The sequence below is a fragment of the Centroberyx affinis genome, unplaced genomic scaffold (assembly GCF_046629955.1).
Source record: "Centroberyx affinis isolate AG114_WGS23_722 - 3 ecotype Tasmania unplaced genomic scaffold, CSIRO-AGI_Caff_v1 ptg004599l_1, whole genome shotgun sequence".
Lineage (NCBI taxonomy): Eukaryota > Metazoa > Chordata > Actinopteri > Beryciformes > Berycidae > Centroberyx > Centroberyx affinis.
This window is the reverse complement of record NW_027282213.1, coordinates 368353-440441: the sequence shown is the minus strand read 5'-3', so window position 1 is coordinate 440441 and position 72089 is coordinate 368353. Positions and strand designations below refer to the sequence as shown.

The 72089-nt window shown below is 41.4% G+C and overlaps 2 protein-coding genes across 5 annotated transcripts; one reads left to right on the top strand and one right to left on the bottom strand.

Annotated features, from left to right (window-relative positions):
- Nucleotides 1-13880: 13880 nt before the first annotated feature.
- col2a1b (collagen, type II, alpha 1b) lies at nt 13881-66969 on the top strand. Of its 4 annotated transcripts, none has more exons than XM_071544551.1 (54): nt 13881-14162; nt 17695-17904; nt 19198-19214; nt 19718-19750; nt 20765-20797; nt 21110-21163; nt 23231-23332; nt 24071-24148; nt 26608-26652; nt 27471-27524; nt 29841-29894; nt 31321-31374; nt 32087-32140; nt 32256-32309; nt 32559-32603; nt 32894-32947; nt 33346-33390; nt 33974-34027; nt 37098-37196; nt 37605-37649; nt 38341-38439; nt 38716-38769; nt 39321-39428; nt 39916-39969; nt 42306-42404; nt 43171-43224; nt 44405-44503; nt 44886-44939; nt 45587-45640; nt 46119-46172; nt 46639-46692; nt 47549-47593; nt 47695-47793; nt 49525-49632; nt 49781-49834; nt 50027-50080; nt 50439-50492; nt 50974-51027; nt 53035-53142; nt 53795-53848; nt 54055-54108; nt 54874-55035; nt 56505-56612; nt 58352-58459; nt 58822-58875; nt 59338-59445; nt 60329-60382; nt 61032-61139; nt 61364-61417; nt 61688-61795; nt 62811-63099; nt 63391-63578; nt 64017-64259; nt 64524-66969. In XM_071544551.1, exons 1-54 carry the CDS (start codon nt 14072-14074, stop codon nt 64668-64670), a joined length of 4473 nt encoding a protein of 1490 aa, XP_071400652.1. In that variant the 5' UTR covers nt 13881-14071; the 3' UTR covers nt 64671-66969. The 4 variants fall into 4 exon arrangements, with proteins under 4 accessions (XP_071400652.1, XP_071400653.1, XP_071400655.1 ...); XM_071544552.1 differs by having other exon boundaries at nt 17695-17907; XM_071544554.1 differs by lacking the exons at nt 17695-17904; nt 19198-19214 and adding an exon at nt 19377-19396.
- Nucleotides 66970-69241: 2272 nt separating this feature from the next.
- Nucleotides 69242-70099, bottom strand: LOC139665519 (leucine-rich repeat-containing protein 3-like). The gene has a single exon (XM_071544570.1). The coding sequence runs from the start codon at nt 70097-70099 to the stop codon at nt 69242-69244; it is 858 nt and encodes a 285-aa protein (XP_071400671.1).
- Nucleotides 70100-72089: the final 1990 nt, after the last annotated feature.

Below are 72089 nucleotides of genomic sequence, written 5' to 3'. Positions count from 1 at the left end.
GCAGATGTGCTGACAACAGAGGACTGTAGAGTACTTGAGCAGGTTTGTTTTCAGAGAACGATTCCAGATGGAAGCCGAGATGAGCTGTGGTGGGGAGATTCTTCACGACTTTGAGGGGTATGACAGTTCAGAATCGGAGAGTACTAGTGAAGCTAGTTAGGCAGGCCTAATCGGCTTGTGTTGGTGTGGGTTGGTGTGAGTGTAGGTGCGAGAGGGAAAGAGACAGAAACAAATAGAACGACAGATAGAGAAACAGAGAGGCACAAGGAGAAAGTGTCGGGGGAATAAACTACAGTGTGCTTATTGTTCACAAAATGCCTTCAGCCAATCCATTGCGACGACACTTAGGATGTCCCACAACAGGACAGGACAGAGAGAACCCACAGCTCTTCTGTTTTTCATTAAAGCCCAAGGTTACCTTTTTTCTCTCTCTCTCCTCTAATGTAATCCAGCTTGAGGCACCAGGAATCGGTTCGTCTGTCCAACACACAGACACAAACTCTCAATGTGTCTTTGTTTTCCAAAGGGGAGCCGTCCTCCTCTCCCCAAAATGGGGGTCTGTTTCTTTTGGACTACCTTGCTATCAAATCCATTTCAAATTCAAAGCTGTCGTGAACTACCTGTGCCAAGAGTTTCCATCTATTTTCCACAACACCTTAGACGGGGAGAAGAAATGACTGCCATTTTCTCTCTCTCTCTCTCTCTCTCTCTCTCTCTCTCTCTCTCTCTCTCTCCCTGACTCTGCCTTCTCCTTCCTTCCCCTTCTCTCTCACTCTCTCTTTCCTCCTGGATGTATGTCTATCCCATGATTCATGGTTTTTGGCCAGAAGCTGTAGCTGTGCAGTTATAAGTGGAACATTCCATTTACAGCAGCCGACACCATTTGCCCTGTGATTACGCAACACCATTGTACTCCACAACAGATCTGAGAGCAAAATAATTGGCATTTCATGATACTTTCCTCTGGAAGAAGCACAGAGTAGATGCCAGGCATAAGAATTTCTGATGAATTTACAGTATTATAAAGAAATGTGACGATATGTTTCAGTGTATGTTTAGAGAGAGAGGAACAGATCTGCTTTATTCTGTCATGTTGTCCAATATGAGAGCGCTCAGGCTCAATTTGTAGCCAAGTCTTAGAAATCTGCTTCATAAGTTATATATCAAAGCCACACGGAGGGTAAATCATGAAATATGCTGGTAGAAAGCAGCTCACTATACAATGTATTGCTGATAGCAAATGACAATCCTATATTTGGAGAAAACACTACAGTGCATGGTTAGGTTGTTAATATATTTTAGGTCCAAATTTTGCAGTACATTTTGTTACCTTTAATTTTCTTTGCTTGACTCAAAGAATTTTGGAACGGGGCAATTGCTTTTTCTTGCCAAAGCTGAGTTTGCAATATAAAAAGGGCATTTACACATGATTGTGCCATGAGCCAAAAATAAAGTAGTCTGTACAACCGTCCCATTTAACTGAGTACTGAATGAGTGCCACTGACTGAATACACGCCCCCCCAAAAAAGTAACTTCAAGGAAAAAAGCAGGCACTTTTTGACTTAATGGCATGTTTTCGGTCAAATGTCTGTCATCTGAAGCACTGGCATGCTTTAACCCCACTATTACCCCACTAAAAAGGAGACTCTGTGATTGGTGGATTGCCCGACTTACTGTAGACTGTGCTCCGTGACCCTATTATCAAAATATACAAGAATACTTGCTTCATTCAAAGACTGGTGTACAAGTAGCTGTGCTGCTTTTTATATGCCCCCCTGTCCAAATAAAGCTTCGTTCGCTGGTTAGACAAGCGTGAAAAGAAAGTCGCCATTTATATGTATACGGTAAGCTGTGTGTATGTGTATGTGAGAGAGAGAGAGAGAGAGAGAGAGAGAGAGAGAAAGAGAGAGACAGAGAGACAAGAGAGGGTGTGTGTGTGAATCTGTGTGTGCTTGCGCATGAGTCTATGCTGTATGTTCCTTGCAACTTGACACCAATTAATCTGACTGGCGGCCTTATAATTATTACCAAATGTAGGTGTGGTATGTCAAAGCTGAGGTCGCTGTGACTGCCTGTCATTTGACAAATAATTATCTGGTTGAAGAGGCGGTGGTCACACTTTGATATTTTTTCTTTTTTCATCGTCATAATTGATAGCTTCAGTAAGATGCATAAGAGATTCATCTATAGTCCGGGGTTAATGCATGACACTGGGGCCAATATGACACTGAGGTAGGATCCATGCAGGAGAGTCTTCTAAAAGAGAGAGGAGTTTGAGAAGGAGATAGCAACAAAAGGAGAGAGGGGAGAGAGAGAGAGAGAGAGAGAGAGAGAGAGAGAGAGAGAGAGAGAGAGTGTGATGCACTGAGGAACTTGGAGATGGATGGCTTCTCCCTAAACCTCAGTGACATCCTTCCTCCCCTAGGGGCGCTGAGCTGCAGAAAAGCTGTTTTGTACTCAACCTCAGCTTCCTCACATTTTACTCCAGTGTGTTGCCTTGAACCTGAGAGGCTTCTACGAGTGACCCTGTGAAAAGTTTATCACTGCAACCTGTCAAAGGTGTGGAGGTCCGCCATCGGTCAGGGGACCGGAGCCTGCCCGGGGTCTGCTTAAGCAGCTGTTGCTCTAAAATGAGGGGAGGGAGAGAGCAGGGTTTCTTCGGGGGTTCCTGAGGGCAGGAATGCGGACGGGAGAAAGGCAGCAGGGCCGCTTTGCTGAGTTCAGCACAGGACTGCAGCTGTTGTCTCTTTATCTCCACCTGGGCACTGAACTTCAGACGTCAGCACTAAACAAACTAATGGTTTCTCAGTGTTTTTGTATTCCTTCCAAATTTGAATAATTTGTCCCTTTAGGGTTACAAAACAAAAATCTAAAACAAAAAGGCAAAAAAAGTCTTAATTTAGTCACCATGGGACCCAAAGTCATTAAAATTCATAGTACTAGTACTATCATGTGGGAGCACATAAGAAACAAGTCTGGAGACAATTTTAGGTGCTTAAAAAACAAGTCTTTGTATCAGGACTGTCTATGAAATTGATTTTTCTCACTGAATCTGTTGACCACAAATTTACTTCCAAGTTGTTATATTTTCCTCAATTTTAACTGCACAACCTTGCTCTGCACAATGGACAATACTAACTGATTCTATACTTACAAGTCTACAGTATGTTCTCTCTCTTTACTCATGTCTTCACCACCTAGTTTCACCTACAGACCCTCTTTGCTTCCATAAATAGGCCTATTCATGTGCCCAACCTATGCTGATCTACTGCAGGAAATGAGCTCCATACCTACAGGACACCAAGACTCCACAATACAGTACGCCCTCACAAATATGGCCTCCAGTGTTTTGAATGTGCCATAGCCATCAATTATGAACCAGGACGTTGTTTTCGATGAGCTATACAGTGTTTCTTGTTAGACTATCATGGTGAAATAGCCTCAGAACAATGCATAATGGAGAATAGAAGGATGGATTCACTTTTTTTGGTATTTATTTTATGATAATATAATTTTATAATTAAATTTTGTCTTGTATACTTAGATATCACTTGTGGAATTCATTCAGTTAGTGTATTTGTGTATTTCTCAAGGAATTCCAAGAGAAAAATGAACAACATTCATGAATGGCTTTCATTCTCATTATGGTAACAAAATTGGATTTTACACTTTTGTTGTTTGGACAGCACAAAAAGAAAGTTTACATCTGACTCAAGGAATCTTTTCTAACGTCTCATGATGACACGCTAACAGCCTTAATGCTTAATGGCAGTGATTGAGGTTTTCTGAGTGGAGGGGGGAAAGTATCTGTTCCCCTAAGGAAAAACATCACTGAGGACAATAAATACCCTGCCAGCATCTCTTTAAATCAGAGCAAGTGAATCACTACCAGATGGATCTGCATAGATCACAATGAGGCAGTTTGTCACAGCGCTCCTCCTTGCTGTCTTTGTTCTGATTGTTTGTTTGACTCATAATGGGAATTACACTGTACTTCTCTGTACAGCTGTCATTGATTAGCCTCTCAACATACTGTATATTTTAATATCATTGTTAGTGAGCATCTTTGTGAGATGGGCCCAAGAACCCCAATGGGAGCTCATTTTTTGAGAACACTGGACAAAGTGTGAAGCTGCATGCCTTTGCTCTTTTTGGCTAAATCCATCCATTCTTCCTTGTTTCTTTTATGAAATTCTGATCTCACAAGACTTGATTTAGTGTGAGCCGCGCACTAGTAGTAAGCTAGCTTTTACCAAGCCTATAATATCAGACATAATCATTCTAAAAAAAAGTCTTGGGTATGTGATCAACTATCTTTAAAGCAAACGGTCCTGGATGAGGGACAAGCTATGCAGAGAGAGAGAAAAAAAAGAGGGGCAGACAGTTTACAGTGCAGCTAAATGCCAAGTCTTCAGATGGATGCTCTTGGAAATCCCAAAAGGCCGTGGAGAGCAGATGTGAAGAGCTGGCGCAGGTGTGAAGCCCAGGGTCTTCATGGACACTTTCACGTTTTCAAGTAGTCTAAGTACTAACAATACAATGTTTTCCACAAAAAGTTCCTTAGCACATATACCTTCAGTGTTCCCAAAAAGTGACCTTTTCAAATTAAAAATCCAATGTGTCTGCAGGACATCTTTGCTGTAGCACTTGATATTGCTATTTGAGGCACAACCTAAAATAAACCATTAAAGCTCAATAAAATGACAAATTCTCACCATAAATGTATGAGAATTTTATTCAAACTTTATTTTATTAAACTTTATTGCTCGGCGTGTCGGTTATCTTTGGCACATGGTATCGCTGTAGCGACAGGATACAATGTTCATACGAACACTTGGTGAAATAGCACACTTTTTGGATGTGACTGATGTATTGAAAACAGCTAGCAAGAAACCAGACAGCCCTACCGAAAGAAAAACCTTCCCAAATCCCCATAGCTGGGCCCATTTAGAGAGGCAGGAACACTGATCACACTGATAGACAAACCAGACACATTCAGAGAGAGGGAGAGAGAGAGGGGAGAAAGAGAAGAGAGTGAGGTTGGAGAGGAATACTCTTTGAGGAGAAGATTAATCACAGGTTAATCATGAATTTATGTTTATCTTGCTATTGATACAGTATTTCTCTCATACCTGAAGTATTTCCAATGGCTGTCAGCCTTTACTACCTACTAGTACAGACAATTGTAAACATAATTTACGTTGTGAGAACTCTTGTCTATACTGCAACTCTTACAAACAGTCTTGAGGTTCGCCATTATTTGATAGGATACCATAGTATTGAATACTTCAAAGAATACTTTCTTTTAAAATATGTGAAGCAGTTCAATAATGTGTACGTCAGCTTTCACAAATGCACATGAAGTTTCCACTTCTTCCCCCCACCCTTCTCCCTCATCATCCATACTCTCTCTCTCTCTCTCTCTCTCTCTCTCTCTCTCTCTCTCTCTCCCTCTCTCTCCCCTTCTCTCAAAGTGGAGGAGTCGCAGTAACACGTGCCCGGACCGCTGAAACCAAGCTCTTCCAGAGATTTGGACTATTTCAGAGAGAGCTCCCCACCCCCTACTCCTTGAAGAGATTTCCACAGATGCTGCCACATTCTACTGCTTTCCTCAATTTTCCTCTCATTTTCTAGCTCTCCTTTTTCTAAATCATCCACACTGATCATGTGGTCAATATCTAACAGCCCACCTACAAGTCCTCCATTTTTTCTTGAAATATTTCTCATCGTTACCTCGGTTTTGTGTTACCCAAGCCTACCTTTACTGGAATAAAGGAAGCTTTTCTGTTTACATACATGGTTCTCATGCATTGCGAGCATAACTCCTGAATGTCCCTGTTTTTTTTAGCTTGGGCTCACACTTTAGTGTCAACTGCTGCCAATTCAAACAGTGAGGGCTTTGTGTGAGACGGTCATTGATTTATGTAAACATGATAGGGCCGTGTTGTTGACTGATGTCCCCCGAGCCGGACAGAGGGATGGCTCTCAGTCTGAAGCCTCAGGTACACAAAAACATACACACACACACGTCTGCATGCACACACAAACAAATACACTCACAGGCACACACACAGACACACAAACACACACACACACAAGATGACGAAACAGCTATGAAAGTATAAATGCCTCTCTTCTCTCCAGTGGGCAACATTCCTGTGTCTGTCTCTCCTGCATCTGTCTACCAGCTTATTCTTTTTCACTTGTAAAGTGGAAGTCAGAGGGCATATTGTAATGAAAAATACCTCAAACAACTGGTTCGCCATACCATTCTTTGTGCCTTATGACAACTGAAAAGGGAACAAAATCTGAATTTTCCCAATTTCTCTCAGGGGTGGAGCAACAGTGTAGCATTAGTGCAACTGCATGTTGTAGTAAGTGAGATTTCTACGTCTGTGGGAGACATTATAGTCCTATAATTCCTGATTAGGAGAAAAGACTGCATATTGAACCACATGCTGACAGCCATATCAAAGCGGAAGGAGAATTTGAACATACTTTGAACAAACATTAAGCACAACAAGTAAAAATATTTCTGCTTACAAACAAACACAATGAATCTATTTGCTTTGAAATCCATAAGTCTCATGGTGATGAACTTCGGATTCAATAAACCAGGGTCTGTTTGGTGGAACTAGTTTATTTAGCCAAGTCCCAAAGAGCCAAATCCCAAGTTCCCAGCCCTTCTTTATGCTTTAATGCTCCATCAATAAACATCAAAGTATTTTAGACAAGACTGAAAATTCATTACGATTTAGACATACTTATAGACATACTTGTAGTTTGTGGTGCAAAAACACATACGTACACACACACATAGTATGTCATCAGTAGTAATGTTAATAGGGGTAATAGGAGTTAACAGTAAAAAATTGTGTGATAGGAGTAAAAAATAATCCTGGCAAAACTGAATGATAATTTGTGGGGCATTCTGTTTGGGGGAGAGCGAAGTGACGTGGATAATGAGTAAACCCAGGCTATCCCCATTTGGCCCTGTAGTGGAAACCAGGCTATTGGAAGTAATGTTATTATGGCTCAAGGTAGTCCTAGGGCACGGATCTGACAGTGGGTCCTTTCACATCCAACCTAGCTGGTGATGTCATGGCTTTTGTTATTTCAGTGGCAATTTCATATGGCCTCAGTTAAAGCTCTCCCTGCTGTGTGCACCCCCCCACCCCCCACCCCTCAATCTCCTTCCCACTCTTAGCGTCCCACCCTCTCCTCCACTTTCAGCTATCCCCTCCCTCCCTCCTGCATTCCATCTTTGTAAGATCCTTTTCCCACCCACCCACCTTACCTCTCACTCTCCCCTTCATTTTCAATTTTTCTGCAACTCCCCTCTCTGTCTGCCCCCCTGTATCACTCGCTGTCTGTCCCCTTCCCGCTCTCTGTCTCTCTCTCTCTGTCCCCCTCCCTCTCTGTCTCCCCTTCCCTCCCTCTCTTTCTCCCCCTCCCTCTTTCTCCCACTCTCTCCTCTTTTTTGCCCATAGTCTCTGATTATCTTTCCAGACAGACTTCATTCCTAAACAACTATAGACCTACAGTATATTCACCAACCCTAACTGTAATAGGTGCGGTAGACCCACCTTACTTCAGCTGAATACTGTAATTTTTCAATGCATCATAAATTCACAGGAAAAAAGCATTTCACTGACTAGCAATTGCAAATGATTACTAGAGTAGCACTCAGAGAGATGCTACACCCGCGCTGCTTGTAGGTAATGTAATTTAAGGGACAAAAAGGAAGGTGTCACACATGGCAGTTATGTTTTACAAAGTGGAAAGGGGCTGATTGAGTTTGACCTGTATAGAGATTATAGTATAGATTATAGTTATATAACACAGGTCTGTGAAAGGTTTTGTAAGGTAAGAGTTGCTCGTAGCCTATAGGGTTCTAGTAAAATAGATCCATCTCAAGCCAGATGCTTCCTCAGTGGGGTGCAGTGAGCTCACGACACAGATGATTTCTCTGATCACGGATGTAAACCAAAATGATCGGATGACAATCGTAGTCAGAAAAAAACACAATATCCGTTTTAGTCGTTTTGTATGACCAGTTGGCTCACCGCCCGTGAGAGTCTGTCTCCATGGCTACAGACATTACTTCCTCATTGGGAGTGGGGGCTTTTATCAGAAGTCGACACACCAAAGCAACGGGTCATTAGCCCACACAAAACAACAATGTATAAACAATGATGTAACAATCACTACATTGGTCATGTACTGGAATTATATGCTAAAATAGAAATACTGGACGCCGTAATTAAAGCAACAACAACAAAACTGTTAACCCTTAACACATTGCTAAAACACTACATGCAACGCATCATGGGACATCACCTCAAAACAATATGGTGGTGCAGGGCCAATAAGATCTTACTGCAACAAGTTCGATGGACACTCTTTGCCCGATTTGGGGAAAAAAATGATAATGCAGGTCCTTGCTTAACTATGAAAACATTTAAGCAAATAAGTTTGATTCTGAGCAGTTATGTTATGCGGGTGTAATAAAGCAATCAATGGTTACAAGGGGAGTGCTTCCTCAATTTAAGTGATGTATCTTTGCTAAAAAAATCTGAAAATTTAAAACAGGTTGGTGAAGTTGTTGAAAATGCAAAACAATGAGGCTCTTATTCACACATGGGCAGGAATAATGACTAAACTCTGGAGCTCGGGTGCTCAGATGACACACATTTGATACCTCAAGTGCCAGTGTTTATTTTCTCATCCATTTTGAAGCATCAGGGACTCTGTCACCCTTCACCCCTCACCCTGTTGGAGGGGGACACGTCTGTCAGTTTAGCTCAGACAAGCTTTGAAAAAGTAATCAAAATCCGGCCACAGGACACTGAAGTCCACTTCTTTTCCAGCCATGATTAAGGTTCGCAGGCTCTCTCCAACAAAGGGATGTCTTGTCTCGACTCATTGATGGACCTTGATACTTAAAACATGCATGCGAGCACACACACACACACACACACACACACACACACAGGTTGAGATGAGCAGTATGAAATATCAATACTTCTCATAGACTGCCAGTCTCAGAAGGGTCTCATTTCCGAGGAAGTCGGCTTCAAAGAACTCTCTTCAAAGCAGTCTGTGGGTTGCTCACTGAGAGAAACACATACAAACACACATACAACATCTGTGCACAACACATAACCTCTCTCAATGTCTTACACACATCCATTAACCATGAACATAAAGTATGCACTCTTGTCTGGTAACATTATATCATTGGTTTCACAACTGTTGACAAGTTTCCAGTCTACAAACGTGTTGGCTGGTGTAGCTAGACTGCCAATTTCTGCCTGCACTAACTAAATAAGAAACTAGAGTTGATTTTAGGCTTGCAGCCTATGAATAGATAATTGCTAGGTTAGTGATCCAAGGCCTTTGATCCATGGGTTGTACAGGGTTTACAGACAAGCCACAAGACACAAAAGGAAAACAATTATAATTTACTATGAATTTTGCTATACATAGTCAAACGTGCTCTTTGTTCAATACCGACTACACAAATCGGCTGAAAACATTCAAAATTACAAGTTGCTCATTGTGCAAGTAAACTTGGAGAGTAAGGATAACATTGAAAACAAACTTTGAGGGAGAATTATGTACAACACACCAACTAATTTATAAGCAAATTAAAACAAACAGACCCAAATCAAATTAATGGTTCAGCTACAATTTTGACCACATCAAATGAATTGAACCACAGTCTCAAGTAAACTGTATCTAAATTAAATGAGTTGTTCTCTACAAAAAAGTCTATTCCACCACTTACTGGGTAATCACTGACACACTTGCAGGTGTTTGCAACATATTTGCAGGTGTTTACAACAGGATAGTCCCTCAGTCAGCACCCAGAGATTATGTACTGCGCTTGACAAAACTGGACACAATAAATGACTCTGACAAACAAACTGACTTGCAGGGTGATTCCCTGACCCATTGGACAGCCACTGTTCTCCTTGGAAGGCTGAGCGGTAGAGAATAGAACTAATGCTGCACACTCAGGAGGCACCAGCTGCCCCTGTTTCCAATAAAGTGTGGGGGGTCAAAGTTCAAAGCTCACAGGTCACAACCTGCACATGGGAGAGGGGTGAGGACCCCGCAAAGTGGATGCAACCAAACCGTCCCTCTGTGTTTATATATAGCTGGAGTAGTAGCTATGAGGTAGAAGTGTCTCATCACGGCATGTCAGTGAGCGCTCACTTAGCTACTGATTTACGCTACAAAGCTGAGCCACATCTGACAGGGTTAGGCTGGAGACGAGAGTGGCATTCCAGCACTAACTATGGGCTCTATTCTGAGGTCTGATGGGGAGATCTCTGCTGTTTGGCATGGCCATGTGTTCTCTCTGTTGGGAGAAATGGATGCAGACTACTCGTCATTGCAGCTTAAAAAGGAATCATTGGATGAACAAGAGGAACGACTACAACATTGGAAAAAAAAAATTCTGGATGAAATAAGCATCAAAGTTGTCATCCCATTCCCAGCTAACTATTCAACATCAGGCTGGTCTGAGAAAGCCTGAGTGAAAAAAATTAGCAATAATTAAAATGTACAAACCTAAAGGAGAGGTTAAAGATTTAAGGCTGTCATCCATGGTCAAGAGCTGCATGGGAAGACTCTGTTTCTTAGAGCAAGTTTCACTATAAGTTTCACGATAAGGACATCCATCCACTGAAACTGACAGTTCTGACCAATATGCATCCATCATTATATTATTACTGTCCATGGACCCTGTCAGTGGTTTGAATGATAGTTGTTATGTGTGCATCAAACAGAGGCTTTGGTAAGCACACCAACTTTAATAGTGAGTATGTGAACCCAAACTTAATTATGAGCCATTATGTGGCAAACTTCATTTGTCAACCAGTACTTGATATATTAATACTGTATGGGGTCACTATGTGTTCATTTAAAAATGTCTTAGAACAAGTGGTAATTCAATCAACCCCCTTGAACATGCATATCAAGTTTCAGAGAGCTGTCAGTGTCAAGGAGTTACAGGAAGATTTGTAATAGATGAATACCAATCGCAAGCTCATTGGTCAATGGTGGCTACACTGTTTATCCAACTGGATTGGTTTATAGACCATTTGTGTATCTCTGTCTCTGCATACAATTCTGATAGGTGAATTTTGTTAAAGCCTTAGGAAATTAACTCATTTGAAAAGGTGGAAAATCCATCAAGGTTGAGCTTGAATAATCAGGTTAATTATGTCATGGACTACTTTTACCCTGACCTACTAAATTTGTCTGGAAAAGCCCAAAGTAGGCTACTCTGTGCATGTAGTTGAAAGCTTCCTGGTTTCTTGTCATGACATTTTTTTTTATTGGTCCAAAGCATCCAATGTATCAAAATATTGGATGTGTTTGTAAATTGGCACTCTGAACAGCAGAGCATAGTTTGGCACCAAACTGGACCATTCGTCAGTTCAGAGTTCCGATTGAATTTCCACTCATGTAGCATCACCCGCTCAAAGCTTGCAGAGTCCTTTCTGTGTACTTTGGATAAAGGAGAAGAGCAGCAGATCATTCAAATGTTTACACCAGTAGCCGGACTCTTCCCCAGACCAGAACTAGCCACAATTATTTGATTGAAATGCACCCAAGAACATTTAAAATAATAACTGTGTAACTGACAATATAATACAATTTTAGAAATCCCTGTAAAATTGTGCTCTGTTCCAATGAAACTATGGTGCTCACTCTCCTTCTTCCAAACTGAGCATCACACTGGATTCATAAACACACCCAACATCTTAACTGCATGTAGTGGGTGTTAAATTTTGCACTACGGACTGTGCCATGGTAACTGGATGACTTTATGCAAGGGACTGACGTAGTTAGTGATATGTCTAACTGACCTAAATCTGGTCAAAAATGTAAGACATGTAAGATATTTTGAACTTTAAAACATCCAGAGCAGCAATAACGTACATTCAGGAACAATAAAAAAAAACAAAAACGTCTATTTCTGCCTTCCTTCCTTTCCTTTCTCTGATCCAAGCTATGTTCAATTTAAATCTACTTCTATTTTTTACCCAAATTTTGTAAATCTACTCTTTGCCGCCAATTATCAACCAGTGAGACATGGAAATAACAGAGCAACGGTTTCTAGGAGCCAGTTAAACTTCACAGTTGGAATGGGCTGCATAATTGTAATTCAGTGAGTGAGTGAGTGAGTGAGTGAGTGAGTGAGTGAGTGAGTGAGTGAGTTGTGGACATCTTGAGAAACTGCAAGTGTCCATCTTAAAAGACCTATCTGATCTGACTGGACACCAGAACCATAACAGAACCCTGCTGCCATGGTCACATGTAAAAAGAAAAAAGAAGAAAATAAGCACACAGGCAGCATCTCCTCAGAGTGATTATTTCCTGAAGCCATGATTAAACTGAGAATACAAAGTTTCTCATAAATGTCCATCAAAAAATAATCTTCCCAGAAATACCAAAGTGATGGTCTGCATGCTGTAGGCTCTTAACCTCAGCAGGGTCCTCCTCTCTTTTCCCACAGGCTCAAAGTCCTCCCAGGAATTCCATGGTACACCCCATCAGATCAGATTCCTCCCCTCCACTCTAGTCCAGGCTTTATACACACAAGCCAGGGCAGCTTATCTCAGCCAGGAGAGTGACAGTCCAGCAGGCAAACCAGGTGAGGCACCTGGCTCCTCCTTCTTTGGCATAACCCTCTCTGAGCTTCCTCAGTTGTCCAGCCAATCAAAAGAGCCAGTGGTCTGCTGTACCAAAAACCACTTCAGAAATATGATCATGTTTGTCTGTTATCTTGTAACGAAAGAAATATAACTCATAGATTAAAACTATGATGCTTTTGAAAGTTTGGGCCCGAGATAGAAATGCATTATGAAGGCTGACACTTGCAGAATTTGAATGACAATCTTATGCAGATGACAGATGTAGAAACAATCGTCTATATTAGTCAGTGGTGCAAAATGAAAATGAGCTGCGAAAAGATGTATGGAAAATGGTTGTTTGGACTTCTTCAATCAGTGTCTCATCCATATTTGCCTTTACTCTGTGACATCAGGCCATTGCTACTATTTGCATTTCCCTAATGACAAATCACTATATTTCAATATTCCTTAAAGTATGTCTGTAGTGAGTTTATAGTGACCTTATCATACTTAAATATATTTTTATCTTCTGTGGTTTGAATATAAAATCATAACCTAATATTCCAATAGTGACTTCAGGTGTGACTGTGACTCTTACAGTAATAGTTAGTTTACAGTGACCTTACTGTATTTTATGGTATTTTCCATATCCTAATAGTGTTGCAATACATGATATTAGGCCTATACAGTGTATAATGTATAATGTAGTGTTGCTGTAGTGTCCTTCTAAAAATTCTTACAGGATTACAACAGTTCTACAGTCGGTATATGCAAAGCCTCATCATAGCCACACAAAACTAGATAGCCTATATGCTCGCCTTTTCAAATGAGCCTGTAATGCGAAGTGTATTTATCGCACCACACAGGTGGCGGGCAAACCTCTTGACATGAAAACATAAAAAAATAAAAAATAAAAAAAGAAGAAGCGCCTTCAAATAGATGTCGCGGAGTGATTCTGGAAATGCTTTCGATGAACAACGCGGAGGAGAGAGGGGGAGGGCCACGGAGTTTGAGAGGAAAAAAAAGTTTTTGGGTACCTCTTTTCAGTAGCAGCACATGGAGGAAGGAGTGGTCTGGGACTCGGATAATGGAACCTAGGAGACAGAATGGGAGGGAAACGGGGCTCAGATTTCAGCTTGACAGGGGGTAAGGGGCTGGACTGATATTTGGGAATATACGAAGATTCATTGAAGGCAACGGGGACATAAAACTACAGTGCCTGACCTGAAGCGGTCGGTGCTGAGTTTCTGCTGGGGTCTGGGTCCTGCCACTGGATTCCCCCATCGGTTTTGGAAGGTTGAATGTTGAATGGTTCGGCTTTGTAACTGGGAACACACACACTAAATACTGAGAGAAGCCTCCGCTCCCTTCGTACCCTTCTTTTTTCTCCCCTAAAGGCCCTGCATGTCTAATATTTAGACATGTTCAGCTTTGTGGATTCGAGGACTGTACTGCTACTTGTAGCAACCCAAGTCTGTCTATTAGCCGTTGTGAGATGTCAGGAGGACGACCGTAAGTGGCAGTTTTTTTTATTTCTCTCAAAGAAAGTGTGGTTATTCTGAAAAAAAATGCTAAAACAGTACTTGCCATAAGATGCATATTAAGGGCAAAATGGTTCTACAAGTCAAATTACCCTGTCATATGTTTTAATTTGTCGCCCTGTAAGCACAGCACCGGTACTTTGAACTGTCCATTGTTTTGGTGCTTGGATTGATTTGGTTATTCCTTTGCACCTTTTACGCACAGCTTGTGCGGGATTGTTTAGACACCGGTTGCTTGGAAAAGAGTCCGATTGATGATAATTGTGGTTCTACTGGCCAATAAGTGTTTTGATATTATCTGCAAAGTTGGTTATGTGAGAAAACTCGATATATTAGAGTTTATGGATGTGCGTAAAAGTGATGGAATGGGTTGTGGGACGTGGGCAGTTTATGTGAGATAATGCGCCTAAAACTGAGGTTTGATGATTTTAAATTACACTTAATTAGTTGTTAAGAGTATTTAATCATTCTCAGTACAGGTTTAATTTTTTGTGGCACTTTAAACGCGATGTGAAAATCATAAGATTCAGATTTTGATCTCACTCAATAGTGGACTCAGCTCTTTGCCTTACCCCCACCTCCCCCCTCTCTCGCAAGTTGCGCCGCCGGACACCTGTGGGTGCTTTGGAGGCCTTGACAGGCTCCCCTTTTAACTCCAGATCCACTTCATTGAGGTGTGGGGGGGCAAAAAGCGAAAGGTGGTGAGGCTTAAGGGCCTTTGGTGAAAAGCGTTAACATTCCTTTGCTGTCAGAGGGCATCGAGACGAATCCAGGCTTGTTGAAGCGGAATGGTGGGCTAATAACCAAGATTTCCATAAAAAACTCGAAAATTGTTTATTTCAGCGTTCACATCATGAAGAAGCCAAATGGGCCTGTTATTCTTTATACCTGTATACTTACCCTTCTATATGCAGAATCTTGCATATTCGATTATACAATGCCCAGTCAATTAAATTGGACTGGGATTATTCATCATCATCATTCATTAAAGTATGGTATCCAGAGGAGACATTTGAGAGTGAAGGTATGCTAGTAGATTGGGGCCAGAAATAATGTTCCATATGATTTCAGGGTTTCCATCTGCTTAAAAGATTACCCAGAGGCTGTGACAGTCAGCCTAGAGAGAGAGGGAGGGAGGGAGAGAGAGGGTGGGAGAGAGACACAGAAGGAGAAGAGAGAAAAAGAGAGATAAATGACTGGAAAAATATAAGAAGGGCGTTTTATTATTATAATTCTAAAAGATGCATTGTTTTGAGTATACAATAGGTGAGGCATGCCAAGGCTCCAAATTAAAAGAGAGAGGAGTTGGTGTTTCAAGAGGAAAGAGAGAAAGGGGAAAAAAAACTCAAGCCAAGGCAAAAAACACTCATGCAATTGCAAGTCTCAGGTTACCCTTTCAGAGATGTAGGCCCCTGGACATAATGCAAACCCTTCTTTTCCTGAGAGTTAACTGGTGGCAGAATTTTTTTTTCTGGGACACGCTAAGAAGCCCTAAAGAGGCCAGAGTGTCTGGCTGTGACCCCAGCCTAGCAGGCTCAAAGGGCAGCAAACAGCTACTGGCTCCGAGTCACTCAGAGGGGACAGGGGTCAGGTCTTTACCTTTCAATTTGGAGGCTGCTGACTGACCATCCATGGAAGCAAGGAGGCCAGAGGGCTGAGCTGACAGGGGCAGAAGCAGGGCCAAGGCCTATAAGTTACTAAATGTGTAGCAGCCTCAGCCTGTGTAGCAGCCTCAGCTGGAAACCAGAGTTGAGCCTAACGTCCCAGAAGCACACCTGGGTTCACTTTACCATTTTCATCATTTTACTCCTCTGGCAAACAGTATGGCTGCCAACACATGTGGGAAGAGAATTACAAACTATCTCTGGAGTTGCAGTGATCAAATGGCTCCTCTGTATCAGCATGATAAGCAACTTGTCCCAGAATACCCCATTTCACAAGAATCTTTCATATTTGATCCAGTGAAAGGACAGGTGCAGGCCTCTGACAGTTCATTGGAGCCTATAAAACTAAATATCAAAAAGGCAAGTTATGTGCGTGAAAGCTGACCATTTTCCTTTCTCTGAGGTGTTTGAACTGGCATCCGACACAGCTATGGCTTCCAGATGGGGTTTAAAATGTGCCCTATGTTTGTACAAGGCAATAGTTCGTGAATTGCCCACTCTGTCCCTTTCCAGAAAGGCCTCATTCATTGCTGCTGAGGTCCGTTAGGTTACCTAGACTTAAGCAGGCCTCAAAGGTAAATATAACTACTGTACTTACTCCTTCTGCCCTCCGCATCTCACTGCCTCTCTCTGCTCTGCATTCCCTGAGGCCTCCTTCCTGGTGCGTCAACCACTTTCACCCCATGGTGAAGGTTCAGTGGCTCCAATCAGAGCATTTGTTTGAGCATGTGTTTGGTCTTCTGTTGCCTATTGAATTAGTTGTCTGAGTGGAAAATGAACTGGAATGTGGCTAATGTCCAACAAGTTCATTGATAAATTTCACTGTGCGGTGTAATTTAGACCATGTACAGTAGGCCTATGGTTAGTGTACCTGTGTTGACACACGCCCCACTTCCATCACATTCCGTTACGCACTCTATGCCAAGCTGTGGTCCGATAAAAAACATCCAAAGATTTTTCATCAAGTGAATGCAAAGACTGTGTTTCATGTGCAGTAATTTAGGGCGTCTTCACAATGTAAACTAGCCCTATATTTACCTTTGCAGTGCAATTAGGGGGGAATTCAGACACATGGTCTCTAGCGCCTGTGAAGTTATGGGAGGTTTCCTGAAAGTCTTGCAGAGATCAGCTGTGGCGCTTCATTCTGTGAGGTTACACTGCCACCATGTGGCTTGTTTAGAAGTTGCAAGCTCTTGTGTTAGTATCCAGGATTGCTTTTGGTATTGGACTTTGGTTATTCGTTCAAAGGGAATGTTGGCACATGATTTGTGATTTGTGGAATTTGTGTTGAAAAAGATAATTCTGGATTGGTGACATTAGTCATCAATAGGTGTGTCATGAATTATAATGGGAAGAGGACCTGATGTCAGGCTGTGTGTTGTCAAGCATCCGCCCTGCTGAAGTGTCTTTGAGCAAGACACTGAATCCCAACCAGCTTCAGGAATGCTGTTCTGTCGCTGACCTCTGACCTCCTTGTGTGGGGGAAAGCGAAAAGATTTTCTACAGGGATCAATGAAGTATCACAGTACATTTGTATTATCAGGAATAAATTCTTGGGCTATTTCTTATTTAAATTTATGCCTTTCTAATGTTTTTATTTTCCTGTTAACACACTGGAGTACCTGTTGATACACAGTAAAGGTGTTTCCCATCTGAACAAAACATTGCTTAGTTTGTTTTATGTCTTGAAGACATGTTATGATTTAAATATTGTAATTGTTGTTTATGAGTAACATTGCAGGGACTGCTATTCAAACCTGATGCATAATCTCCTTTTTCCTCCCACCAACTACCTGCCTGGGCCTCTGTGTGTACCTTACTATGGTCTCACACACACAGAGGAGGATGCTTTTAGCTGTGTACAAGATGGACAACGCTATAGCGACAAGGACGTATGGAAACCAGAGCCTTGTCGTATCTGTGTGTGTGACACGGGAACCGTCCTGTGCGACGAAATTATCTGCGAGGAGCTAAAAGACTGCCCAAAACCTGAAATCCCATTCGGAGAGTGTTGCCCCATCTGCGCCGCTGACCAGGCTCCACCCAGTGGTCGTAATTTATTTATCTCACACCTCTCATAAATAAATTACTGTACAAGATCATGTTGTTTCTTTTGGGGAGAAAACGCTATGTGGACAACTAGTTATTAATCAAAGGATGGCCAGTTACCATTTAATCCCTGTTGCTTTTATCTTTTACCTTTATGCTTTAAACAGGCCTATATGTCATCCTTTGATTTGAATACTGTTTTCTATCCCCCAAACAAACAAATGATCAGAAAAAAAAGAATAACAATGGCACTTCTGACTAGATTTCAGTGAAATGCTACCTCAACGTAATTTTTCCATAGCTGGCTCACCTTGGCCCCATCTTGTTTGAATACTCTCTCCTAGCCTTAGTATCATGAAAACATGTGGGAGTCATTATGAAAATACCTCACTCCAGCAGACATGGCCTAGCAGTTCTACTCTGTATCCTCTCTGTGGAATTCTGCAAATCTGATGTCAAAGAAATAATTGTGAGGGTCTACTGAAGTTTGAGGTATTTGAAGCAGGTATTCACTAAATTTAACCACTCCTGATAAAGCAAGGCCCTTAACATCCGAACGTATCAGTGTTGGAAATATGAACAAAATTGGTTGAGGAGCATCAGTGAAATCAGAAGTGTCACTGTCCACAAAAAGACATGCCTATTGATAAAAATGCTGTATGGAATACATTTTTTTTAATGCAAGGCAATAGGAAGTGCTTAGCTAAAAGTATGTAACATATACAGTATCATTTTAAGTTATCAACCAACTAAAAAGTAAAAAAGCTTCTTATTTACCAATATTGTTATCTAACAATGCTATGGGATTGATGAATCCCAGTTTAACTAACTCAGGGTTGGATTTTTCAGAAGCAAATTTGCACCATGGTCATCTTCATTCTTTTGACTTGCAACAGATCAAAGATGAACTCAGAATGCTTTGAATTTGCTTATGAAAATCCCAACCCTGGCATATACCAGACTAGATGTTCAGAAACAGGTACTTTGCATAGGCTACTCTGATTCCCTTGCTTTCTACCACTCCCTTTTACCTGCTTCTGCTTTGCTTCTGCTTTGAGTTCGAAGATGGTGCCTCAACCAACACTTCATCAATCAGATGGGTTCTTTGGGTACCAGGACTAAGATTTGGTGGTGGTCTTTAGTGTAGTCTGATTTAGGAAAAGTATAATTAGCTATCTACAGGTGTAGATTGTATGGGCTTCCAGGGAAAATAAACCTGGTGCATTGTTATTGTGTAATCCATTTGCTAACTGTGATTTATTTCCCCCTCTTCTCTTCTCAACCACATAACAGGAGCACCTGGAGCTAAGGTGAGACACTGTAGGATATTGAGATTCTGTGTGTGTGGTTTTTTGTGTATGTGTGTGTGCATGTGCATGATTGCATGTGTGTGTCTGTGCCTGTGTGTTTTTGTGAAATGCAGCTCCCCACTACCTACAATTAACTCTGTAGCTGTCCCAGACTCATATCAGTGCTGCAGCATGGCCCTGTAGTTTATGGATTTAGGTGATACTTTGATGTGAAAGAACTTTGTCAGGCAGATAATAGTTATTTCCTGCCTCACACTGGGTGCCATATTTATGTGTCGCATGATATTGCAGGGCATACTTATTATTTTCAACACTTTTCTGTTGAGCAGTTTCCTGTTAAAATTGCTAATTTTCCATCGAAAAGGATTTTCCAAATGCTCACTCATGAGCAGGGTTGCAAATAATGGAGGAGAAGTGGCTGAGAGAACTGAATGAATGCATGGATATGATTTTCTAGCCCTAATCCTAATTGCTGTTATTATGCTTTATCTTTCCAATACCAGGGTCAGAAAGGCGAACCTGGAGACATTACCGATGTAAGTTAACACCCTCAATATCCTGTATTCAGAAGAAAAACTCACTCAGGTCACCATTCTTTTCATTTCTATGAGAATACTAATTTCTAAATTACTGTACCTTGGAGTTTGAAAAGCCCCAGTGATGGAGAATTGTTTCATCGTCACAAGAAACACTGCCCCTTCTGCGTCTTTATTTTCAGAGGCACAGTGAGAGTGCAGTACTAATGCTGAGGGTTGCATAATACCTCCGGCTGTGGAAGTGTGCAAGTCTAGTTTAGTAATTAGTTACACAAAGGATAGAGAGAGAGAGAGAGAGAGAGAGTGAGAGTGAGAGTGAGCAAAATAACTGAAGATTTCAAAGATTATGTGCCAACAGCCTACCAGAGAAAGCGTAAGAAATAGAGAAAAGGGGGGAAGAGAGAGAAAGAGAGGGGGGGGGGGGGTCTTCTCAGTCCATTAGGCCTGTTAGCCCACTCGTCAGGAAGACAGCCAAGCACAATAAGGCCTCCATACAATCCCTCCCTAAAGATCTCCATAGGCCAAGAGAGCGAGAGAGAGAGAGAGAGAGAGAGAGTGAGAGAGAGAGAGAGAGAGAGAGAGAGAGAGAGAGAGAGCTGCCTGCTGCTGCACATGGAAATACTTTACCCCTCTGAGGGAATAGAAGCCTGTGGCAGGAAATAAGAAGGCATTGTTTATTGTGTGTTTGTTATAATGCTTTGCCCGAAGAGATTAGCAATCAACAGTTCTGCTCTGATGGGAGAACGACAATATTTCCGTCCATTTACAATCAACAGTGCAGTACTTACCTGACCCAGTAGATCTGATAAATTTAAGAGTTAGAAGTTCTTCAAAGCAGATATAAAAAATATTCACTTTGTCTACATTATAACATATCCTAATCAACGGTTTTACAGGATTTGCTTCATTTGAATAACAACCTTAAACTTTTAAGATAATGTTTTATGAAAGATAAGCAATGTAGTAGTGCTGACACATTCTCTTTTCTCTCTTTTCTTCTCTTTCATTTCCCAGGTTGTAGGACCAAGAGGACCATCTGGCCCTATGGTATGCACTGCTTTCAGCATTTACACATTTTTACCCAGTTACCCTTCTTAGAAACCATTATGCAATTTGCTGGATGCAGAGAGATTTTTGTCCTAACTGTGTTTATATGTAAGATAAAATGAGATTGCGTTAAGAGCAATCTAAGGTATTACAGAGTACTTCATTGCCTTTTACATCTACATGAAATGGGATTAGGATTACAATAACAGTAGCAGAGTTCATGGACTACAACTGTTTCTTCAGCTCTCGAACGTACCGCTCACATGTACTGAGATCACACCTGAAGTTATTTCTTGTCTCCTGCTCACCTAGGGCCCACCAGGAGAGCAAGGACCACGCGGATCAAGAGGAGACAAAGGCGAGAAGGTGAGTCCGACACATAAATACCCCCCCCCCCCCCTTGTCATTTTCTCTCCCTGACCCTTTAAAAAATACTAGACTTGAGAACTCGCACTCTGTCAACTTTAGAAGTACAGCATGTCCTATTGAATCTGATAGCATTAGGTCTTTGGGGGAGGTGGAGGGGGTGGGGAGGTGGGGTATCTGCTATAACTTGCAGGTTTGCAGAATGGTTTCATTGAGCAGCTCAGTCAAACTAGTCATGTGTCGTTTCCATTAGGCTGTGTGGTCTGCTGCGGGCTGGGTTGTTTAACAGATGTGGGCCTTTTCGGAGACTCATAATGTAAACCTCTGGCTGCCACTGAGGCCTCAGTCATCCAGTGTGGGAAACCAGTGTTGCGGCACTGGTTGGGCTTTGATCACTGCATTAATGTAACAACACTTGGATGTGATAATGGCTGCAGGCAAGGAGTTTATACGGTGTAGTTGTCTTGTTTATGCATATTTCCGCGCAAGGTGAATTGATTTTCTCCAGGTTGGAGTCGCTTTAGAGGAGGAATTTTAATGAGCCGTTTTTATCATTAGAGTTGTTCGGAAATGACTGCTGGCATGTTCCTAGAAGTGGCTATTGTTTTCTTAGAGAGTTGTTCTGTATGTGTTATCACTTAAGTGGAGCATTTTTGAGACATTATATGGAGTGTAGTGAGTCATTTTAAAAAAGTAAGAAATATGTGGTTAAGCTGCAGTAAGCACTATGATGGAAATTCTCACCATTCTTAACCTCATAGGAGGTCATGAGTTGGAATTTCAGTCAACTCCTACTGTTTAGCTATGCTTTTATTGCAACATTGGTATTACAACCAGGCCTAGCATATTTGTCTGTCTTATTACAGTGTAATATGCATATGCTTCTTGAGCAACGCCTCTTTCAGATATGTTTTAAGAAATTGCTTGTCATGCTGTTTCAGTTTTAGTATCTCTGTTTGTTTTTCTGTAGCTGTCTGTCAAAATCCTAAAACATGTAAAGCCATCATGTCTTCTAAACAGTTAATTCGAGGTATTTTTTTTATAGTAATATATCATCATTAAGCTAGTGTTTGCACAACTTACGCAACCTTTGAGGTGTTCAACACATTCTTTGTTTAGTATCCCCTTGCAGGGTAATTTGTCGCTACATGCACTGTGGTATGCCGGTTAGTGTCTGATTTGTCCTGATAAATCATCAGCACACAATGCCTCCAAAAAATCTACATCTTGTCATTTTTTATCATACTATTTTAAATAGTAGAGCTAGCAATGGTATTAGATCAATAATAGCTTGTAATCTCCTGTTTGGCAATCCAGCTCAAAAAGACAAATGTCAGACATGATGGATTGCAGTTTGTCACCAGCTGGTCAGGTGTGAGCTGTTGTCATGTTCCCTCATGTAGAACATCAGCTCAGTCTGGAGAAGTTTCAGCTGGGTATTAGGCTTCTGTCCGCAGCATCCGACAGCTGTTGTTCAATGGTGTAACATCTGACAGCTGTTGTGTAATGGTTTATCCAAAGTACAAATATTCAAATAGAGTTCAAATATTGATACACACACTTCCAATTAATGAATGAGAACTTCTAAAGATAATTTTTTAACACTTTCCTTATCTGCATTCACATATATTCAATAAGGAATTTGCCCTAGTGTGTTTGTTGCTGATATTACATAAAAGCCACATAGTTTGATGTTTAATAAAGGATATGCAATTTGATTTGCGTAACATTTCAGGTGTTCTTAGTTGTCAAATAAGTAATTACAATGTGACATACCACTGATATGATAATAAACATAGCTCAATATTTTATTATTTTTTAATATTATATTAAATTGCTTATTATTTTAGTTACTCTTAAGAGGTTGCATCCTTTGGTTGTTTTAGCTTACAAAGAGGTAACTACAATTTTCATCCGCATACATTTTTTGGTTATTCATTAATAAATTGATCATTTGGTACAAGTCATTACAAATGAAAAAGACTCTTTCTCCTCATAAGCAGGCCATATCCTTGTTGTTTTATTGGTTTTGTTTTCATTTCAGTTTTATTTATTTATCTGTTTCAGGGAGGCCCCGGTCCCCGCGGCAGAGATGGCGAGCCTGGTACCCCCGGAAACCCTGGCCCCCCTGGACCTCCAGGACCTAATGGACCCCCTGGCCTTGGTGGAGTAAGTATCCCATGACAAGTAGGGGGCGGTGGGGGGTTCACACTCACTACAGACATAGGGGCTGACAGGTTGAACACTGCAAGGCTGAGAATGGGTTCACTTTGACTGGGTGGAGGAAGCGGGGAGAATGGTGAAGCGGTGGAAGCAAGAGGTTTCGAAAGAAAACAAGAGCACAAAAGAAGGGGGGAATTGCTGGTATTGGGAGGAGGTAGAAAGACAACCGTGAGGGGATACGGAGAGAGAGAATAGACAGAATGCTTCTCATTCTTTGTGAGAGAAAAGGAGGGAGGCAGTGGGTTGCAGGGAGGGGAGGTGGAGAGACAGGAGGTAGTATGATAGACTTGGGGAGGGAAAGGGAGGGAACTTTTTTTTTGGGAAAGACAAGGAGATCCTTTGTGAAGCAGCAGAAAGATGAAAACAGTTCACATGCCCTCTGTCTCTCCTCTGTCTGCCCTGTATTCCCATCAACTCTACTGTTGACAAACACTTAAAACCTGACCCTCTCTCTTGCCAAAAAGTTGTTGGCAATTCGTCCAACTATTTTATCTATTCCAAATCTTTATCCTGCAGCCAAAGTCAGATAACCTTTGTTTCGCTGATAACCTCAAATGCTGCCAAAAGATAATGACACCAACATGCCACAAACTGACACAAAAGATACCTGGTCACCATTCATGTGTCTGGATAATAATCTTAACAATCTCTTAATAATCTGTATTTTCCTCTTGCCTTCCACAGAACTTTGCTGCTCAGATGGCTGGCGGATTCGACGAGAAGGCTGGCGGCGCACAGATGGGCGTGATGCAGGGACCAATGGTGAGAGAGGGATGATGAGACCTACTGCCACTTCAATGTTCTTTTCACAGTACGCTGCTGAACCCCTCAATCTGCTGGGACGTTATAGTTTTTGGGGGGTCAGCAGGGTGGCCTACTGGTTAGAGAGACTGTCCTTCATCTGGATGACCCGGGGTAAATCCCTGTGTCAGCAAGAATCCGCCCTGCTGGAGTGTCCTTGAGCCACACACCGAATCCCTACCAGCTGCATTGGCGCTGTTTTGTATCTGACTCTGCACTCCGACCTTCCTGGAGGGGGGCAAAGAAAATGAGCCTTACGTGGATCAGTAAAGTTTCACATTATTATTACATGTAACAACGCCAGCTACAGGATGGACACCTAAGGCACCTAAGACCTGCTAAGGCAACATGATTGTTTTTCACCAGGAGCGGAGATACCCTTCTAGGATTTAAAATCAGTTTGACAGCAAATGTCCTAAATGACGCGAGGAAACAACACACACCACCGATTCAAGACTAGTCTCCATGATATATAGCATCCTGTCTCATCAGCAATGTTTTTTTTCCCAATATTTGTTTATGGTCTTGGGAGAAAGCTCATGGCCTCCTGTAAAAGTGGGCTCTGTCCCCTAGTGTTGGAGAAAAGAAACTTCAGCCTTCTGGGTCCTGATGGAAAAATAAACACCTCCCATGGAGTATAGAGGGCTGGTTTTAAAAATTGAGGAAACAGCCATTGATCGTTATTAATTTTCAAGCCCATGAAAAACCACTGCTGCCGCCAGCTAGCTGGCATGACAGATTGCCTGTGCTGGAGTGAGGAGCACACTGGGAGCTATTTTGGTTTGGAAAGCCACCGTGCAGCTTGGCCCCGGCTCAGCCCAGCTGAAGTCTGAGACGTCAGGAGGGGGCTGGAGTCGATCAGATCCCCACAGTGAGCTGCAGCCTCTGTGGCTTCACTCCTCTGTCTGTCCATTCGCATGTCTGTCTGAGTCTGAGTGCTCACCACAATACTGGGTCCTTTTGAAGCCAGCCCACATTTAGCTTGGCATTTGCCAGCCTGATGGGGGAGAGAGAAGTGAAAGGACAGACTGGAATGACGTCTAAATCACAAGTCAAAGTCATAACCACCCCACCCCCCCCACCCCCTCCACACACACACACACACACACCTCACCCCAACCCAGATCCCTGCACCTACATACCAGACACTAAAACAACGCTCTCACTGAGATGTAAGCGCACACACAGACGCATAAACACACACACGCATAAACACACATACACACATCCCCTAAACACACATACAAACAGTCCTGAAGATATAGAGCCCCATTGACGAGTCCCTACCCATTGCGCTGTAGGCCTCCCACACCCACTGAAAGGTGACTTTCATTCCCCTCTGAGAACCACTGTGCAGTGCCGCGTTTTGACGTTTTCTTTGGCTGCCACCCCACATTTCTCAAGCATAATCATGATGCAGAAAGGGGAGGTTTATAAAAAGAAGTCCATTGAAAGGAATACTTTTTTTTTTTTTATCCGTGAAGAGAGTTGTCACAAGTAAGCCTAATCAAAGCATTTTTTTCATGGAGGAACTGGGAATCTTGTGGAAACCTACATTCCTTGTACAGTTAATGGTTTTCTTTGTGTTGTTTGTGTGTGTGTGAGAGAGAGAGAGAGAGAGAGAGAGAGAGAGAGAGAGAGAGAGAGAGAGAGAGACAGGGAGAGAGAAAGAAAGAGAGAAAGCGAGAGGGATTTGGCTCATCACCTCTATAGAATGTGATTTTCTCTTGCTGAGCAATGAGGCATGGAGGTGAAGTAAAAATTACTTTGACATATGATTCCAGCCAGAAGCTCTCACATGGCAGATTAAAGTTCAGTCAGAGAGGATTTAGGTGAAGAAATCACACCCTCTGTTTTGATCCCTGAAATATAACTTTTATGGGATTAAGAATTTATCTATGGAAACCAAACAGTTCAGTATTACGTTGTTTTTCATCCCATGCGAAGGTGTGAGAAGTCATGTAGAGTTCAAGCACTCCTCTCAGGAGTACAGCACTACTGCTGATGACCTTTGAACTATAGAAATGCACAGCGGGTGGGAAAAAGAGAGAGACTGAGAGAAAGGGGGGATAGGGGTGGGAGGGAGATTTGACAGTGAAAAGACCAGAGAGAGAGAAAGTCTGCCACTGTGGAATTCCAAGCGATTTATGGATCTGACAGGCAGAGCCGTTGAGTTTTCAGTAGCTTTGGGGCAAAGCAGGCAAAATGTTTTTATAGCTCCTGAAAAAGTTCAAGTGGAAGAAAGCTAGGTTTCATTTTTCCTCTAACCCACATACAGAACTGCGAAATGTGAGACATACCAGTGCTTAAGCTTGTTTTCTATGTGTGTTTGTGGAGGTTACAGTGTGTGTATTGGTGGAGGATGTGATTACCTGTCGTTATCCTGATGTTGTGTCTCGTGTCTCTTTTCTTCCCCCCAGGGCCCTATGGGTCCTAGAGGACCACCTGGCCCCTCCGGAGCACCTGTAAGTACCTCCTGCACTCTCCAAACAATACACAGGCTGGACACCTGTACACTAGATCCTCTGTCCAATGACAGGCAGTATATTCTAGGCTGCCTCGTATAATTGTAACTTGTTGCATATTGTTGTGTACTTTTGTGCTATTGTCTACTTCCCCTGAGCGTTTTTGATAACTATGATGACCCCAAAATGGCCGGTGACTAAAGGCCACTTTGAACACTCCAACAAAGGAGGACATACCATAAACTGACATAAATATTTACACACACTCCTGTTTTACTGTGCTGTGGGTATCTGTTGCTTTCCGGAGGAAGGTGGCACACTGAGAATACTTTCATCTCCCAGCTGCAGGCTGCAGGGCTTTTTCCTATGCCACAACCCAGACATGCAACACCTGACAATTTACCTGGGGGCTGCCCCCACCCCCCCTCTTTTCTTCTATTCTCTTGCCCTCAACCAAGCTCTACCTGCAGCCCTTGCAGCCCTCCCAGCCTCCAGAGTAAAGCTATTAAGTTGTAGGCAATGCCAGCTGACTTGTCTCAACTTGATGGTTTAATCACACTGAACCCTCATTTGGGGAGACATAATCTCTCCATGTACACCTTCGTCTGGTTTTAGATTGCATTCAAATGGGGTAGACTGTATTCTGACTGTCACTGTATCTTTATATTCACCTTCATCTTGTGGAAATGGGATACAAAGAGATACTACACTATATAACCACTCTGTAGTACAGCCAATTCATAATCATTGGTTTTAAGTCCAAAGTCACCCATACATTTTTAATTTGCCTCTATCTCTCTCTTCTTTCTACATCACAGGGCCCACAAGGTTTCCAAGGCAACCCAGGAGAGGCTGGAGAGCCCGGACAATCTGTAAGTATCCCACAGGGTGCAATTCCTTCCCTGCGGCCCTCCCTAGATGGTTTATTATAGGTTCTTGCTCCTTAGCCCTTCTCAGACCTCCCTAGGTGTCTCGCCTCCCCTGCAGCCTCCCATAAGCCTCTCTGTTCTTTCCTCCCTGCCCTCTCTTGTCTCTTTGCCTTTTCTCAGGCTGTCATTGTACATGGGAATCAGCTCTGAATGAAAGTGCCTCGTATAAAACAATGGTAGAAAATACATTGTAGTTTAGTTTAGTTTAGTTTAGTTTAGTTTAGTTTAGTTTAGTTTAGTTTAGTTTAGCTTAGTTTAGTTTAGTTTAGTTTAGTTTTGTTTTGTTTAAAGGAAAAGAAAAGAAAAGAAAAGAAAAGAAACAAGAAGACAAGAAACAAGAGACAGAAACAGCAACAAAATCAAGATGACAAGCAAAGACACAACTGGATTGGATGCTGTCTTTCCAACCTTCCTCTATTCTTATCACCTCTTCTTGTAGAATATGCAGCCATCCCTTCCCCTCCATAGCTATCCCCAGTTCTCCAAAGCCTGTAACACCTCCTAACCTTGATCCCTACCTCCTACATCCTTCGCTATCCCCTCTGAGACAGCTCCTCCCCCTCCTACAACCCTCTTGAGTCAGGTCTTTACCCTTCTCCAGCTTTTCCCAGCCTTCCTTGCCTCTCTTCTTACTGACAGCTCCACTAGATCTGTCGAACCTTCCCTGTTCCTTCATATTCCTCCTCAGACAAATCTCCACCGCTCCCCAACTGGCTTTCAATCCTCAACCAACCATTCTCAGACAGATCCTCCCCCCCGCAACCCCCAACATTACCCCTTTCCCCACTTCCTTTTCTTCTTACCCTTTCCTTGCCCTCTCTATCCGGCCGTCTCTCCTCGCTGCCCCAGCTCTTACCCCGCTCTATCCTCACTTACCCCTCCTGAAGCTTCCAGTAAACTGTCCCCCCCCCCCCCCGCTCCCTCCCAGCAGGTAGATGGAGCAGGGTCTCCCCACCGCTGTGCTAATCTGCTCCTGTGCAGGCAGACAGCCTCTTTTAACCTTCAGCTGCAGACAAAATGTTGTACTACATCATTATCGGTGATTAAAATCAAGCTGTCTAGCAGATCGTGGCTTGGCAGTGGTAGAGGGGTCATTATATTGGCTAAGTATTTATGAAGTCCGGTGATCAGCTTAGTCTTTCAAGTCATAATAAACGGTCAAACGTGCACGCTGATGTTTTCCCGCAGAGTAGAGGGACTAGGATCAACGACAAGGTCTCCTTAATGAGCTCATTATGATAACGATAATCATAATGATAATAACAGGAAAACCTATCAGTATTCCTAGTATAAGATCCTTCATATCATTGCTGGTCAGTGTTTCATTCTATGATAGCACTTAAGCAAAGTGAAATGGGCTTTTGCCTCCAGTTCAACCTGCTGAGCTCAGACAGACTGAGAGAGAGAGTGAGAGAGAGAGAGAGAGAGAATGAGAGGACATTCAGACAGAAAGGAAATGGTGAAAGGACAAAAGGACGTAGACAAACACACAGTCGGTGAGAAAGCTGAGAGGGAAAGAGAGGCAGACAGGAACAGAGAGAGAGAAGGAAACAGCTGGACAGCATACTAAGTATTCTGGATATTGAAGTATCTGTTCCCTTTTCCTTCCTAATCTAACTTGTAAATCTTACTCATTCTCAACTCTTCTCATAGAAGAAATTGTCTTATGAATATGGCTGTAATATTTGTGAATTGCGTGAGAATTCATTACTTTTACAGTTTTTAGATGAAGAAGAGAAGCCTACATTGGAAAGTGAAGTTCAATGTGTTTCTTAAAGAGTTTATTGACATTTGTGCTGTGATTAGGTGCAAATAAATGTTAGTTTCTGATTAATTCATGTCAGTTTTCAAGCTAGTTTCTCACAGTCAGCTCATAAACTATCCACACTAATCAGCAAGATAGGATTGCTTTGATTAATGTGAGCCACAATAGGTGGCTCAATGCTTTTGATTAGTGTAGTAGGAAATGCATTATTAATGGCAGCTTTTGTCAGTGAGTGTAACACACACACTTGTGCAATCCAATTGATAATGAGAATCGTCTGTAGTCCTGCTTTTTTTTATATCTCATTTGGCATGTCTTTCAAGAATGTTTTGTGCCAGGGGTGCTTGTAAAGAAAAGGAGAAAAAACATTGTCACCACATGCTATGAATTACTCCAGACTCCAGGTTTAACCTGTGTAACGTTGCCCCCTATTGGTTATCAAAGGTAATAGTGTCTCACCTTGGCTTTTTTTTTCTCTCTCTCTTCCCTAATAGGGCCCCATGGGTCCCCGTGGCCCCCCTGGACCTTCTGGCAAACCTGGAGATGATGTAAGTATCTCTGTCACAGACACAACTGTCAAAACACAACCAACAACCAGAAACCATGACAATCCCTCTGCCACAAAAATATCTGTCTCTGTTGTGTCCAGTCCACTCCCACCTACTTCCCACTCATATATGATTGCTCTAGAAGGATAAAATTGCCACTGGGTGAAGCTCAGTCACTGTCATCTTACAGCAGACTCACAGAAAACGGCCTATACATTCTCCCTAAAACAATCGAAAACAGTAATAAAGCATTTTCCTCATGGCCCTCCATGACTCCACCCACATCCATACTGTGTCCTGTTCATAATTATCATGATGAATTGTACTGCTTCTCAATTGTCCACTCCACTCCCTTGTACATTACATACAATCTGTCACATCAAAGGATGCAAATACTGAATGTGCGCTTGCATTTATAAGATCAATGTTGTAAAGTGTGAATACAGAGTCCCTCCATTAACAATCCATTTGATCTATCTCACTATTAGCTGGCCGATCATTGCTTTCACAAACTCCATTCGCACACCAATTACACTCACTCTAGTTTGCTGCTCTACCATGTGTCTTCCGGGTCTGAATACTGTTATTATGAACATCCAATTGGTCTTCCATAGCCGGACCTACTGTATTTACTCACTTCAATTTTACTTTGTGTTATGCCTTTGTGTTGTCTGCTATGCCAGCATAGAAAAAAAACCAATATGATTTGAACATCCTTGTGAAACTATTATACATTGTATTTAACAGTACTGTTTTAATCAGAAATTGATTTTGAGTTGTCTAAACATATATGTGGGTCTTTGCCATCTTCATTAAATGTTAAACTGTTCACTACACAATAGAAACTTTCTCTATAGTAGATTGCACTTTGCGTTGTACAAATCAGAGACAGAAACTGCCTGCCAAAATCTCTTGTCTTTATTGTTCTTGTGATCAAATTCCTAAAGCCTGGTATAAATGCAACATGGTGTGTTATGGGATGGATCTCAACAACAGGGCATCTCTAACTTTTCTTCTTGTAGCTTACATTACTTTTTCTTTTTCTGGCCTCCTATTCTGTTCAATTCAAGCAATGTCAGCATTTTCACCCCACTTGTTCAAACAAATTGACTACTTTATTACTCATTTAATTGAAGCAATTATTTAATTGAAAACTTAAAAATTTGATGCCCACTTTTCACCACTTGATGGCAGCAGACTTGATATGTCAGATTGTGTCCACTAGGGGCGCTCAATCTCAAAACAACTACATTGAATATACAGTAGATAGATGGGGAAAAATACGTGATTCTTTTCTTTTCTTTTCTTTTCTTAGTATTGCTAATCAGTTTGTGGATTTTATAAAGAACAATCACATTCAATGAATGAATTCAAAACAATTTCAATGCAATTTTCACATCACTGCTCCTCTCTGTTTCTGTTTTAGGGTGAGGCTGGCAAACCTGGCAAGGGTGGTGAGCGTGGACCTGCTGGACCTCAGGTAAGATTTCTCATGCTTTTGATTTATTCTGATTACTGATATCAGCCATGTTTCCGATGACATGAATATTGAGTAGTTTGTTAAAGGTGAACAACGCTTGATTTAAAGATTTTTTTTGTTTTGTTTTTTCTAAAGGCCAAAGACTAGCCTAGTAATAATTTGTGAAAATGGATAGGTTTTGGTGAAAATTAGAGACCAGAGAATTCAGATTCTAATTTGTGATTGACAGTAGTGAATGTTCACTATACAGACTGAGCTGTCCATTCTGTATTTGAGGAAAACCATATGTCAAGCTGAGATTCAGTGCTATTATATTATAAATATGTTATCAATTTAAAGTGGAGTCATTTAGCCAAGAGTCGATTATATTAAGTCAATAAAAGCTTTTTTTCTCTGAGAGTGTCACATGGCCAAACCTCTTAGCAGCGGCCTGGCACTCAGAAGAATCAGCTTTTGGATTTAACCTTTCAAAGTGCATTTCAATAGATAATTCCACGCTAATGAAAACAGTTTGGTTTGAATCTTGTTTCTTAATTTGTCTACGAAGAACCTTTGTCTGTCCGGGAAAAATCTGCCCTGATGTCATTTGTCCCACTGGCTCCCACCCAGTGGAGGAAAAGAGATCTGGATAGTGATACTGTTCCACGCTCTTATCTTCATCTCCTCTGTCTCCACTTTGTTCTCCTCTGTCTCCTCTCCTGTCCCATAAAAGGGAGCTCGTGGATTCCCAGGAACTCCCGGTCTGCCCGGCATCAAGGGACACAGAGTGAGTGTGTTCATTGTCAACAGACGTTTCACCAATGTCAAACAAACTAGATTGTTGTTTTAGTCCCTATTCTTGGTTTCCTAACTGTGTGTTTTGTCCCTCCTCTATCTTTTAGGGCTATCCAGGTCTTGATGGTACAAAGGGAGAGCTTGGAGCTGCTGGCTCTAAGGTAGGATTTTTTCTTTCTCTTTAACTCACCACGCTCCTATTGTTTTCTGTATGATTTTCTATGTTGATGGTGACCTAGCTAGATAAGATACAGCAGAACAAAATGCTACAACAATTTCAGTAACAGTCAGTATGGGAGTATTTTTCTGTAATCAGACCAGATTTCATGGTTTGAGTAATCCACTAAACATGGAAGGTCTGTTATCATATAAATTTGACTTGCAATGATAGGAGTCTTTTCTCTCTTTAGGGTGAGTCTGGTGCTCCTGGAGAGAACGGCGCTCCCGGACCAATGGTGCGTATTTCTGGATATTAACATCTATCAAAGAACATTAATTCACAATGACATCCTATTAGCTACAGTCAACAAATACAATTCTAGATTACACAAATTTAATCTAAGATGTACAATATTACAGAGACTATAGCTCAGGAGTAGGAGGCATTAGTCTTTTTTTCTCACTCTCAAATGGGCTTGCCATGCTAAAATGTCATAACACATCAGGTATAAGATTTCACTCATGCTATGGATTACACAGATTGTAATATGTCCATTCTCCCTCTCTCTCTCTCTCCTTTACACAGGGACCTCGTGGTTTGCCTGGTGAGAGAGGCCGTCCTGGACCCTCCGGAGCCGCTGTGAGTGCCATCTTTCTGTCTATAAACTCTACTTGGACGCAGAAGCTAACATCTGATCCACAGCAGATGTATTAGGTGCAACGCTTTGCTCACTCAGAGTAAAACTCAGAGGCGGAGAGCGTAACTCAGAGTATAATTCAGTGCTGAGTATTACCTTCACTACATCAAACATCAGCACTTATTGTAGTCATATTTGCAGTAGATATTATATCTTCATGTGTCAGCCATAATCTATTACTCCCCATGTACCTGTCCGCTGATTTGAGTAAATCATCTTTGTATGAATAGTTTGTGTAAAACTGCAAAATCCACACTTTATTTACATTCCACTATTTAGTAGAATAAGGTCCAGGTGTTTTTCTGACGTGTGCTGATACTGCTTTGTTTCTGATATCCAGGGAGCACGTGGAAATGATGGTTTGCCCGGTCCCGCTGGTCCTCCTGTAAGTATCATTTTGGGTCTTTTTTTTATTTCACTTTCCCTGTTTATCTCCTTTAGGTTTAGTTAGAAATAAGAACACTCCTTCAAACCTTGTGAATATAGAATACATTGTTTATTTACCCTACTGCTCTTCACTACTCTTCTTTATTCCTCTACGCCCATCATTCATTCTCTCCATCTTTCCTCAATTCTTCTGAGATCACCCCCTCCCTTTTCCCACCCCCCCCATGCTAATCCCCACATGCCCCTCTCTCTCCTTTTTCCACCTTCCACTCACTCTACCCCACCCTTCCCTAGTGCATCCATATCTCCTTTCCCACCCCTCTCTTTCCCCTTATCTCTCCCTGCCTTCCCCTCTATTCTCTCCACACACACACCCCTCTCTCTCTCTCTCACCTGTATGGTAGTAGCCTATGTTTTATCCCCATTTTCACCAACAAGTTCTTATTTTGAGCAGTTGCCTGGGGGCCGTAGGTCTGTGTGCGGAGGGAGGGTTGCAAAGTTACACCTGGGAGCTGCCCGGTGTAACCTCCAGTGTCAGTGATCAGTAGTTGAGCTGACAGCCTGTCCTCTCCTCTCTGCAGGGCCCCGTCGGTCCTGCTGGAGCTCCAGGCTTCCCCGGCTCTCCTGGTTCTAAGGTAAGTCACAGCTCTCTTACTGGTCCCTCCCCCCCTCTTCCTCTTTCCCTTCACCATTGTTGTCTTTAGTTTGTGAGTGAGAGAGTAAGTAAGAGAGTGTCTGTATGTCAGTCTGTCTGTCTGTCTCTGTGTGTGTATCTGTCTCTCTTTCTCTAAAAAAAAAATAAACCATTGCCACTGAAGTTTCTGCCACTTATTTTGAGCACTTTGCACACAAACCAACTTGCATGAAACGTTTAAGAGGTGCCAGAATGTGCACGGTCTATGTAGTTGGGACAGTGTCTTAGTGAATCAAATCAGAACATTTAGGGCTCAGAAAATGGTGGCAGCTCAGGGAGGATTTTGTGGGGACAAGTTGAAATGTGTTAGTGAAATCGGAGAAGGCTGTGCTGCATTGAAAAGTGCTCTACGCCTCCATCTGTGTGGAAAATTAGAGAGGAGGGGGTTTTAAAGCGTTACTCTCTCCCTCCCTCTCTCTCTCTCTCTCTCTCTCTCTCTCTCTCCTTCTCTCGCTGTCTTCTCTTCTTCTTCTCTCTCTCTCTCTCTCTGCTTATTTGGGACTGATTTATTCCTCCTGCATGGCAGACAGGCTCAGCTCAGTGCTTGAGGGCCCTGTGCTGGTGGTTTGCTTTCTTCTTCTATCCCCTTGATAGTCAGGGAAATCGTTTAGGAATTAAAAATGCGAGTCTCTGTTTACGAAATCCAAGAATGCCTTGAAGTCATCACTGCAAACTAAGCTCAAGATGTGGAAGAGTGTGTGTGTGTGTGTGTGTGTGTGTGTGTGTGTGCGTGCGTGCGTGCGTGTGTGCGTGCACGCATGCGTGTGTGTGTGTGTGCGCATTGTACAAACCTACATCCATAAACACTTCATGCACGTATATGATTATGTATGTATGCAGGAGGATGTGTATGCCTGTGAGTGTGTGTGGACATTTTTGTTGTTTGTGGAATATTCCAGGAAGTGTCCCATGGTGAGGGACCTTAGAAATCTCATAATATGAGTTATTGAGCAGTACCTGCAGGATCCCATATGCTGTCTATTTGAATCAGGCCTGCCTGTTAAATCCCTTTGTGCTCATGAAATCCAGCCTTGTTTACAATTTTTTACTCTCTGTGTAAGGCTTAGCACAGTTAAAAAGGACCCAAGACAAACACAGTAAAATGTAGCAACACAAAAACACCACAGTTGTTTTAACCTCAGCTGAATAAACCTAGCACTTTTGCATGTGTATTGCACCCAACACAATGCAAATATTGTCAGACAAGAACATTGCCATGTTTTTACCTAGAACAGAGTAAACCTTGTACTTTTATTATCGAGCAACAGCCATGCTGCCACCGCCTCTAAAATGCAGAGAATTTTTTCCATAACCTTAAAATAACTGGCAGATGTTCCCCCTTTTGTCCCCATATGCACCCTCTTTAACCCAGTTTCAGAGCCAGTAGTATATTGGCCTTGACAATGGGCTGTGGGAGAAGAAAGATTTCAGCCACCACAGCACCGTTTTCGCAAACACATACAAACTCTATTATGTCATACTATTGAGTCATGATGTATAAAATGCTACAGCAATGGCAAAGGAATTCCATTCACCAACATGCTGAAAAAGCTGCAAACTCTCAGTGTGGTGAAATCTCTGGCTGATGTCCATTAGGGGGCGGGGGCTCAAAATATTTACTTGAGTGTCTGTGAATGCTGGACCGAGTCTGTTTTACTGGACCAGAAGGTCTGCAAAACATTAGACGCTTGGCTATGACTAGTACACTTTTGAGTCAAACCCACATAAATTTGGTTTATTGAAAGGACAGCTAATTGTTTGTTTTTTTCTTTTAAAAGCTGCTATTCTGTAAACATTCAACTCTAATTTCATTGGTTTACCACTAAAACGTGTAAACTTTGCTAATTAAATGCGGAAACCTTGGTTTCCGAGCAATGGTTTGTTTCTTTCTTTTCTCAAACAAATTAAGACAAATACTGTGCTAATTAACAATTTCATTAGTTAATTTTACTGTTACAAATGATTCATCATTAATTAAAAATATATTACAGCTTTTTCTATATTTTTTTGCGGACTATAGTAGTAATATTGATATCTCACTGCATAGCTTATTACATGCCAGTCGTTTTGCGAAATACTACTAATGTGTTGATGTTAGTTACATTTATTATTCTAAGATTGCTCTTGAATTTTGTAATTGTCACCAACTTAAGTGAGCTTCTTTAAAATTGTACTTAAATATGTAAAAAAGCATATTGACAGTTATTTCAAAGGCTTGTAGCCAAAATCAAATCAAATAGTCTAGGTCTAGGTCATCACTACTATTATTTTGCTGTACAGTTTTTGTCACAATTTTAATATTTTCTACTTATTGATACTTGGTCTCACCAAGAGCTTTATTTTTTTATGCAGAATGAAACTCATTTTCACACTTTATGCCATTTACACTCTTTAGCTCCAAGCCCTTGTTTGGAGCCTCTTCCCCTCTTCTATGCCATCAGTTTCTTTATCTATTGATCCTTATTTTTCTTCTATTTTTGTGTATTCCTAGTCATTATATATATCATGTGCTAAATGATTCTCAAATGGTGCATATTTGTAGAACCTTGTCTTCAACTTACTTACTGATATTATATTCTGTTGCATACTATGCATTTAATCAATCCAGGCCCAGGCAGAGTAGCTGAATACATTTTGAATGTATGGACATTTTGAATGTATGGATCAAATCTTAATTTCAAGCTTTAAATAGCTCTAACTACTAGATTTTTAGAGCAGCACTTTTTTTCTGTGCTTTTACTTCTACTTGAGCAATTTTTAAATACTTAATTATATTGTAATTAAGTATTTATTTGTCTAATATCGTAATATCGTACCTCATCATAGCAGTCACAATTGCAGTCAAAGAATGAACAGGCTACATAAAAGATTTGAAGATTTGCACCAACTACCGGCGAATTTGTCCATTCTACAGACTACTTGAGCAGATAGACGATAATTATTTGTAGGTTGACTTTTCAAATAAATACTCATGTAATTTCAACCCCTGTTTCCTCTGTGCTGCTGACCAGGGAGAAGCTGGCCCCACCGGCGCTCGTGGACCTGAGGGCGCTCAGGGACCCCGTGGAGAGTCTGGTACTCCAGGATCACCCGGACCCTCTGGCGCATCTGTGAGTGAAGCAATAAAGATATATTAAAAAGAAAAAGCTATAGGCTTTAGTGTCAATAGGAAATACTCTTTGTCATCTAAAAGCCATGATATGAAAGCAATATGCAGCGCAGATGGGCTATGCCACCAACTATATTTTATCCTGAATAATTTATTTCTTATATCCTGTTGTGTTTTCTACATTTTTTTTTTTAATGTATTTCTGAGTGACTGAACTCAGGTATTATGAGCACTGTTTCTAATGCACTGAGAGAGTTGAGAGTTGTAGAAAAGAAGTTTCAAGATGAAAACAGTATATTTTCTTGTTCATATGTACAGCTAGATCAATCAATTCCAGAAAAGTAACTAAATCAGGCTCAATTGTGACTATTGCAGTGCGTTCACTTGCTTTGTCTCTTCTTCTCTGCAGGGAAACCCTGGTACTGATGGTATCCCCGGAGCTAAAGGATCAGCTGTAAGTAGAAAACTGCACTTCATCTGTATTTCATATTGCCACTCTGTTACACTCTAATTCTGCACTTTGCTACAGTGGAAATGACAGGTGATGTTTCCACCAACACTGCTTCTCTGACATCATCTACATAGCCTAACACATTTGCATTTAAAATACAGAAAGCCTGGCCGATTGTTTTGTAAATGAAATTGTAACACTTGTCAGAGCACCAGTCTATATGCTTGTCTATCGAGACCTGAGCTGGTCCGTAAAGTAAACTAACTGAATAGTCAGAATCAGATCCACTCTGGTGGTATCTGTCCACTGAACAGAATAACACTCTCACTGAGCTTTTTATTGCATCTCAAAAGCATCTGTAATGCACCAGTCAGTCAAACATCACAGTTAGAGCCACTGTTGTCATTGATGTCCCCCGACTGTGTATCAGTCCTGCGTTAATAGTGCAGGATTTATATGGGTGGACCAACAATGCAGCCTCACAGCAGCAAATATGTAGAAAAATTGGCGCTTCTTCAGTCTGTACAGGAGGATTTCCTCACTGATTCATTTCTCATTGATGTTACACAAGTTATTAACTGATGCTATAATCAGTAGCAACCTATTGTCCTCTAAGACTATACCCAGTTTGATGGATAGGTGAGTGAATAGAATGATTACACTGATCAACTGACATCACTGCTTCTCTCTGCAGGGCGCTCCTGGTATTGCTGGTGCTCCTGGTTTCCCTGGACCTCGTGGGCCTCCTGGGCCTCAGGGAGCAACTGGACCTCTTGGGCCCAAAGGAACAGCTGTATGTATTCACCGAATAGTTCATTAACCCTAGATATATAATGTAGGGCACCATTATTATTGTTGGTGTGCAGGGAGGTATATGTTTTTAGTTCCTTGTTACTATTTGGAGCAATTATATTTAGATAACCACTAATAGTTTATATCTTTAATCATAATAAAAATGTCTCTCTCTCTTTCTCTCTCGCTCTCTCTCTCTCTCTCTCTCTCTCTCTCTCCATATCTATATATCTATTTATCTATCTATCTATCTATCTATCTATCTGTTTCTCTTCAGGGAGACGTAGGTATTCCAGGATTCAAGGGAGAGGCTGGACCCAAAGGAGAAATTGTGAGTTTTTCCTATGAATATGAAAATATGAATATGGAAACTATGCTTTGACACTTGTTCATGCACTCCGTATTGTTCGGATCTCTTGCCCAAATCCAGACCAAATCCATATCTGATTAATTCACCAGACAATCTCATACTATCTTACTGTACTCCCAAAGAAAATACTGCCTCAATAGAACTAAGTACACTATTTGCTTGGTTTGCTACCCATTCTGCTTTTCACAGTTTCTCAGATGGTTTAAGAAATACAGAACATAGAAACTCAAAGGAAAGAAAATTGCTCCCTCATGCAGAAATAGGATTTTTTTTCTTCACATCATTTTTTGGCATGTACAATCATGACACTAATCAGTAGCACACAAATATTACTCATCTAAATTTTAAAATCACTGTCCACCTTTCTTCAATCACAAAACAGTTCATGTAGAAGGTTAATGTGTAATATTGAAGTATAAGTTTGGAAATTGTGTTTTTTTGCTTTGTTAAAGCCGATCATAAACAATTCCATTTTCCATGCTAACCTTGTTTGTCCTGGATGTGTTTTGTAGGGACCAGCTGGTCCTCAGGGAGTCCATGGCCCGGCAGGAGAGGAGGGCAAGCGTGGACCCAGGGGAGAGCCCGGCGCTGCTGGACCTCTGGGACCTCCCGGAGAGAGAGTGAGTACCATCAAATTTGTTAAAACCAGGTCATAGTTGTTTATGAAAGTTTATGCTGGTTGGCAACGTTCTGCTTTGTTTTACAGCCATCCCAATGAATGCAATCCCAATTAATTAATTAATAAATATGTGTAGTTGTGTAGTTGCTTAGATCAGAGGTTGACACAAAGTAGACACACATTAGGCCAGGGAGCCCCATTTGATATGATTTTGTCCCAGGGAAAACATGGGAAAATTTTGTTTTTTGATGTTATAGTGTGAATTTCATACTTGTCTATATTGTACATGTGGAGATAATATTGGTGAGAGTGAAACCTATGATCAGAATAGTTTTATTAAATTATAGTAAAATTAAGCTATTCCTCATTTTGCTTGGGTCCTGGAACCCCATGAAGGACCACTGGGGGTTTCCAGACCGAACTAATGGCTAAGAATATATTGTTGTTCTTATCCTAATCCTAACTCTGGTCTGGTGTTTTCTATTTAGGGATCTCCCGGTAACCGTGGTTTCCCTGGTCAAGATGGTCTGGCTGGTCCCAAGGTGAGTGTCACCATGGTTACACCCGTCCCAGAGGAGGGTTTATTATTGCAGTAGGAATGGAAAATCTGCTGTGAAACAGGAATGAACAGGGATGCCTTCAGATAAACAGAACATCTGAATCTGGCAGAGGAAGGAAGAGATAAGAAACTGTATGAAACTGATGCGTCAGGAGTCATGGTTGTAAATCTGTGGAACTAATAATTATGTGGTCCATGTGCCGCTGATTGTATTTGGAAATTGCTGTCAACAATAGCCAGGTCCAATATTCTAATCTGGCTTCCTGTATGTTTGTGCTAGTCACAGTGCGAAAATGACATTTTTGAATTACCTAATCATAATATTGTCACACAGGTGACTTGTATTTGCTTAAAAATCACATCTCCATGAATTTCAATTTAATTTGACTCAGTCTGACTCAATATCCTTCAAATTGAACCATGAAGAAGATAGTACTCTTAAAGAACTAGTGCTGTAGTGTCTGTGCTACCTTCTCCCAGATCATCCCCTGCACATGATCTCCTCAAGCACATGCATGATCATGTTGTATTCATTGTATTATTTTGATAGTATCTAGTATAGTAAGCTTAGTCCAGTGAATAAGATCTAATACAGCTTAGTTCAGGTTTGATAATCATGGTGGAAAAACTATCAAGTATCTGGGTTTGTACCCATGAGATTCTAAGGACTTGTACACACTTGCTCATCAAAACATTTTGAGAAGATTTTAGATTTGTTAAACCTATCAAATACACACTCCCAGGGGTTGCAAAAGCCTTTTACTTTGCACCAATACGACACTAGTTTGGAAAATAGTTTGAAAGCCACAAAAGGGCTTTAACTCTAGGTGTGTACAAGGAACACCTATACAAATGATTCTCTGTATCATGTCTCACACTCTGCATGAAAATGATTCCGAACCTATCTCTGAAGGTATAATTTAATCTGGCAAGCTGTACTCTCTAATTTCTCCTCTCTGATAATTTGATAGTTTGAAGTTTTCAACTCTGTGCACAGTGAGAAAAAATTGTTATCATGAAGGAAGATTCATATCCATAGCAACTCTCAGTTCATGCCTGAATCTTTCCTGACAGTGTTGCCGTGGTTGAATCTGTCAGTCGCCACACTGTGAACAATCTGATGATAAGCTTTCTGTGGTTTTCACACTTTGTAAATGTACACAGTGAATGGAAACCGCTTAACTAAAACATTTCCAAAACAAAACACTAAGAAATCTGCAAGTGTGTCATATGACCATATTAACTCACTGTGGCTTTTTATCCATAAAACATCTGAATGTCCTGTTTTGTCCCTGCCATGGATAAAATGTATTCATTTAAAAGCATTAAAACTGGCTTTCCAAAGGCCATCTTGCATTTGTGAATAAAGAATTTAACTAAGAAAAGGTTACTTAAAAAAGCTACATCAGAGGTGAGACCTGACAGTGGATTTAGAACACCAAAGATTATCAATTCATTGGAAAGTGAAAAGCTATTGCACTTTTTCCTTCACTATCTAACCAAGGGGCAATCGCCAAAATAAATGGATGAAACATTAAACATCATTTTGGCAGAAGGTTTCACTGAGCTTTCGTTGATTCAGTGGTCCCTGATGACATCTCTGGAAGATAATTTTTCACCTCATTAACTCTTAATAATTCTCAAACCAAGTTAAATTGGCATACAGTTTTGAGATTATGAGTTCAATGAGGCACATAATAAGTGAAGTGGCCCTTTAAGGTTCACACAGGTCCCAGATCAGCACTCTCTCATTCTGAGAGTTAATGAGGTACATAATTAATCAGCTTTATTTTTCAGTGATTTTTCAGTGATTTTTCAGTTTTCCTATCTAGAAACTTGCTTGTGTTGTATGCAAATCTCATGTGTAAGTCGCTTTGGATAAAAGCGTCTGCCAAATGTGAAATTGTAATTGTAATTGTAGTGAAGACCAACAGAAAGAGTCAAATTGGTCAACTCACCTATTTCTTAGAGTGTTTGGTACGTGTCTAAAGCTTGCTGAACAGTAATATATGCAGTTCCACCATGTGGCCATAAGATGGCAGCATAGCTCTTAAACCCATGGTGCACTAGTGACCCACATGTCCCCTATCCACCACAAAACAGACATCTTATTTAACATTATCTACCCCCATGCTGTTTCATTTACACCAAAATGAATCTGTCAGAATTTAGTCTTCTCATCTTCAGCAAGTCAATGAAGCTCGCTCACACCATTAAAAGGAAAACTCATTTCCCCAGAGGGTGGGGAATTGAAATGTCTACTCCTTAGTGAATGACTGAGTGGCCCACTCCTGTTCTAATTTCTCTCTCCTAACACAGGGAGCCCCCGGTGAGCGCGGACCCTCTGGTGCCGGTGGTCCCAAGGGTGCTAACGGTGACCCTGGCCGCCCTGGAGAGTCTGGTCTGCCTGGTGCTAGGGTAAGCTCTTCCTTGATGACAATTAACCTTTTTTTTTACCACTAATCTTGATGTTGGTGGTGTCAAAAAATGCAGCTTTTCAGAAATAAGGAAAAAGTAAGTGATTTTCAGACTGATGCCCATATATTTTGGCCATTTTACAATAGGCAGTTTGGCTTGGTTCCAGGTTATGAGATATACAGGTGAGAGACAATGTCTGATATCAGTCATTGTTTAGAAGAATGAATACTGTAATTGAAGATACAAGGTTTCTGGTTGGCATCAATAAAATATTGCCTAATGGCTGAAGCATTGGACTAGTGCTGATTTGTTACAGGGCTTCAATTCTTAACTGACAATCCTTAACTGACAATAAAAAAAACTGTAATAATACATTGTTTTGTACTTGTATGCCACTGCAGATAGCAAGTAAACCCACTTTAAGCCTACTATTTTTTACAGTGGATCAGGTATATAAAAATGGCATACTCCTGGATTGATTTCATTCTGTCCAGTGCACCTATTTTTAAAAAAAAAAAAAGGCAAATCTCTTTATAAATCTAGCCCATTGAAATCAGTAACACATTCATTTCATTCATGTTTCAAGCATTAATCATTTCCATCAATAGGTGTTAAAACTGTTGCTCGGTGCTTAAAAGGCCTCAATCAGTGGTGTAAAATCAGTTTCCCACAGTGCCATATGTTACCGCCTCAGTTAAGCTCATGTCTGCATAGAGAGGTCTGATGACTCATGTGGATTTCGTCTGTTTCTATTCTCCACTTGCAGGGTCTCACTGGACGTCCTGGTGATGCTGGTCCTCAAGGCAAAGTTGGACCATCTGTAAGTGCACTTCTGCATGCTGTAACATCTGTAATAATGTTGTTGTTGTTGTTGTGTCTTTGTAAATCAGTATGAGTAATCACCCAGTATGCACCCTCATGCAGTATTTAGGGGCTATAAGCTCTGTGATATCACATGTGGAACGGCCTGGCGGGGAGCTGTAATTTTACCAAATGTGCTCCCATCACCTAATGACTCATAAGTGGTTCATCAAATTGAATTGCAGGAGATTTATACGCCCATTATCTACGGGCCTTACCCCCAGAGTGGTTTGTGTTTCAAATATTCTTAATTGTGCTGTTTTTTTATGACTAGAAAGTCTCAATGAGATAGACATCGATAACTGGCTTCAACATTCGCATTCGACTCAGAACATAGATTTATCAACTGCACTTGGGGTTCAATTTGCCAGATAGGCTCATGGTTTTCCTGATAACCCTTAATCCTGAAGTGAATTTAAGCTCTATTTTCTGACTAGTCCTGTTTCCCCCAGGCGTTTTTCTCGGCTCAGTGGGAAGTCCTCTGAAACAGCATGTAGACCAAGTGGCTCTAACACTCTGCACTGAAACCTATACAAATTGAATTCTTTTCTGTGGGTTGGCACCTCGTTTAGGGAAAATTGCCCAGTTTGCCTTTTCAGGAGAAGATGAAATTGGTCTAAACTCACTCCGTTGCCATTGTTGTGTTGTGCATCCCACTTTTTTTTGTCTCATGAATTACTATGACTTACTATGACTTAGTTATTTGAGATACTTTACTATTAGAATTACTGCTGCACTATAGTAAGACAATTATATTTAATTTAGATTTTTCATGGATTTACTTTGATTATATGAGCATGAGGATGAGTATATGGTCACATTTTATAACATTTAAAATATGCTGTTCGAGGATTGAATTTACTCAAAACCTCACAGTTTAACCATATTGATGAAGCAATTGATTGATTGGTTGATTTATTGACTGACTGACGGTGGATGGATGGATGGATGGACGGATGGATGGATTCCTGATTTCACCCATAGGTTTTATTTTCTGGGGAAGGCAGCCCCTAAAGTATGACATATTTAGTTACTGAGAGAAAACAATGCTTTTCAAACTCACCATCCCCTTTTGTAAATTTGAACAGATTAAGTTCTGGCTGTATGTCTTCTGACCCTGCTTTACATCTCTCTGCTAGGGCGCTGCTGGTGAGGATGGTCGCCCAGGACCCCCTGGCCCCCAGGGTGCCCGCGGACAGCCTGGTGTCATGGGATTCCCCGGACCCAAGGGAGCCACTGTGAGTAATTACATCAAAATTTGGAAAAAAGTTGCTCAAGTGTAATTGTTAGATCCTGAAAATGTGTGTGGGTATTGGCCTCCACTTGTTTTAAAGATATTTGATTCATGACAGCGGTCAGACATTATGAGCCAATAAAACTTAAGAATAGCCTTGTGTGTTCTTGTTTAAAATCGACCATAAGAAGACCATAAATATTGTGATCCATTCTGACCTGATAATAGCGATGCTCACATCATACCTGGCATATCGACGAACAATTTCACGCCATTTGATGTGCAGCATCACAAATGCGCTCTCTCACCTCGAAATAGGTGCATGACAAAGCAAATCAACGGTGGCCTTGTGACTAACCGCAGCATTTTGTTTCTGCTCTGATCAGGGTGAGGGTGGCAAGGCTGGAGAGAAGGGACTGCTCGGCGCCCCCGGTCTGAGAGTAAGTTATCCACCTTTCCTGCTTTCACTTATCCACTGCAGAAGTTCAACCAAATTCAACCAAAAAAAAAAAAGCATTTGACTGATATCACATACAAACATGTTTCCATTTCATAACACTTTTAAGTCAGCCTACCTGTGATTGACTATGCTGAAGATCTCATTAAGCACTCATTGATTTCTAAACTTCCATATTTATATAAAAGATAACTTGATGGTTTTACATTTTTAAGCAGGTAATAAACAGAAATTAGATGACTGCTACATAATATACAGTATAGAAAACGTGCAAGCTACCAGGTAATTACAATCATGCTAAAATACCGTAGACCATGCTTTCAGAATCTAGATGTTCGTGATTATGAAAGGTCCAAATTATTAATCAGATAACCAAAATAAACATTGGTTTGTCAACGTTACACAGGGTGTTTTGTTTTGCACGGCTTCTTTCCCCAACCATTGATTCACTGTCATATCGGTGGCTCAATCTCCACATGAGAAGCACGTTGAAAGGCTTAATTATAGCTATCAGATCTTTATCTAGTGGATAGCATCGCCTATGGCCTAACTGTTGATATCTTTCTATTTGTCCTCCATTCCTGCTCCCTCCTCCCCTCCCTCTCCCTCTCTCTCCCTTCCCCTCCTCAGGGTCTGCCTGGTAAGGACGGAGAGACCGGCGCTGCTGGACCCCCCGGCCCTGCTGTATGTATCTCTATCTCACTCATCCCACTCCATAGCTTCAACACTGATCTTATCCCCCCTCAATTTGCTCTCAGAAGCAACCTGCAGTATCTTCATTTCCCAGGCTGCCTCGTCGATAGCTACTGTATGTCTGGAAAAAAGTCCTTGACACAAAAGTCTGGCCATTGTAGCGAGCATCACTGACTCACAGATGTTCAGTCTGAAGTTAATAATGTATTTAATATAAAAATGCAATGAAAGATGTAAAAATTCTATTACTACTTTCACATCTTTATACTATAATGTCTGTTTCCCAATATAATGAGAACAGTTTTTGCTGACCTGTTCGAGAAAACATAAGTTTTCGTTGTTCTTGTTCAAGTACATGTATCAGCACAAGAACAAATCATCATCTGTTACATGAAAGTCATATGTGACGTTCCTGACATTTAGTTTGTGACAGTAGCTGATTGTCTTTGTTCACCTTTAAACTCCACAGGGCCCTGCTGGAGAGAGAGGAGAGCAAGGACAGCCTGGTCCTTCAGGTTTCCAGGTGAGTCTGTCCGCTCGCACTTCTACCTTTCCCTGCATCTGTAAGTGTAAATGCAACTGAGTACAGCTGTAACTCCAATGGTGTCTGTAAGTGCAGCGCTAACTGTATCCCCACCTGCAAGGGCTTTCTCCATCTATCACTTTGACAAATACATCAGTCACTCGGTTTCTGTCTGACATCCCACTGAGCTGTGCAAACAGCAGCTACAGTGTGAATTAAAATCAAACTGACGGAGCTGACTGATCTGATTGAAAATACAAACTGACTGATCTGATTGAAAATCCCTCTATTATGCATGTTACTTTGTTTGTCCAGGGATATCCCGATGTTTTGCTTTTTTCTTTTTGTTTTTTATTGCTATGCATCTATTCTGTAAAATAACATACATTTTTTTAACATCATTCATCATATGTTTTGTTTCTGTATTTGTTTTTGTTCATGTCTTTGTTTCTGTCTTTGTACACAGGGTCTGCCCGGACCTCCTGGCCCCCCTGGTGAGGGAGGCAAGCCCGGAGACCAGGTGGGTGCACCTTTTGATGAAATGGAGTTGATGAAGTCACATAAACTGACTTAGAGGAACTACTATCATTTGTCTTTTGAATTATCTCCATCTGTAAGTCATCTATCATGATGGCAGGGACAGAGCTCATGGGTTTGACACTAGGAAGAGACTTAGTCCAAAAGGAAGCTGTACATTTGCTGTTTGGCGGATGCTACTATCCAAATTACCTTACAGTATCTAACCCTGCTGTTATCTCACTCCTAACCCTGGCAATGTTAGTGCCCTGCTCCACCTGTTTAGTGGTACAGGACCTTGAAGCCTTTTTGTCCCCACATGAATGAAACATGGAACATTGAGCCTACCTGCAATGCTGTTTCATAAAAGCATCTTACCATTAAATTGGCAGTATTTATTCCCACAATCATCTTACCATTCAGATCATCTTTGTCCCACTGCCAATAGAAAAAGATTAACTTACTGTGAAGATGATGTTGTTAAACCCGGTCCATGTTTTCTTAACATCTTATATAATACTGAGATGTTATTAGAACAACCATCCCCTAAATGGTTTACTCTCACTGATTACTTTTGAGTTAGCTGGCCCACTGTCATATCCCTATCTATATCTAACCTCTATATTGCAGTTCATAAGATAAGATAAGATAAGATAAGATAAGATGAGATGTGAAATTTGACTTCGATACCGAACTGCTGTACATCAACATGGTAAAAACAAAACAAACAAAAACAGGTATAATTCAGCATTGTAACATTCATTTCTTTTTACAAAGGATGCATGACATGACTTCTCATTCGCTGATCCCGTCCACTTGTATGACAACCTCATATCTTTTCTCTCTTTCTCTCCTTCAAGGGTGTTCCTGGAGAGGCTGGATCTGCTGGTGCTACTGGACCCAGAGTAAGTCGATTATGCTCATTTAACTTTACATCTGATTGGTTGACTGATTGTGAAACATACCGCTGATTGTCCGTCCCACTCCTGGATGTGTGTCTGTGCAGGGTGAGCGTGGTTTCCCTGGAGAGAGAGGAGGCGCTGGCCCTCAGGGTCTGCAGGGACCCCGTGGTCTGCCTGGAACTCCTGGAACCGACGGACCCAAGGTGAGTTGGCCTAATATGAGGAGAGTCTAGATGAAAGTGGATTTTAGAGTATGCAGGGTATCATTTAAATAGAAAACCATGTGATTACCATACCAAGGATCACTATTAGTTGAAACTCTTGCAGTCAATGCTACTGGGTTATATGTCACATTTTCCTGATTAATATAGTGGCAGTAGTTTGAAATCATGTACATTGTGACAGGAAAATCAAGATGTTCTTTTGAATGAATGGTTGGCATTTGGGCTTAGAGAGCAGCTTACATCACAGCTGTCTGTGTTCAGGAATCAACACCTTGTAATTTGAAACAATAAAGCTGCCAAATGTCCTTCAAAGACATTTGTCCCCACAGACCTTTCTTATGAAGTGACTATATTTTCAATTAAGCTAACCTTTCCTATGAAGTGACTATATTTTCAATTAAGATACACAGTCACTTGTGTAACTGCTGTCAACAAATGGCAGCCCTCTCAGTAATTTGTCACAACCATAAGGTAATCCAACCTTTAAAAAGTCAAACAAACTTTGTTATGATGTGTAGAGGAAGAACACAGAGCAGGTTGAATCCCTATTTTTTTTATTTATTGTCTGGTCAGATTTTAATCCCAGTTCAAAGGTTTTCCTGAAGGTCAGACATGAGGGGAAAGATAGAGGATGGGATCATAGACCTGATATGAGGGTGATGAGGGATGGAGGGATGAACAAACAAGATTTGGAGGGAGAAGCAAGTTGTTGTAGCAAGTCTGCTACAACAGACAAACTATATATCCGCTATCTTAAAACTGATAAAACACAGTTTGAAGGTATTGGCCAAGCAGAAAGGCTGTGTGAGGTTTGCAGTTACAGCTTAATGGTGGGAGATAGGCAGCAGAGTTGGTGTTTGCGTGTTTGATCTCCTGTCTGAGGCTGAAACAGAAAGCGGTGCTGATAACAGTTGCCTGCCAACTTTGGACCGGCAGCGGGCCTGGTGGAGCGACTTATAAAATCAAAAGAAAAAGCGCGTATTTGCTTCCATTTCCTTTGCTTAGATGTTCTGCTCTGATTCGAGATGTTGTTATGATAACAGAAGGTAGCCCCGCCACCAAAAGGAAAACAAGATTGGAGACTTTTTTTTCCTGTCTCAATGTTTTTTTTACTGATTTGTTGATGTAAAGACAAACATCACACAAAAGCCAAACATGAGTCGTTGCTTATTTTCTGCCAACAAGTGAACAATCAGTGTGAATCACTGTAGGACACAATTTACATGGTCATAAAATCAGGATTAGGGCTTTGAATGTTGTAAACGTCTTCACAGCATGCAGCCCCTTTCTTTCATTCTTTCATTCATCTGATATCCTCTAACACAGAAAAAAGGGTGTGCGGGGGTTTCTTTTGTGGACTGATTGGATGTCTTCTCACGCTGCGACAACAACATTTCCATGATGTTGAATCATAAGTAAATATAGATACATTAAACCTCAGCTTAAGCAATCTGACAGAAGACATTTTCTGAAGACAACAAAACACACTGAGAAAAGCGTTAGGCGGAGATAAGAAGTGTGTTGTTGCAATATAAAACCCTGCGGTACATCAGTAATAATGTGGCTCCTCATCATATCTGTAGCAAGTGCTTACACACAGAGACCTAAAGTACCTTTTCTCTCTCTGTCTACCCCTCCTGCTCTCTCACTGTCTGTCTTTCTCTCTCTCTCTCCATTACCCTCCCTCCATTTATTTCCTCTCCATAATAGGGAGCCATTGGACCTGCCGGCACCGGCGGAGCCCAAGGTCCCCCCGGCCTGCAGGGTATGCCAGGAGAGCGTGGAGCCTCAGGCATCCCCGGACCCAAAGGAGACAGAGTAAGCCATGACCGCATCAAAGCCTCAATGACAGAATACTTAAATGTTTAATTGGTAGAATTGACTTCTACTTGTTCTGATGTGATTAGAATTGTTTCATTTCCCCCAGGCAGGTAAACTGTCTTTGTATCTGTTTTTTCCCCTTTAGGGTGACAATGGAGAGAAGGGACCTGAGGGTGCTCCCGGCAAAGACGGTGCCAGAGTGAGTGATCGTCATCCGTTTTGTTTTTCATGACCGCTGATAGTCAATGTTGAATATTCATTTGGGCTGAGTTCCCCTCATTCACACATCAGAAATGTCAGCAGTTCATATCCTTGTTTTTTACATGTGGCGGTATTCAATAGCTCATGGAGAATTTCAGCACTAAAATCTTTCACTTGTTTCCTGTCATAGGGTCTCACTGGTCCCATTGGTCCTAATGGTCCTTCTGGTCCCAACGGCGAGAAGGTGAACATTTTATCCTTTTTCATAATTGACATTGGCACAGTGGACTAAAAGTGTTCTTTTTAGCTGGTGCTTTTGTTTTGACATTGTTAAAACATGGAAGCCAAAGCTATGATTGTTTCTTTTGCCTCACGTTCATCTTCCAAAGTGAAATCTGTTAGATGAGTCAGCAGCAAAAAAGACTTAGATTAGCCCACTGTCCCAATTTGTAGAATTTTCTCTCCCAGTTTGTATGATTTCTGCATCTGTTGCATCTCATTGTTGATTGGGGTTTATCGGCCATAACTGCCACTAACTATGTATCTGAACCGATCGTTCATAGCTGGATGTGTGTGGCTAAAGCTTCTTTGTCTTCCTCTAGGGTGAATCTGGTCCTTCCGGTCCTCCTGGTGCTGCTGGAACCCGTGGCGCTCCTGTAAGTGTCACTCACCCTTCAACCAACGATATTTCACACTGAGCTATTTAGTTATTCCTAAGATGGTGCATTCAAAGACAGTCACAGAGAACAATGAAAGATTTCCAGAGGTTGATTTTAGGGGATAAAATGGGATCCCCATTCCCCTTGTGAGTTCAGATTATGAGAAAAACCTGAGAAAAACCAATGATTTACCTCTCCACCACCCCTCATGTTCATTTGAAGGGGAAAGTCCATCAGAGAGCCAACAACTTCAACAATACTCAGTAGTGAGTTTTGCTTTAGTGCCAGTGATCATTTTGTAAGATTAGACATCACAATTTTAAAATGGCAGATGTGTGTTTTGGAACAAAGATCTTCATTGATGAACAAATGAGCCACTGGCATCACTTTCAGTTGGCTGTGTTAGAGTTGAGGCTGTGCAGCTCCAGCCTAAACTGACCTCTGACCTCACTGTCTCCTCTCTTCCTTCCTCTTTCAGGGTGACAGGGGTGAGACTGGACCTCCTGGACCTGCTGGATTTGCCGGACCCCCAGTAAGTAACAAGACCAAATATGACAGAAAAAAACTGTTCTACCAGTTTTCTGTCATGCTGCAAAAGTCTGAAGAACATCGAGCCAAGGCCATGCTGTGTATTTCTACAGTAAATGTCAGGAGATCTGCTAGTAGCAGGGTTTAGGGAGTTATCTGAAAAAAAAAATACAATTTTAATCAAAATAGTAAGACATATTGTAGTTCTCTTTGTAGACTTACTAGATGGTTTTAGATTATACTCAATTACGTTATATGGAGTAAATTGAATTTGAATCATTTTCACTAATGATTCTTACAAACAAGGTATTTTGTCATCCATCAAAGCTGCCATCTTTCTTTGATCATATCATTTTACAAGAACAGAAAATTAGTTACAGCATGAATTTGATAAACAGCTTGGCTTTTAAAATCTGTGTACATAACACTCAGAAAAAGATGGATATACTGTATATTTAATATGAATCTATAATATAGAAGTAGAATATAGAAATGTAGAATACAGAAATAGAAAATAACTAACAATTATCTAATAAAACACTTTTTTAAAAAGTAGTCGGCCATATTACTAAGTTACTTAGTAAAGTAATAAGTACAGAAATAAGTTACTCCCCCCAATATTTTGCATTAGAAAGATATAATATTTTATTATAGAACTGTAGCACAGTAGATATACAAAAACAAATACCTTCTTGACAATGATAATAAGACTAATGTGCTATATAATATAACAGTAAACAGGTTAATCAAATAAAGCAGTAGTTAAAATGTGGCTACCATCAGCACAATATTCTACTGCATTTACTGTTCTCTAGGTGAAAAACTAGGATATGAAAGTTTACCTATTTAGAGAATGAGACTCCAGCTTTAGTTTATACATGTTTCCTTATCACAAGACATGAGCTGAACTCTGACACAGCTCGTCTTACAACACGTTATTTCAGATCCTCCTTCTACAACTAGTATCTGGAAAGACTTTGATATCCAATTACCTTTATAGTACCTCTGTCTGAGGCCTCAGTGAATCATTTTTTGATCTTGACAAATGCCTTGTTTCCTCAGTGTATTGCACTGTCGAACTCAGGGGTGGAGAGACATTAGATATTTAGCCATTTTGAAGTCTTTTTGTGCCACTCAGTGTCATCCATTTTGTTCCTACCAAAGACTCACGGATGACATCAAATAAATGTTTTTGATAGGCTGCATCCTCCCAAACGGATGTTTATTAAAAGATTTTTCAGTAGCTGTTTTGTAAAAATGGGCCACTGCTATTTATCATGAAAGTGTTTTTTCTTTCCAAGCTTGCGATATGATTAATTATTGAATTAATGTCAGGATGAATAAGTATTCGAGGTGTCTAAATCATTTTTGGCTCACAGTTCACAGACTGTAACATGTCATAAAACTAGACTAAACTATCCATGTAATTAATCTCATAACACCTAATCATCACAAATGCTATAATAGAACTGGTATTTTTAAAACAGCAGCAGTTTTTATTTAATCTTTCGAAATCCAAGTACACACTTTTATCTTTTTTTTTATTCCTGTTTAAGCAATCATAATCAAGTCTTCTATGACAGAAAAAAAGTCACATACTGCTTTTAGCATCGGCTTCAAAGAAGAGTCCTTACAGATAAGACTTGTGGTCACCCTAAAAGTCCCATATTCTATTATACATGAGAGTTTAAATATAGAAATATATATTTATATATAAAATCTATATTTAATATAGATGAGTACAGCTTGATGGTTGTAGCGTGTCTGTTGAGCTGATTTGATGGGGGTTAAAGGGTACAACATCTACCTTATTAGCATGAATTTATACATGTATTCTCTCTTTTAGCCATATATATTTTGGGGAAACAACAATTTACCTTAGCATCTTCAATTTTGAACAAATCACTTATTCACAATTCTTCATAAACCTGCCGTATCCCTCTGAACTACGTTTTGTTGTTGTGTGTCTATCACTGCCATATTTCATAGTTGTTTGTGTTTATTCCTTCAGGGTGCTGATGGTCAGCCTGGAGCCAAGGGAGAGCAGGGAGAAGGTGGACAGAAGGGTGACGCTGGCGCCCCTGGACCCCAGGGACCATCTGGTGCCCCCGGACCCGCAGTAGGTGTCACTCCAGGCTTTTTGACACTGCCTAAACTGAAACCAAACAGAGATGAAATTTTTCTGGGGTTGCCCAAGCCCAAGACTTTCAATAATTATTTATACTTATACCCAAAACCCTGGATATTCATAGTCCAACATCAATATTTTTTGTCATTGTCAGAGATCTTTTACAACAGCAAGATGGAGACCGTTGTAAAATCAATTGACAGTCAGCCTTTATGATGAGAAGAAAAACAACAAAGAAAGAAAGAAGATAGAAAGATATCCAATAAAAATCCAGCAAATCCCTAAAATTAAATAAACAAATATCTAAATTAAGCTCTGAACAGTGGGGAAATCAGCCATTGAGCTTTAGTTAACAACTCATCACAGTGGCTGGAACTGTGTATTGTAAGTAAGAACGACTTGGACCGGCACAGTGTGGCTGCTGAGCAGGTAACAGCTACTGTGTCAGGGAGAAAATTGGTCTCTTTTTGTCCTTGATTGTGGTTTTCAAGCAGAATAAAACATGTCTGAGGCACACCTCCCACTGAGCCAAATGGAATCCAATATAATTTCAAGGTTGCTGAAAGTGTTTTAGAGACGTTTTAATCTTCTGTCATAAAACCTCTCACCAATACCAGACAGTAAGGTGTGTTTTCTATTTCAGGGTCCTACGGGTGTTTCTGGACCTAAAGGTGCTCGTGGTGCTCAGGGACCTCCTGTAAGTGTTGACCTTAACTTTTTGAATATACGATCTTCAGCGATGAGACTGCCTCTGTTAGATTTTACTACTTCAATCATAAACCATTGAAAACGTTATGTGATTTTGCAGTCATTTTATACTTTTCCTAGATGGCGAAACCACATTTGTTTCAGACTGTTATCCTGTTTTGTTTTGCCCACCTTAACCTCTCCTTTCTCTGTCAGGGTGCTACTGGTTTCCCTGGTGCTGCTGGCAGAGTCGGACCTCCTGGTCCCAATGTAAGTTCAGTCTCCTGCCAACTACACCCAACAACTCCAACCTCACCTGAATAACCATGCTGAAGAGTAGTTAGTCTCATTGCCTCAGCACCCACACACAACCATTACAGTGTGTTATTTGATAATGATCTAGCTCTGGCAGGACACTCTAAGTCATGCTTTGCTGTGTCAGCTGACTGCTGCCATACTTATTGCATCACATCTCACTGCAGTGACTTGGCGGTCTATTCAAAGGCCTTCACACTCACATTCACTCTGTACGCAGATGTGTATTTTGCTGCTATTACTGCTGCTGCATCCTCCACCCAGCCTGCACCTGCTGTTGTTCTGCTCTGATTGTATGCATCCTGGAGGGTCTTTATTTCTAAATTAGTTCCCATGGGGCATTATTTGCATTACTCCCTGCATCATATTTATCATCTGCTATGCTGTATTGCTGCAGCAGGGAGCATCACCGAGAGTAGAACCAACGCCAAGTCAAACTGTATTGCCATCTCTATTTGTAATGAATGGTTAAGCAATGCTGTGAGTGATTCCTGCCTTTCTGCGGTGCTAAAATGTAGTAAAACGTTATGGTAAAACGAATCTAAGCATGCATGGTTACTAAATAGATATGGATTATCTATCTGCACACTCCAAGACCTGCTGCTGTTTCAATAATCCCAATATCTGTGAACACTTTGTGTGGTGTGCATGTGTGAGTGCATTTCATAGTATTCATATCCAAACGTACTAATCGTTTCACCCTCCTTACGTGTCCTATAGGGCAATCCTGGACCATCTGGTCCCGCCGGCCCTCCTGGTAAAGACGGACCCAAGGGTGTGAGGGGAGACGGCGGTCCCCCCGGCAGACAGGGTGACGCTGGGCTCCGCGGTCCTGCTGGTGCCTCAGGAGAGAAGGGAGATGCTGGAGAGGACGGTCCCCCTGTAAGTTCATAATGCTCCTGGGTCTCTACAAGCTCTGTAGCGTCTTCTTACCTTAAGACACGGAAATATCACTCGACTCCTCCACTGGCACCACCACCACCCACACATATAGCCACTCACACACACACACACACACACACACACACTCTCTCTCTCTGTCTCTCTTGACCGCACGTCTCCTTGCACACCGTGAAGATGACCACAGGTGAACACAGGCATTACGGTGAAAAGAAAATACTTTGATGAGTTTGCTTTCTACTTTTCAATCGACTTTTATGTAGCTCTGTCAGCCCAAAGAGGCAATTTCATCAGTAATGGACAGCAGCCTAGCGCGTTCTCCATTAATACACAGAGCTGTCAGTGTCCATCACTGACTATAATAGCAGACCAAGACATATCACAGGCCGGCAGAAACCCAGTGACAGGCAGCCTGATGACAGGACCTCAGGCTTTTATCTTGCCTGCACTCAACATTACATATACATCCAACATAAACACATCACAAGCCCTGACAATATAATAACATATCAGAGTTGATTGTATCCTCAAACATAAAGATACCAGCTGTGTCAAGATCCTTCCCATCTATAGATTATTCATATGAAATCTTGAGCCACAAATCAACACATCATAGCCTTTGTCAGACCGAATTGTATCTCTGAGGAATCACATCGAGTCAGGTATTTATAGTAAACACATCTGAAAGGTTAAGGGAGCTTTCACTGTTGCACAGCAGGACGTGGCAGAGTGGACTGTGGTCGTGTGGCTCAAGTAGACCAGGGAGACGAGAGAGAGGCGGTGGGAGTTGATGTTGATCTGAGCTGCTGCATTTGAGGGTTATAAAGTCACAGGAGGAGGGTGTGGGGCAGAAGAAAGCCAGCGATCTTTGCAGGAGTAGAGCAGAACAGAGATAAATCTTGTTATAACACAACAACATGAAAACCACACACCATAACACAATATTACAGAATTCTGTAGGCAAAGGTAGGGATGGGACAGAATGTGACAATATGTATCGTGGGTCAGACAAATGAATTGCAATATTAGCTACATTTTATTCTGCTGTAATAATCACAAATGAGACGGCTTGACCATCACAATTTCACAAGCTCTCCATCCAGATTATATTATCTGCACTTTGTAGGGACATTTTTAAATTGTTGTTTACATTCTAGCAAGCCAATGCCATTGCTAGAAAGATTTGTGGCTCAGGAATAAACATAATTCTTCACAGTCATACTTTGTTGTCACTGAACTTTTATTTATTACATCATGTCGTGGTTGTATCGAATCGTGAACCCCATATCGCGTATCGAATCGTATCACGAGATAAGCGTATCGTCCCATCCCTAGCAGAAGGATATATGATAGAAAAAAATTAAATGTTTACTTCTTAACTATTGATACCTTAACTATACAATTATCCCTTTCCCTCCTGTTGTTCTCTCCTCCCTGCTCTTCCCTCTCAGGGTCCCGATGGTCCCTCAGGTCCTCAGGGTCTGGCCGGCCAGCGTGGTATTGTGGGTCTGCCTGGACAGCGTGGTGAAAGAGGTTTCCCCGGTCTGCCTGGACCATCTGTAAGTACCCTAATGATCACCTTATGAAATTATACAATCTATCAAATGTTCCAAAATGGTTCTAAGTTAAGTTGTATGAGTCGTATGTATAAACGTTCTTTTTGGTTTAATTATGAGACATTTCTTACACTAAACCTTAGTTAGATTGTCTGTTAGCGTTGATGACAACATCGCTGCCAATGAGTCATGGTCTTGACAAGGGATATTTCTCTTTTGCTATTGCAAGTGACATACTGTTCTGTATCCTTCAATAAAATAAACTGGCTGTTAACTACATAAATATTCATAAATCTGCCTTAAGATCACAACACTGACTGTTTTGTACCTCAATATTAGGAATGGTAGACAACCCGCAGACAGCTTCTGTGTCTACTGAAGTGTCCTAATTGGACAAGAATCATAATCAAAATCTCACATGAACCAGGACTCGTCTCCTGGTGAACCGACGCTTTTTGATATATGACATGAGACAAGAAGCTCCCCTGACTAACAACATCTCATACTATTTGATATATGACATGAGCCATGTTCCCTACTTACAGCATCTCAGGAGGCGCGTCCGCACCATTAATTATTTATCAATGCACATGAAAGAGAGGGAAAGAAAGTGGGGGTGAGACAAAACCCACTCAGGAATGCTTCAAGCAGAGAATATACTTTTAATGATGAAGTTCTGTTAATCTGAGGATATCTATGAGCTTCTGTAGAGAAGAGGTTTCTACAAGTCGATCTCTTTGAAGGTAGCAACTGTGTTTAGGGTTTGACTGATATGGGTTTTGAAGGCGAATACCAGTACCAATTTTTATGCACTGAAGCTGCTGACCAATATTTTGTGCTGATGTTCTATATTATATTTGACCATTTTCATGCCAAGATATTTAAACAAAAAAAAAAATCCTCAAAATTTCAATGATCCAGTGTTTTCCCCAAATTTTATTCTTTTCAAGATGGAAAAGCCTCTGAAACACATTTACATCATGAGACACTAAAACTCTCCTATAAAACTCACGCTAATGAAATTCGTACATCAGGTAAGCAGCTCTTTAAGGCAGGGTTAGGCAGATTTTACTGCAGATATTTTCAGACTGCTACACCTAAAGCTGGTTGAGTAAAAGCATATCCTCACCTCCATCATATCAGCAGTGGGAAATATTTTTTATTTTTAATTGAATGGCCAATATTGGCCTGATATATCGGAAAACCAATATGCTGGACTAATGCTAGCTGTCGTCCCACAGCATAAACATTTACAATTCATTTGGATGTTAGACTGAATGTATAATCACAGACCACAGATACATAAGAAGGGATGCCAAATTCATTCATGTGCTGAATATATTATCCACTTACTCCATCAGAATTTTAACATAAAACACTATCGAAAGAAAACCTGACAGTTGAACCAAGATCAGTTTACAGTAGAGCCAACCTCTTCTCACTGTTTCATGACTCTTTGAAATGTAGGAAAAATAGCTTCACACGCAGTAGCATGTATTTTCATCTGTGTTCTGAAGCCAGACTTACCTTAGCTCAGTGGTAAACCCATGACAACAACACAATGGCAGCAAATACACTCACATAATATGGAGTGTGAATGAAGTTAGTGGGTGGATCAATTAATGAATTGTGTTTTTGTGTCAAGTTAATTCATGATGTGTCTTGCAAATTATTACTTTGAGTTTGAGTGTAGTAAAATCCCTGTTGCTCACCCTCTAACCATCGTCCTGTCCTCTCCTCAGGGTGAGCCTGGTAAGCAGGGAGCTCCTGGCGGCGGCGGAGACCGCGGACCCCCCGGACCTGTTGGACCCCCTGGACTTACTGGACCTGCTGGAGAGCCTGGCAGAGAGGTCAGGGAATGGCCCACACACAGCATGGCTGTTTTTGATGCAACTCTGTCACCTTATATCTAGTCCAGTGGCTCATAACTGTTGTTATCCCAAGAATAAGATTAAGTAAATTTTGGTCTCAGCCTGGGGAAGTTGATTGAAATATACTGCTACTTTTGTCATGTATGGACCCCTAGAAAAAGTCCTCTGACAAATTGTGGGTATGTTATCAGTACATTACGTGTACGCCTTATTATACGCTTATTTATTTGTGTCAAAATTGGACTAGGGTTAATTATGCAATGGATCAGTATTCTGAAAAACAGCTCACTTAGAGGAAGTAGAAGCTACTTAACACGCAATATTGTTTTGTCATCTGACAGGGCAACGCTGGATCTGATGGCCCCCCTGGTAGAGATGGTGCCACTGGAATCAAGGTGAGATCAACTTCATCAGAATTAGCATCTAGCAGAGATATTATACTAGGTCAAAGTGACTGACCGTATCTGTTGTGCACTGATGTCTTATTTTAGTCTTGTGTGCCGTAGGATATTACTGTATATTACTATTATTATTATTATTTCAATGATTCTTTAGTGAGGGGAGTCAATCAACACCAAGTCCAATTGAGATGTGTTTACCTGAGTTAGTCATAAACTGCCTGTAAAAAAAGCGTGTATTTTTGAAAATGCAATAACTTTAAATGCAACCACTCAAACAAAATCTAATTTTAACAATGTCTTCATTAAACATCTTTGATCATATGTGTATATAGAGGAAATTTTGTTTTATGTCAACATTATTTCCAAATACAGCGTAGACTGTGGACAGTAATGTCTATATTTGTAACCTCCTTTGCCATGACTGACTCTGCCTGTGTTGTGCTCTCTGTGCTTCAGGGTGACCGCGGTAACACCGGTCCTGCTGGCGCTCCTGGTGCTCCAGGCGCTCCCGGTGCTCCTGGCCCAGTTGGTCCCACCGGCAAACAGGGAGACAGAGGAGAGGCTGTGAGTACTAACTTAACTGAAATCAAAATTGAAAAAAAACAAAAAAAAAGGTACTGTTCCACAGAGCATTCATGGTGAGGATGTCTTGCTCTTTCTTATGAGGTGGAAGTTGTGTGAAAATGTAAGGTGGGAAGTTAATTAGATACTGCTTAGTAAAGAACAGACATGATTTGTATAAAGTGACTTATTTTATAAAGTGCTGTGAACTATAACAAAATGTTCATAGCGGGGATAGGATAGGAGGGTGTCTCAAGTGTTTCTTTGCCTCGATGACCATGGTGCCATATTGATAGATGAACAAAAATATCTCTCATTTATTGACTGCTTACATTTCAGCAGAGCTTTATTAATGTCTTCTATTTTACTAACTTTATCAGCTCAAATTGGCTCGGTGTCTCTAAATGCTCCTTAGTGTTTAAGTTGTCTGTATTCCATTGTAAGTCAATGGACACAGTCGGCTTTCAGAGTTACCAAGATGCTTTTGGAAAGTCGGACCCTGTTCTTAAGCTACAGCAGCACAGATCGAGTAAGACAGGAAGATGACAGCACCATATGAATCCATCTTGTTGAACACACTGTATAATTCAAAGACAGAAATAGAGACAAGGGGGCAGGCAGATTATGAGTAAATGATTATTTATTGAGACAAGAGTGATATGTACGCACATCAGCATGTAGGTGCTTGGCTGAGGGCAACACGGAAAAAAACAAACTAAAATAATTTTTTAAAAAGGAAAACTGTCAGTAGATGACAGCATTCCACCCATAAATATAGCAACATTTATATCTTAAATGCATCTTTTCAAAGCAATGCTCCAGGAAACCTTTCCAGCACTATATTTCTACTGTAAACTCAGAACTTTGTTTCATTTTTCTTTCTTAGGGAGCCCAAGGGCCTGCTGGACCTTCAGGACCCGCTGGAGCTAGAGGAATGGCTGTATGTATATTTTTGAATATTAACACACACACACACACACACACACACACACACACATACAGCACACACATATATATTCAAGCAAACACACACACACAAAAGTTTTGCATTCTCTCTGGCCAAAGCAAATTAACACAGAATTGATGTTTCCATTGCAAAATTTTACCCAAGGTTTCACAGATATATCCTAATTATCCAGACCACATAACTCAATTTGTAAAAGTATTATTCTTATAATTCAAAGCAGAATTAAGACTTGAAAACTAGAAGGGCACTCGGAGAGTGCAGGTTTATGCTATTATTGCTTGTTCGTGAGTCGGATCCGGATCCGCTCCAAAATTTAATGGGTTCTTCCTTGGCCCATGCTACACCCTTCCACAATGTTTCATGAAAATTGGGCCAGTAGTTTTTCTGTAATCCTGCTAACAGGCAAACAAACAGTAAAACAAACAAACGGCACCGAAAACATAACCTCCTTGGCGGAGGTAATAACACTAGTCAACAGGCAAACACTACAACGCGAATATAATAAATTGACGGGGGAAATTCTGAATCCACGAGCCACTGCGGCCAGTTGACAAAAAAGTTTCATGCCCTATTTATACTTAGTTAGTTTTCCCTGACAAGGCTGTTGTGCACTCCTTCTCAGGGACCCCAAGGACCCCGTGGAGACAAGGGTGAGGCTGGAGAGGGTGGCGAGAGAGGACAGAAGGGACACAGAGGCTTCACCGGTCTGCAGGGTCTGCCTGGACCTCCCGTAAGTATCCACACTGAATGTAAACATATCTGTATCCTAGCTCTGTTCCAAGCAAAGGATATCATACAGGATCGTTGAATTGATCCTTGCTTTGGCCTTTGATTTTTGCCTTGTCATTGTCCCTCTGACATTCAGTTCCTCACTGTAGCTGTAGGAGAGTATAGTATTCAACTACCGTGTTTCTATATTTATCATCATCATCATTATCTTTTCTCCTCTTCAAGGGTCAAGCTGGAGACCAGGGTGCCACTGGACCTTCTGGACCTTCTGGAGCAAGAGTGAGTACAAATATTTATAAAATACTCAAAGAATAAGAGTGCTGATCTGAGAACTGTTTGCCTCTTAAGATAAAATTAAGTTTACGTGGTCATGCGATCTGACAAATGATCCTCAGTCGGCATTTGTGCTGTGAGAAATCTCATGAATATTACATTACAATATGCATTAATGCATATTCCTTTCCAGTAATTGAATCAAATTCGGTTTTTTTTCACATGCAAGGTCTTTAGAGCTTGATATTGACAGCTTTTCTCCATCTGTGTATATAGGGACCACCTGGACCTGTTGGCCCCGCTGGAAAGGACGGTTCCAACGGTCTGCCAGGACCCATCGGACCCCCTGGACCTCGTGGTCGCTCTGGAGAGACTGGTCCCTCTGTGAGTCCCGCTGTCACATTGATCTTCTAACGCAGAAATTATAAGAGGCTAAAAAATACTCCTTAGCCGGTAAATGGGCTCTCTCACTTGAGACCTACCTGAATCACATTAATTTTTTCTGCCTTTTAACACTCAATTGCAACCATGAGTTATGCATAACACGTACGTTACATGCACATTGCAAATTATGTATTCACGAATACAAAGTGCCTTCACAGGTGGAATAAATACATATTGTGTATTCTGATTCAAACAGGAATAGCTTTTGACTGTGCAAAATTCACACCGCATTATATCGCATTATGATTCCCTTTGCTAAATCATGCCAGTGTTGGATATGGAGTGAGCGCCTTGAAAAGTGTAATGCAGTAGATGAAAATGTGTCCCATATGATGTAACGTGGCGATCCACACTCCTGATTCACTTTGCAGTAATGCAGCCGATATAACCCTCTTTCATTTTTTCTCTCGCTCTCTGTTTGAGTTGTAAAGGAATATTCTATGGTTGCGCAAAATTGACCGCACATGCTGCAGCATACTTATAACCATCTGAATCATATCCTAAGTGACGATGGAAAATTCTTCTGTAACACGCATTTACATTTATATATATCTATCTGATGCTCTTATCCCGAGTGACTCACAATGAGTGCAGTACTACTGTTGTAGTACAACGGTAGAATTAGCATCAGTTGTTAGATCACCAAAATTACAAAGGGTCGGGGCGGTAGAACCCCTCACAATATTCCTGTGACCATAGAATGATCATCTAAGAGTGAAGTGCTAGGATAATAAAAAATAATTACAGCTAAGGAGAGAGAGAGATAGAATATTTTTGAGAGCAATTAGTGTGAGTTTTGAACGAGTTTTCTACATCTGTGACAGAAGATGGGGGGGGATTTGTCTTTTCCTTTGGAGCAGAAAGGTCATTCCACCATTGAGTGATGACTACACAAGAAAGGGAGAGCCAGGTATAACCCTTCCTTCTTTCTCCCCCATTCCTCTTTTCCTCTCAGGGTCCCCCAGGAAACCCCGGACCCCCCGGTCCTCCTGGTCCTCCTGGCCCTGGCATCGACATGTCTGCCTTCGCTGGCCTGTCTCAGCCTGAGAAGTCCCCTGATCCCCTGCGTTACATGAGGGCTGACCAGGCCTCCGGAAACCTCCGCCAGCATGACGCTGAGGTAGACGCCACGCTCAAGTCCCTTAACAACCAGATCGAGAACATCCGCAGCCCCGAGGGATCCAAGAAGAATCCCGCTCGCACCTGCAGAGACCTGAAGCTCTGCCATCCTGACTGGAAGAGCGGTGAGTGACAGGGAGAGGAATTGGTCAAATTGGGGTGAGACAATAAAATAGACATTCAGTTATGTGTTGTTGAAGTTACAGTATATGTTGGCAGTTCAAGTTTGGTAAAGTCTGGATTTGGGTTAAGTATAGTGTGTGTAGTGTGGGGGCGTTTGGATGTGGATGATTCAGAGTCCATTTTTTCAAATATCAGCATAACATGACAGAATTCTAAGATAAATTTCCAAAGATTGTCAATTATTTTTACGTTGTCTTTACATTGTGGTCCTCCCTCTTTCCCTCTGCCTGTAGGAGAGTACTGGATCGATCCTAACCAGGGCTGCACCATTGACGCCATCAAGGTCTTCTGCAACATGGAGACCGGCGAGTCCTGCGTTTCCCCTAAGCCTTCCAGCATTCCTCGCAAGAACTGGTGGTCCAGCAAGAGCAAGGACCGCAAACACGTCTGGTTCGGAGAGACAATGAACGGAGGATTCCACGTGAGTCGTTAACATGATTTCCAGTCTGCTATGCAATCAGTTAAAGAGTAACTAAACCCCAAAGCCAAATCTTTGGTTAAGCCTGACATCTGATGGTGAAAAGTAGGGTACTGAACTGGCCATCTGCTATTGGCTGGTCTTTAGTGCCAGGTGATGTCACCACCTGTTGTTCTCTATAGAAGGTGACATCAGCTGGCACCAAAGATCAGCCAATAATCAGATTTCACCACTTTGGGGTTTAGTTACTCTTTAAGCTGAGATATTCCCTCCAGTGCTGTTATTAGTGTAATCAATCAATCTTAGTCTCAGTATGAGCATTTAAGCATAAATATGAGACATGATCATGACAGTTTCTATGATCAAAATGATTGTAACAGCCATCATAACACTGTTATTCTCACTTTCCCCTCTTCCCCCCTCACCGGCGGCCCCATGCAGTTCAGCTACGGCGATGACAGCCTGGCGCCCAACACTGCCGCCATCCAGATGACTTTCCTGAGACTGCTGTCCACTGAGGCTTCCCAGAACCTCACCTACCACTGTAAGAACAGCGTGGCCTACATGGACGCCTCGACGGGCAACCTGAAGAAGGCCGTGCTGCTGCAGGGCTCCAACGACGTGGAGATCAGAGCCGAGGGCAACAGCCGCTTCACCTACAGCGTGATGGAGGACGGCTGCACGGTGAGTACTCACACGCATCGGTACATAATATAATGGAACAGACAAGCAGTACACAAAGAGAAGGACATACTCACACTGGTACACAATACACTATGAAAGGAAACAAATTCACGCAGTGTTTTGTTTCGGTTTCCCTCGCTTATGCACAAATGAGAGACACTCAAGCGCCGTCTCTCGCACACTCACCAAACCAATCTCATTCTCTGGCGGTCTAGAGGTGTCAAAGGTCATCTAAAAATTGTTGCAATTTTTCCCTCTCCACAGAAACACACAGGACAGTGGGGCAAGACAGTGATTGAATACAGATCGCAGAAGACCTCCCGTCTGCCCATTGTGGACATTGCCCCCATGGATATTGGTGGAGCAGACCAGGAGTTTGGAGTCGATGTAGGAGCAGTCTGCTTCTTGTAAAGAGTGAGGGAATCGAAAAAGAGAAAGAAAGAAGTGGAAATTAAAAAAACAACAAAAAGATGAGAGAAGAACACACTTCAAATAAAGGAAGAGAGAAAGAGAGAAAAAGAAAGATCAAGACACTTTTTTTAAAATGGGACTTTTTTTCTAAGTAAAAAGTGCTTTTCCAAGTCGTACTCCGTAGGATATCTGCACTGAATGGCACCAGCAACTGTCATCTGTGATTCATCCAGCATTGCCTCCAATTAAATCGCCCCTTATGGACACCCAGCATCCCGCAGAGCCCCCACCCCCCCTGGGTGAACAGCGACCCCCCCCCACGAACAAGAAGGAGGAAGTACGAGGAGAGTGAGGGAACATGCCAGGGAACGAGAGTGAGGAAAAATGTGTTGGTGTTATTTATTTATTGTTTAGGTTTGGGTCCCAGGTATGTTAGGACTGAGTGTGTTGCTAAGTAAAAAAGCCCACTTACACATATTAAAAAAGACCCTTATCCTCCAACATCCTCTCTTACTTCCTCCTCTTCCCCACCCCCCACCCCCCACCCCCACTCCCTTACCATATCCACTAAAACATACATATCTTGTTGAAACCAAAAATCTAGCTACGTTCGAAAGTGCAGGTGCTCCTATTTCTACCACCACAGTGTATCAGAAAGTTACTGTGTATTATAATAAAATCAATGGTGCTATTGTTGTAAAACAGTCTGTATTTTTTAAACAACCAGATACTGATATGTAGTGACTTGTATATATGTATATATATGTATATGTGTGTATACATATATATACAGTTTCTCAGAGAGTACATTTCACCCTGGGATTTTGTATTTCAGTGTGATAAATGTCCTTGTCCAGCGTTCCCTGCCTTGCCCCACCCTCCTGCTTCAGCCCCCATACATAAACAAACATGTCCATGATGAATTTTTTTAATCAAGACATGTCCAATTTGGACTGAATCCTGAATTTAATTTTCTTTTTAGTTTTATTTTTTTTTTTTGTTTTGATATTTTAAAGCTACCTCACACTAAAAAAAAAAGCACGAAGCAAAATAAGGCCTTTTACCCCTGAATCTGAGTTTACAAACCCAAATATCAGGCAAAATATCAATGTGACCCGTATTGTGAGAAGCCTGGTCATGAAAGCCCGGTCTCTGCTGCCCCCTTTGCTATGACCTTTGACCCCATCCCTCTCGACTTCCTCCCATCAGTCCCTAGCTGTCCCCTCACACAGGACGTGCCCTCTGCCTTGGCACACACACATAATTGAAGAGATTTGGGGCATAGCTTACGTGATTGCTCCAGTTCTACATCACTACTCAATCCACTGCTCCCTTAGAGAGAAGGGAGTCACCGTCGGCCAGTGCAGAGGGTGCATATGTGTGAGGTTGTGTATATTTTTTATTATTAATAATAGTATTATTATTAATAATAATAGCATTATTATTATTATTATGATCATGACTTGTTTTTGTTACGTTTTAATTAATGTAAATTGGAAATAAAAGACAAAACCAAGTAACAGACTGAAGTCGCTTTTTATTTGATTTATTTTCTGTTTTGTTTACCCCAAGTTATTTCTCCCCCACATTTGCAAGAAATATCTGGGGCAACGGTTTTTACTCTCCCCTAATGTTTTCCCTTTTTTCTGTCAGTGCAAAATTCTTGAAAGAAGTCATACTTAACCTTATTGCTGTGCCCTATTTCCATTATGTGTTTTTGTGGTGGTGGCCAGATATTTTTCCAGGGGGAGAAACGGCTTAGAGCGCTCAAGGAAAGGCAGTGGAGAGATGGATGATAGCCGGGCCATTTTGTTTTTCTTTTGTTTGTTGGTGATAGCAAAAACAAGCAAAAAGTTGGAGAAGGAGGTGGTAAAAGTTCATATCATGTACTTTTTTTGTATATGTAAAATAGTTTTTCAATTATTTCCATTGCTTTTAATGCATGGTAGAGTAGAAATGGGAAACACTGCCAACCATGATCAGCACATTCTGTGAATTTATATTGTCATCCTGTACTTCTTTTCTCCTATTCATTTTCATTTTCTTGCCTGACCTTTCACCTTAGCAATAAAAGGTAGAAGCATTTCTATGAACAAAACAGAGCCATGTTTGTTTTATTTTTTATATATTTTGTCGTTTTTTTTCCTGAAATCACTTTTTGATAGTTCATTTATTATTTAATGTATTGGTTTCCAAATCTATGATGTAATCCTTGTTTGAATAATTATTGGCATACAAACAGGAGAGAAAACAAATCACCGGGACAGAAATACATCACCAATAAAAAATTCTATACAAAAAACCACACACAGAGGACATGCTTGGTTCTTGTGTTTTTGGGTTACTGGCATCCCAAATAACTGCACTGGGGTTTCCACAGCATCTTGGCACTAACAGCATCTATGTGCCTATGATTTGCCAATGTGGGCCAAAGATGATCTTAATGGTAGAGATGCATTTGAGAAACTGAACCCTGGTATATCAACATTAGATTCATGATTTGAGACAAACAGCTAACATCTAAGAAATACTCTGTTATCTAGAGTATGTAAAGTTACACCAACAGTGCGCCACAGGTTTATGAACAGAGATGCAGTTTTGTAAGTCACAGGACAATATCCACCTTTTTATTCCAAGATCATGGCCCATGATTTGTTGACCACGACATACCAAAGCCAATATAGCTTTTACACTTTTACCAGTTATCATAACAATATCAACATCATTCTACTCGCAGATTTTAATTGATTCTAGCTCTAATTCACAGTATATCTTAACCCTGAACACCACAGTCCTCAACCAACCAGAATCTTTCTCTGCATACCATAACAAAGCACACATACCACATGTAGCACATTAAAGTATAAGTCAACCTATTCTAAGTTTTAACTTAACTCTTAACTGCTTTACCAGTCAATTCCCAGATGAGGAAAATGGAATACAGTTACGTGTTTATGATATTCATGAACACTTAACAAAAGGCTGTAACTGTACATGTTAGACACGTGAAAAACATCCTCTTGACCACGGATTAAATGAAAAACTGTCAAATGTCAAATTGAGAGAGGCCTTTTAAAATTCATATTAGTAACAGTGAAGAATGACTAATACTCATACAATACACCCCCCGCCCCCTTCATAAAATAATGCTCCACAGGTATTGCCACAGCAAATATGATTACAATGAAGTGAAATTAGAAAAGGTGGCTCTTAATCCAGTCGAGTTTTGTTCCATTTATGTGGAACACTGAGCCGGATATTCAGTGTACCTATACGCATGCCGCTTTTCAGTAATGGCATTAAAGAGCCTTAACATCACTGGCATTAAATGTACTAACTGAGAAAATTATTCCATTTATTATCAAAGAGTTTTTCGCATTTTCACAGTGAAAAAAAATATCAATTATGAGACAGTCTACGCGGAAAATAGAGAAATGGAACAATTTGTACACAGCAGTCGGTGCAGAGAGGTCTGAAAAAGCGGCACTCAAGAGATTAATTAAAATCTAAACTAACAGAGCCTCTCTCAGGATAAGGGGCTGCATTAATCTAATTTCTAACAAAGAGTATCTTAATAATTTAACCCTTTTGAAATTTCTCAATATCAGAGACGGCTGTATGTACACTAAGCTGGCCAGATATTTTAGAGCTGATTGCTTCAGCTTGGAGACGAAACACTTCACCTCCAGCTAGTCGCTTCCTGAGAGTATTTTTAGATCAGCAGTTCTCACTGGCTTAGTGACCTTTTAATGGGAAATGCTTATATAGCATGCATGGAAAATCAATCATATCAAAGTGAAAATTACTGTATGATGCGCAAAAACACACATGTACTAACCACACACACACACACACACACACATACAAACAATTAAATAGACACACACAAACATGTGAGGGTGCACACACTCCCGTTTGACCTGATAAACACACACACACTGATTAGTGCCTTTCAAGTGTGCCTTTTAAGGGCCAGTTGGTCAGACGACACTAATTAGACCTTAATGGGAGATAAAAGGACACAGCATGGGCCATAATGGGAGAAGTAGAGGGAGGAGGACTAGAAGCAGAGATACAAGATATTGATGTTGAAACCCTTTTCTTTCTCACTTGCTCTGTATTCTTATTTCATTCTTTCTTCCACTGCACTTCTTTGTTCATTACACTCACTGTCCTCTCATTCCACCTGGTAGAATAGGAGAAAATAAATATTCACTTTCATTCAATTAAGAAAACATACATCAGGATTTGGAAAAACCGTTAACTGCTCAGGGACTATGGGTGCGCTTACAGCTAATCCTGTCACATTTACATTACCTTGTGATATTGTTGTTGATTGATGTGCATTGTCCCTGACAAAATAAATAAATAAATAAATAACATAGGGGGCACGGTATTTACCAAAAAAATGAAATATTGCAATCACAACACACAGTTCATTTCTTATCTAGAAGCATCTTCTACAGCCATCTTACAGTTAACTCCGTCCAAATTCAGCATTTTGAAGTTTATCAGTCGCTCTCCATAAATGGCACTGGATTATTCCATTTAAATTGCAGTCTAGCATGAGTTCAGAAACCAGTACTTAGAGTGTCTGTCTCCATGGGGGTCTTGCGTGGACTGGGTAAACTCTTCAGGTACTCCAAATGCCTCCGGGCCTCAGCTTGGTTCTGCCTCACATAGTACACCACATACACAATCACCATGAAGAACCACACAAACATTGTCACCAGCATGGCCACGTCAGTGGTCTTCCTCTGCAGGCTGCAGAAATTCACCCCAGAGTCCAGCAGTTTGACCAGGGGTTGACCTGCGTGGTCCCCCTGAGACGTCGGGTCCTCCCACCTGCTCCCCTCGCCTGCCCCGCGCACCGAGCTCTCGCACACGATCCCGTTCACCGTCTCGGGCTCCAGGTTCAGAGTCTCCATCAGCTCCTGCAGGGCGCAGTCGCAGTGCCAGGGGTTGTGGTAGAGGCGCGTCTTGGCGCGCGTGGAGCCAAACTCCTCCCTGCTGGCCTGCCTCAGCAGGTTATGTGAGAGGTCCAGCAGGCGCAGCTCGGGGCCCAGATGCCGCAGCGCCCCCGAGGAGAGCGAGTCGATGCGGTTGTGGGACAGGTGCAGGTCCCGCAGGTGGAGCAGTTCGCTGAAGGCGCTCTCGGGGATGCTCCGGATGTAATTGCGCTCCAGGTGGAGGGAAACGGTGTCCGGCGGGATCCCCTCTGGGATCTCCCGCAGCCCGGCGTCCGAGCACAGCACCGTGGCCGTGTCCCAGGCGCAGTGGCAGCTGTCCGGGCACTGGGGGCACACCTGGCCCCACAGAGCCGAGAACAACAGCAAGGTGCACAGCCATGGATGAAGATCCACTCCTCCACCTCTCCTTCTTTCCCCACCGACGCCGGTACGTCTCTCCTCAAACCAGCCAGTGTACATCGCCTCACCATAGCCTCCTGACACACACCAGGTCCCAATCAGACACACACAGTCTCGCCAGGAAAACCTGTCAGATTGAGAAAACAGGGTCAGAGTCTGGAACAGCTAACACTCTCTCTCTCTCTCTCTCTCGCTCACTCTTGCTCTTTGTCACCGGCACACACTCACCCCTCACACATCACACACAATCAAAATGAAGGCTGACAGGGGAGATTATGGTTTTTGAAGAGGAGAAAAAAGGTCAGTGGGGAAAGAGGTGGAAAATGAAATGAGATTAAGCCTGTTTATCTGATAAATACTCCCTTTAACAGACAGACACTGCAGAACACGTCAACATCTACAGCAAGAGGACAATAGATTCTGACTAAGAAACCTCCCGTGTAATTCCCATTGTGCTCTGATTAGATTGATTAGTGGTGTTACTTGTTAATTCCTTTGAAATGGAATTGGTCTTGGTCTTAATAGTATAGCACAATATGAAGTAAAGCCTGCAATAGAAATGATAGTAGATATAAACTGGACATGGCTGCTGAACTTTTCTTCTACATAAACAGGACTGGGTTCATGGTTAAGGTGGTAACACTGTAGATACATTTTATGGTGGTGATCCCCTCATAAATTGCGGCCCAGTAAACGGCAATTTAAGTGATCTAATAAGGTTGAAAACCCCTTATGTGTTTGTGCATAGAATAAATCAAGAGACATGATTATCCTAACCCCTCCTCCATCACATTACACCCATCAATACACTTTCATTTCATTTATCCCTCTATTTATTTTCTCTTGATGCAGTCCATAATCATATTCCGAGGGTGGAGGACAATATATTGTGTATATTGTAGGGATGGAGGCTGGAAACAGTGGGATCGATAGCCCAAGTAGAGCCTGCTACACTATTACAGGTGGGAACATCAATCCTGCCTGCATCCCACAGTGTCAATAAGTGACAGAGCTGAAAAAAAAACAAAAAAAACCCTGCCATAGGCTGGGGTTTAGCATCTGCTCTGGACTCCCACAGTTAGGAGGCAAAGGCAAGAAAAGCAATCTGGCTAGACTCTACATCAGATGGGTATAACCACCGGAGAATACATTACATGTGTTACATGTGTTAGCCTGTTTTAGTGCTGTCGCAAGTGAATCCCTTAGTCTCATCTGTCTATCTGTCTGTCTGTCTGTCTGCCTGTCTGTCTGTCTGTCTGTCTGTCTGTCTGCCTGTCTGTCTCTCTGCCTGTCTGTCTGTCTGTCTATCTAGATCTATGAATCATGGCATTTGGTTTTGTTGGGACAATTTGATCACTTGTTTTCAGACCGTTTTTAGTTTTGCTGAGATAATGAAGGCAATTTGGAGTTGTTATTCCAAGAGTAAATCACGATACACTCCTTGAATTTGATAAAGATAAATAAATAAATGAAAAAAAGACCATTCTCTTAAATGTCAAGCACTTTCTGCTTTCTCCCCATCTTCATAATAGAATCAAAAACTGACATTTGTCTCCTTTCTCCTGCACCCTTCGCACTGACACCATAAAGGCTTAATGGCAGACTGGCAGACTTCAACTCCAGACCACAGTGACCTAGATTTGGTTGAATAGCCTATAGGTGACTGACAATCCAACTCTCATGTGATTTCTGCCCTCTATCAATTTGATGTCCATCAAGTGACTCAGTGCTGTGTCTTGGGCAGATATCAGGATTTTGTTCCATTTGTAACCACCCTTTATTAACGTTTGGAATATAAATTTGGCAGGAGGGAAATAAGGCTCATGCAAATCACCAATTAATGCACTCAAAAATAATCAGCTGCTATATTTTAGGAATAACAATGAGAATGAGAGAGAGTTTGTGTCTTTGTGTGTGTGTGTGTGTGTGTGTGTGTGTGTGTGTGTGTGTGTGTGTGTGTGTGTGTGTGTGTGTGTGTGTGTGAGAGAGAGAGAGAGAGAGAGAGAGAGAGAGAAAGAGAGAGATGTTGTTACCTCCCAAGGGCAGATGG

What these genes read in the sequence shown, in the direction of transcription:
- col2a1b (XM_071544552.1), top strand. Translation starts at nt 14,072, where the DNA reads ATGTTCAGCTTTGTGGATTCGAGGACTGTACTGCTACTTGTAGCAACC. An exon ending in CCGGACCCTCTGGCGCATCT is followed by an intron (nt 37,197 to 37,604) that starts GTGAGTGAAGCA and finishes TCTTCTCTGCAG; the next exon opens with GGAAACCCTGGTACTGATGG. An exon ending in CTGGACCCCCCGGCCCTGCT is followed by an intron (nt 45,641 to 46,118) that starts GTATGTATCTCT and finishes TAAACTCCACAG; the next exon opens with GGCCCTGCTGGAGAGAGAGG.
- LOC139665519 (XM_071544570.1), bottom strand. Translation starts at nt 70,099, where the DNA reads ATGTACACTGGCTGGTTTGAGGAGAGACGTACCGGCGTCGGTGGGGAA.